Source organism: Solanum verrucosum, unplaced genomic scaffold, assembly GCF_900185275.1.
Source record: "Solanum verrucosum unplaced genomic scaffold, falcon-dt-bn FXZP01000064.1, whole genome shotgun sequence".
Taxonomy (NCBI): domain Eukaryota; kingdom Viridiplantae; phylum Streptophyta; class Magnoliopsida; order Solanales; family Solanaceae; genus Solanum; species Solanum verrucosum.
In genome coordinates, this window is record NW_026020144.1 from 2295205 (window position 1) to 2367293 (window position 72089).

The following is a 72089-nucleotide window of genomic DNA, read 5'->3' on the forward strand; positions in this document are numbered from 1 at the left end:
TGAATGCAATATATATATATATATATATATATAGTCAAAATTTACTTATATCAAATGTAAATCTTCCTTCCTTTTTCCCCTTTTCATGAAAATTCAACATAAGTTTTACTCTCCGATATAATTAATAAAAATACTAAGTAGTACTACTTTTGTTTGCACTGAATCATAAGTTAAAAGTCAAAACTGAGTACCAAATTAAATATGCACGTACGTACGGTTGCTATTTTAAAACATGCATGCATCATGAATGATTGTAAAAAATAAGATTCAACACCAATTAATAATTTGAGAACTTGTTAGTGTGGCCATAAAATATATAATTAAGGCAAGGGATTGAATTTTGTGCCACGTTTGTATCAGAATCTTAAATGCATATGTAAGTAAAAAGTTGATTAATATTATTTGCAAAGAAAGAATATATATATATGTGTGTGTGTGTGTTTGGAAATTAAGCTTTTAAGAAATATACTTTAAAAGGTTAATTAAATGGTAAACTTGGATGCATGGGTTTATGAATTTGGCAGCAACAATACAAACTTGTTAATTATTCCGATCCCACTCTTTCTTTGATTTTGTTTGTTCATGCGTTTAATGTCTATTTTAATTATTATTAATTAGTTCTCACATATTATATTAGCTAGTCATTAAAATTGGAGATGCCATGCATAGTAAACCTCTGTGTGTTGATCGACGGTTTACAGTGAACTCCCGAATACCCACATAGGGTGGGAGGCCACTGTATGACAAAAGCCAGGTGATTAAAATCACTTTGACAACTTGTTAATCTAATGAACATTATCAAAAACAAGTAAATTCCAGACATTTTTAATTTTCTGTTGTACGTTGTGTGTAACTTATCTTATATAATGTCTATTTATGTTAAATTATTAATACAGTATTTAATATTTATGAAGGGAAGGTTATATATAGTAGTAACTTACTATCGTCTTATTGGGTTATTGGATACTAAAAATCGATAACTCAATAATTTTCTTTATAAAACCCGTTAATCCAATAACATTTTTTTCTGTTCGGTTTTTGCACACCCCTACTATATTATATAATGTAAAAGCATTCCATCTTCCACATCCAGCTTTTCCCAACAGGGTTTATGTCATGTCTCCAACAAAAAACTAGGAGTGGCCTCCATGCACCTATGTAGTGGGTAATGCAAATCCAGCTTTAAAATAAGCATACAAGGCTAGGAGTGGCTTCCATGCACATAGTGGCGTACGCAGGATTTTTTTTTAAACGGTGTCACTTTTAAAATGAGAAAAATAAATATTAAATTTTTGTATATAAATTATAAAACACAATTCATGTATATTATTAATCTTTTCTAAAAAATAAAATAAAAATATATTATAATTCTTTTCAATGAGTTTTTTTTTTGTGAAATGTATTCAAAATAATTTCATTCAAAGTAGATGACTTTCATTCAAGATTCTTTCTTGAACACGACCTGATCTATGAAATTTCAGCCAAAACCAACTAAGCTACACGCATCTCTTGTTATTAAAGGAGTGTCGTCTATAACATATATAGATAATATATGACTTACTGTGGTCCCATGACTTTGATTTCTGAAGAAAATTCCCAAACGTTCCTAGGTATGAAATACCTCATAGGTTATGTGGATGGCTTGTTCTTAATGTACGGAAATATGAATAGTGTCCTTTCATGTGCATTGTTGAATCCTGCTACTAGGGTGGTGAGACGCTTCCCTGACCCTCTACCCATGATCGATCAATACCCTTACTTCGGTTTGGGAATAGACCCCTTGACTAATGACTTTAAAGTGGTAAATTTTTTTCACTTTCCGTGTGACCTTGCAGCAGTCTATTCCTGTCGTAGGGACTCATGGAGAATTTTCAAAATTGAAGATATCCACAAACCACTATCCGTAGTTGACGTGAAACGCACATATGGTAACGCTTATTTGAATGGAAATTATTACGGGCTGCTAACTAGGAACCATATCAGCACATTCTTTTATTCAACTTCAGGAGAGAAATGTTTGAAGAGATTGAAGGGCCAAGATGGTCGTGAATATGCAGATGGTATGATGTTGCTTGATGAGTCCATTGCCATCTTGAACTCGAAAATGAATCCAAGATTTCATTATGATTTATGGGTAATGATCCAACCAGCGGTCTGGAACAAACTTATTACCTTTCAATGTTTCCCACATTTTATCTCTTTCTAAGATAGCTCTCTCATTTTTATATCTAGAGCTTCTCGACTGTTCTCCTATAATGTTCGCACTAACAAGACAAGACATCTTGGATTTCAACATTCGCGCTTGAAAAATGATGGAGCATTTGGTGATGGTTGTTGTGGGGTTTATTATTATAAGGAGAGCTTAATAACAATTGAATATGGTCATTCTTCTATCTGAAAAATTGAATATTGCTCTAAAAAGGTGACTCATAGTCCCTTTTCGAGTATTATCTATCCAGTCGGTGTGTGTATGAACTAACAACTTCCACTTCTTTTTGGGCTATATTCCCTTCTTGTCCGCCATACCCCTTCATCCATTAGAGAAGCTTGCACTGGAAGATACGAATGACTAAGGAAGGCATCCTTTGTGCTCAAAAGACAATGTGGAGACCTTGATATTGTATACAATCCTCTACTTGTTTTGAAAATACAGTATGTTGTGAATCAAGCTAACTTCGTTATAAATATTGGATTGAGAGTAAAATTTTTGAGAGTTTTATTTGGGATCGAGATTCAATTACCATTTGTTGAAAAGGACACGGAGTTAGAAGAACAATTATGAAAATTATTATGTTGACTATCTGGTATCTATCATCCCCTTCTATGGTCTTGTATCTCATTCTCTTCTAATTACTTAATCTCTCCTTAGTTAATATGGTATCACTTTGTTGTGTGTATTCTAGGTTGTAACTTGTATTGAGTAATTATAATATATATATATATATATATATACACACACCAATGTTTATGTTGGAAATCGGATTAATTTCTCTTGTTTCTCTCATATCCAGATAACACATTTTTTTATTAAGAGAAAGGACTAGCTAGCTATAAATATGAAAAAAAATTGTGTTAGGAAAATCAGCTTACAGATTTTTTGGTGAAAAATGAAGTTCAATAATAAGCCGGAAGTCATGATGATTTCTGTTCCGTAACTTTGATTTCTGAAGAAAAATCACAAACGTTCATAGGTATGAAACATCTCTTAGGTTTTGTGGACGGCTTGTTTTTTATGGTAGGAGCAATTGATTATGATGTTTCATGTGCATTATCGAATCCTTACAACTACGGAGGTGAAACCCCTCCATCTCCCTATCCATGTAGCCACAATCCATGATGCCCCTGTGTTTGGGTTTGGATTGGACCTCTCGACTTATGATTATAAAGTGGTTTACTTTCATATTAATTATTTGTGTGAATATTATGCATCGGTTTATTCATGTTCTAGGGAGTCATGGAGAATTTTCAAACTTGAAATCCCCTTCTTTACAGACGTGAACCATACATTTGGTACTGCTTATTTAAATGGAGCTTATTATTGGTTGCTAACTTAGCGGCCAGTAATAAACTACATTCAAATAAGCAGTACCATATGTGTGTCTCACCTCTTTGTCAAATGGGGGTGGTTTGTCGAAACCTTCAATTTTTTGAAATTCTCCATGAGTCCCTATGACAGGAATAGACTGTTGTTGCATAGTCAAGAAACTAAACCACTTTATAGTCATTAGTCAAGGGGTCTATTCCCAAACCGAAGTTAGGGGAATAATTGATTATGGGTGCAAGGAGATGGAGGGGTCTCACCTCCCTAGTAGCAGGATTCCACAATGCACACAAAAAGGCACTATTAATTTCTATGTACATTAAGAACAAGCCGTCCACATAACCTATGAGGTATTTCATACCTAGGAACGTTTGGGATTTTTCTTTAGAAATCAAAGTCATGGGACAGGAATCATCATCAATGTCACCATTATCATAAATTAAGAGGCTACGATTCTTCTTCTAAGTGTTGTTGAATGAATTTAGGGGTTTTTGATAAGAGCATATCAGTTCCTGCAGGCACATTTAAATCGTAACAACGACTTGACAAGACACCTCAACAAAATATCCTTCACTATATCCTCAGGAAAATAAGCTACACAATCATCCATCAAACTATGATTGGGGAAAGCCAAGAAATTGGATCCAACAGAAGCAATTTTGCTTCCTTAAATAGACAAGGAAGAAAGTTCCCCACTCCTATTCTTCAAATCTGTTACCATAATTCTTTTTTTTTGTTTCCATCCGGTGTCCGAAATCTGCATTGAATCTTCGATTAAATCCAAATCGCACACTACAGGGCATTCGAAGATGGCGCTTCCAACAGAATAAACTTAAATTTATCTTAAAAGAAAAAGGGAAATACATAAATAGTAGGATAACAAGTAATTATTGCATCCTACATTTCATTTTTATGGACCTTTATATTTTTAAAAAAAATAAATCATTTTATTAACCTCTATATACTAAAAATAAATATCCACTTAAAAAAAAGGAAAGAGTTATTATTTTTTCCAAATAACATAGTAGTCATTTACTTGCATTATTTTCCATCTCTCCACATATTTTGATACTCATTAATTCCCCTACCCCTTTCCTTCCCTAAATCCGTACAAGTAAGAAAACCATATATTTGGTAAGGAATTTCAGAGATTATGACATCTTAAGTTGTATATTTATGTAATTTTTTCATCTTTTTAACCGGTCAAGTGTATTATGTCATAAATTATTTTGTTGTGTTGTTAATCACAAATCCGATGGTAAAATCACAAAAGAATTGAGCTCTAGGCACCATGTAAAACTTCATAACTATTGCCGTGATTTGGCTTAGTTTCATTCAAAAGAATTTACAGACAAAACACAATCCATCTATAGGCTAGCAAGCAATATGATTTGCCTCTCTTCTATCCTGAAAAAGATCGTAAAATTTTAATCAGATCTGGGAAAACTTTTGTCCGCTGCAAACATATATGTATTTACTGAGAATAAGATGATGAGCAAAATGAAAGGGCAGACAATGCCCACGGTGTTCACAAATGAAATTCAACTTGACAAGCTGTAATATGAGGCTTTATCAAAAAAATCAAGTTGATTCATTTCTTAAATCCCCTAGTCTTAGCTGATTGTAATTTGTAACTCGCGCAAACTTTATATACCCTTAGGATAACCTCCCTCCACCACATCATATGAGCTTTTTTCTGAAGGCATTATTAAAGCCAACGGATCCTTTGAATCCTTTCCTTCATCAGTTGCTTCATCGAATAGATCATCATACGTGACAGGCATCCTTATTCTATCATGAACAGATGCATGTTTGGCTCCACTATTTGACTGTTCAACAGGTTCTTGCTGCAGCAAAACATCTGAAGAACTAGCTGTAATCTCGTCTCCCATTGTCTGACTAGATCTCTCCAAAGAAGCTTCTTTGTTTTGGAGCAGTTCTTGCTTGAGATTAGCCTGCTTAAACTGCTTCTGCAAAATTAAGTTCTTAATGAGCACTGGAATATAGGGACGCACAATAGGACAATAAGCAACTAGCAGATCAACAGTTCAAATTATGAATGCAATTGTTTAGAAAACACAGCATACTAATCTGGAAAAATCATTAGTCTTAAGAAAAATAGCAATCAGCAAACAGAGATTCACATTTTTTATGGGCGAGGTAAGTATTGTCCTCGGCAACAGGAAATGACCATGGCTGACCCAAGGGCAGGAGGATTTTTCCCAATAATATGCATTTTATTCAAGGAAGTGATCCACAATATAGATAATCACTTTGAATTCAAAATTTTAACATATCCAAATAGGCAGCGTGAAATTGAGGGCATTTCAATGGAGCAATGAGAAGAGATGCATCGGTAATTGCATTCTATTTGTCTTGCAATGAATACTGCAGAGTGCAGTCATAATAAACTATATATAAAAGCACCTCCATAAGGCCTTTACTAAAGGTTCTTTCCTTTCTTTAAGGTCACCCAATTTATTTTTTTCCGTTTGTTTGAGATAGAACAAAAACCTTCAGCATTGTCAAAAATATTCATGTTTACTGATCCTGATAATGGAAAATCCGTAATCAATGATGGTGACTACCTAGTTTCCAGGTTGGGCAATAAAACTGCCACATGCACAGGGGATAAATAAGTACTAAATAAAGCGTAAAGAATTATGACCCACCTCAAACTCCTTCCCTTTCTTCATTATCTCTTTGTATGCATTTGGATCTCGTACTTTAAGGATGCTCCACAATATTCCACCACCTGTTCGGAAACGCCTGCCATCAGCAGTCTTCTGGCCGCCACAAGTCTGAATTGCATCCACCTGTAAAGTTTACAACATCATCATCAACTGACTCATAATTGGAGAACTCAAAAATCATATAAATTGGGTTCCAGCAAGCAAGATCTCCCTCGAGAAGGGGAAAAAAGAGGGAAGAGGAGAGGCAGCAAGCAAGAGGTTCTAGCTAATTTGGGGAAAACACAAAATGCCCATTATTTGTCAAATTAATACACAAACAATTTTCACTACTTAAACTAGGAGCTCTTATTGATAGAGTTGTTTGGCATAACGGGACAAATAGGAATTAGAAGATCCCACATATGAAAAAACTTACACCTAATGCTTCAGCAGTTATTCCCACTTACTTTCTAAAATACTTTCTCCACTTCTCCATCAACCCTCTGACTCCCATAAGAAAAAAAACATAAGGGAAAAAAGAAAGAGGAAAAAGATGCAAATTTTCAGCATATATTGCTATGTGCATACCATGAGGTAAAACAACAAGGACAGGCAAAAACATTGAAATCAATCCAAATAGACACCACAAAGTAGTTCCACCAGAAGCTATCTTGGAAGAAAGGTCCATGAGACTGAAAGGAGAGAAAATGGCTTCACCAAGAGGCATCTGTGAGTGTATTACAACATTGAGCATCAGAAACTACAAAAAACATTAGACCTTAAATAAATCGTGTTAAGAGTTAGGCCCATCCTTTACCTTTTAGCAATCACTGATAATTCTCAATCTAGCCAAGACCAAGGGGTAAAATAATTCTAGAATGCCCAATCTCTGGTAGCAAGAAACATAATGAAAAGACCATTATTATTGGCACCAACATGGAGAAGGGAGGCCCATAAGCTTTAGCGTATATGAACTAGGTGATGGTAAGTGTTTCTGAGGCTAATAAGGGCATTTGGTTTAAATTTCACGCTTCCCATCGAGAATGCAATGCCTTCTAAAACAGTAAAAATCATTTGCATTGAAAAAAAATAGTAATGTTGCTCTTCATAGGATAGTTCTCCAAATAAACCCAAGTATTACTCCAAACAAAAAAGTGAACTTGATTTGTTTTTTTGAGACAAGGGTAGCTTTAAAAAGTGAACTTGATTTGTCATCCGTTAGACCTCACCAACTCAAAAATCCGAATTTGTGGGTCTATGTGACAAAAAGATGAACTTATTTATTAACTTTATTTGGGGAGGGGTGGGGTAGTTTGTTGAAGATATGCTAGCACTATTTTATTTTATTTTGATAACCGAGAAATCTGCCTGTGACTCGCCCTTTGGACTAATCACAGCCTTCAAAATAAAAAAAAATCTGGATCACCCCGAAAAGTCCCACATTGGATTATGCTAGGCACTATTGTCTAAATGCAAAATTAAGTTTATCAGTAAAACCATCAACGAAATTGACAAGCAAAAATCATCATTCAAGAAAACAAGCGTGCACAACAAAAGGCATACCTCTTTGACAAGATCACTCAAAGCAGATAGGCCGAGACAACCAACTGCATTCCATATAAGATAAGATTTCCTCTCTTTCAAACGTCTTCCGACATCCAAAACAAATCTAAAGTAAAAGATTCAAAGACAGAAAATTCAGAGCCTTAATACAACAAAGAAAAAGATGCAAATTTGTGTAACAGACAAGGGTATACAAACTGAAGCAACTTAGACCAAAGTGTTAACCTTTGACACAACAGCAACAGAGTGGTAGATGGCAATATAAAATCCATGAGTTCACTTCCCAAACCAAAGGAACGAATATTAACTGGGTAACAAAGTAAATAAACCTATGCATCAGTCATATGGTATCCAAGACAACTATCTTCCCTTGATTACTCTAAGGCAATCATCTTGTTAATTATATCCAACTGTATGCCCCTAGTCCATGCACAATAACGCTTTCACTATGGAAATAAAAGTAGTACGCATTGGGTTATCATAATATAACAACTATGATTAGCATAACAAACCTGTTAATGTCTGTGATTGGACCTGAAGAGACTCTCTTTCGTTTGTTCTTCCCCTTGTTCTTCCTGCGTCTCCGATTTTTTTTGCCTGGAAGAGGAGTTTCAGAGTTGGCACATGCACCACCAGTTTCCTCTAATCCAGTCTTGGAAATCTTCTCAACCAGTTCTCCTTCCTCAATATCATTCATTTTAACATCTTCATCATCCTCAAAGCTCTCGTCTTCATCAGAGAAATTTAAAACGCTATCCTCTAGCTCCATTGAATTAGAGAAAAAACTGCACGAGATTAAAGAAATATTATTCCTCTACAACACCAAAAGAATCACAGCAAAGACATTACTTTCCACAGCAAAGTTATGGGTCAGAAACATCTCTATTACATGATTACTGATTTTTTTCCCACCCCACCGACGGAGGATCAATAGTATTCTCACTTACTCACCCAAGTAACTCAAACCCTCAATTACCGATGGTGGAGGTGCTCAACCACTTGAACAAGCCTCAATTATTCCTCCAATCAGTAACAAAGCATCCCAATTCTCAACCTACCCATTCGATTTATACAATAGACATTTAAAATAGATATATATATATATATCCAACATGGATGAAAAAAATGAATTTTTATAAAATGTAAAATCAATTTGGTTTGAAAAATGACACAGACAGCAGGATACAGATTCTGGGCTTAATATAGAGATTTGATGAAAGAAAAAAAAGACAAAAAACTAGTCGAACCCTTACCGACTTATCCTTGTTGAGAGATTGCAATTGCCTTCTGGGTTTGATGGGTTTTACAGATAGGGTTTTTGGAGGGATATTTTGGGGAAGAAAGCTGATGGGTTTAGTGTCAAAGCTTCAACTTATACAAAAATGGTGAAGGAAAGATTAAATCGAAAGTACCCTCAACAATGTAAAACTCACTCAGATCATTTTCAAAAGGAAGGCAGCACCAATGATTGGAGAAAAGAGGGAATTCGCTCACTAATAAGATAAGTACCAAGTAACAATCTTCCTAAATTAATAATGAGAATCAATTAGCATACTAAAATTACCATAAGTAATTAAATACCAACTGTTAAGAATCTGAAATCATAGAAGCAATATATTGATTATTCCCAGAATCAGACTCGAGCCAAAATAGTTCATAATCACGAACATAATCAAGTTCACATCATGAATAAACATAATCAATTCAAAGGTATTTAAGCATGATGATAAAAAAAAATCGATAGCAAAGCCATGAACTAACCTGAATCTAATTTAAACACGCCACATATATTATGATAACACGCACATGAATCTAAAAAAAAAATCTCAATTGTTCATGCTTCACACAAGATTCTTGCTTAAACAAGGTTCACAACTATTATCGATTTTGAGTATACATTCATAAAATATAGCAGAAAATCATAGTCGAATTTAAGCTATTTTTAGAAGACAAATAATAATTAAACAAAGACAAACCTGGACGGATCTGTCGAAACCCGTTTTGTGCAAAATTCCAGAATCTCGAGCCTCGCCGGAGCTTCTCGCTTAGTCGGAGCTGCTCGCTGCTGGTTCGTTTCGTTGCTGCTACTAGTTTGCTCGCTGGAGAATGGAGGAGCTGAGACGAGGGAGAGAGAAAGATCTCGCCAGTTGTTCGCCTTCGCCCGAGCTGCTGCTGTCCGGAGCTCGCCGGTGATTGTCGGAGCAGCTGGGTGCCGCTGCCGTTCACTGGAGAGACGAGAGGGAGCAAGGAGGAGAGAGAGAGAGAGAATGGGAGCGACGGGGAAAGAGAGCCGGAAAAGGGAGGAGAACGGAAGAGAGGGGTGGAGGCTGGGCGGTGGTCTGGCAGCTGCTCTTGCCGGAGCAAAATGGAGAGGAGTAAGAGTGGGGCGGCGCTGGTGTGAAGAGGGGATTTTAGTATTGAAATAAGGAAGGATTTGATGATTCGATTTGAACCGTAGGATTAATTTAGATGAACGGCTAGGATTTAATTTAAAGGAATGGACGGATGAGATGAGAGTTGGAATGGATTTGATTGGCCAAAATTGAAATGGAATTGGCTAGAATTGAAATGAAAGGGTGGCAATAAATGAAATACAAATAGAATTGGATAGGCTAGAATTGAAAGAAATTAGAGTAAAATAGGTTAAAATTTAAATGATTTAGAGAACTTAAAGAAATGCTATTCAATTAAGATACTACAAATATTATAATATTTTTATATAATTAAAATCACTTAAATTTTAAACATTTGAATAAAATTATTATTTCGAGTTTAAATGTCGATAAAAATAATTTAAGTGAATAATTTAATAATATTTACAATAATTTTTATAAAGCATGCGTACTAAAACAAAATGGACTAAAATTTTAAATTTGAAATATATTTTGAAAATACGTATCTAATCAAATAGCATTTCCAAAAGATTTAAAGGTCGGTCAAAATTGGGTGTCAACAGGGAATATTAATATACGACTTTTATTCGGCAACAACTTCTTGATATGCATGTGTCTATAAAAAGGAGGTTACAGTTTCTTACACAAGATACAAACTTTAAGATGTGTGAAACACTTGCAAACATAATCAACATTACTTATGTCACATATAAACTATTTGTTGTTGAAATATTAAAAAAAACAATAAGGGACATGTTGTACTAAGTATAAGATATATTAGAACTATATAAGAAAAATATCACATATACCAATTCAATTGATTGTGTATAACTACAAACAATTATACTTCTCTTTCACAATTTAGTTGCTCAATATTACTTGCAAGTTTTAGTAGCATCTATATCATTTAATTTTTTTTGTACTAATTAGCACAAGACACTCATGCAACTCACGTGTCTAGAGACTAGTATTACTATAAGTGGGAACAAAAAAAGTTAAAAGTTGAATTGCGATTTTACCCCTACTATAAATTAAAATGTTATAAAAACATTTAACTATTTAATTCAAATATTAAATTGTATCATTTTAATAAAAATGTTAACGACTTTTGCACTTCCTTTGATTAATTCCTAATTAAATATCTAATTTAAGAGTAATATTTATCATCTATAATCTATATGTATACTATAATTTAATCATCATATCATCATCATATCATATATCATATTATATATTATTATTATATTATCATATTTCATATTTATACTAAAAGTGGGAAGAATGTTAGGCAAAAGTTAAATTACCATTTTGTCCCTATATCAAATACAAATACTATTAATCATCTAATAAATTTTTAATTAAATATTAAATAGTAAATTTTAATTAATACAAGAGAGAGTTACACATTAAGCCAATATCAAATTTATCAAATTCTTTCGGTTACAATTTATTCATGTTGTATGGTGAATTAATATTAAATTGTTATAAGTAATTATTATCAAGAAGACAAAAAGACTCCTAATTAAATTGTTCAATGAATTAAGGTGAAGACCAAACGTTACATAATTACGTAGGAAACTGATGGACCTCTTTTATTTTTTTCCTTTCACCTCCCCTCACCTAAGTTTTTCCTATCTAAAGTCACGTAGAAAGGGAAATGAATTTACAAATCTCATGTCTGATCTTCTTATTAAAGTATGTTAATGGCAATACTCTCTTATAAATTAAGATCTATTTTCTCATCTTTGGTATATCATTTCTTTCTTCTTTTTTGGTATCCTTTCTGGTCATAGTCATAAACCGCAAAAGAAAAGTTGGCATCAATCTTTGTAGAAATGTTAAGGGCAATAACATTAGTGTTGTATTTGGATCAGAGGCGTTATGGTTGATTGATAATTAATTGTAAAGAATGTTTGGAAGAAAATTATATTTTTTTAATCATGTTGTATGAATTACAGCAAAATAATGAATTATTTGTACTATTTTATGTAAAGTGCTTATAGTGATGACCATTTGTAAGTGATTTTTGTATTAGTTTTATAAATGTTCTTTTATAATGTATTATTTTCTTATTCCTTTTTAGTTAAATATGTTCTTTGCTTTTATAAAAAAATTGTGTCTAGATTACAACTAAATAGATATTACTTATTAGACTTTATATAATTATTGGCGTGGAACACGTACAATATTACATTTCTTATTTCCAAATGAAATTAAAAATTATCTCAATGAAAGATTAGATATTTTATTATATGCCAGATTGTTTTACATGGATAATATGAAATATTTGGCAAATATGTTGAATGACTATACATACATTTATAATTAGTTCATTATCTCATGAATTAATATATTGCCTCTTTAATTAATAATAAAGAGATCTAAAAGTATAAAGTTCATTATCAATGATCCATATAGAATTAGATAACTATTTTAATTCCAAACAAACACTCTTACTCTAACAATTATATGTGTAACACTAACTGGTAAAAATTCTTCCTATATCCACCATCATTTATACTTTTACTGCAACATAAATTCTATAAATATTTAACATTTACAAGTCAAACATTATAATAAGATATCTAAGGACTTATGTGGAGCACAATTATTGTCATATACTATAAGTTTATAGTAATTGGTAAACTTGGCTACACGCGCGGCGCGCGTACCCAGAAACTAGTATTAAATAAAAGGGAAAAAGGACTAATATACCTGAACTATCGTAAATGGTATGCAGTCGCCCTCCGTCATACTTTTGGGATATCGATGCTCCTGCTGTCCAAAAACTAGAGCATATATATATACCCTTTATACTAACGGACATACACATATCATAATCGTATCGACCGATCCGACATTTATTAAATATCGGACCGGCGAATAAGATTGTGCCACGTGTCCCTATTTAGTCTTCTTGTTATCGCTCTCGTGGTTTTTCAGGAAATTAGCCATCGTCGTAGTGTCAAACATCAAAATCGAATAAATTTTTCAGAAGCAAATGGTGATATTAACAAATTACCTGCTCTTAATTCATTTATTTTGGACCGAAATGAGTAGTAACCACAAATCTCTACTTGTACGACACCATTTGATGTCGAGTTAAACTATTACTAGTAAAAACATGCATACTGAAGCAAGCACAGTTGATAAACTTTGTCTAACACTTAGACTAAACATACTTGACATAAACATTCTATTACTTACAGAGCCACATATTTCCCTAATTTGTCCAGTTCGTCCCGTGAGGACCCCAACATTCCCTAATTTTACCATCGATGCAGCAAAATCTTTGTAGAAAAGATGAGGGTACAAGCTGTAAGATTGGACCATCTCAGCTGTCTGAGAATTTGACATTAGAGCTTGATCTGATTCAAGTAGTCCTGAGTTGTTCATAAGGTTTCTGTAATACGCATTGTCAAATCTCGTAACAGATTGTATGTCTAAAGGAGTAAGTGTGGTGTTGGATTCATCCGTGTCAGGACAAGTGCATTGTAAATTCGACAACATTGAAGAATCGAGATTTGGATCTGGCTTTCCTGAGTCTTGATAGTTAAAAAGTCTCCCCTTGAATGTGAAACATTGAGCAAAACCAATTGTGTGCGCTCCTGTATAAGTTGCAGAGTCAGAACTTTCATTAAGAAGAATGCAGGACGGCCATGCCTAAACTAATGAAAACTTTTGAATTTTACTAAAGATACCTGAAAGAACTACTAAATCCCTTAGATCAAGACCTTTATCAGAAAACTTGGCCACGATTTTATCCAGAGGCTCAAATGGCGAAGGTAATTGTTCATTTGCTGCTTTCTCATTAGCAGATAGTCCATCTCGTCGACCAAGTGAAACAGGCCAAAATGGTCCTCCTGCCTGAAAAGCAAGAAAGGAAAATTTATCGTATTTGGTTTAATCATTTCCAAGCATTACAACAACTCGTCTGTTACTTACTTACCATGACAACAACTTCTCTAGCTGCAAGAGTTAATATATCCACACAAGATACAGTTAACGGGCAAGCTCTTTCAACGTGTGCTTTTATGATATCAATTGTCTCATATCCTCTGACTGAATTGCGGTTTGGTGCAGCATTCTTCTCACCCTTGAAATAGTACGTGTCATCAAGCAGCACGGATCCATCACAACCCTATCAAAATCATAACCATAATAAATTGATCATGAAAATGATTATCAGACAAATGAAATAAGATGTTGTACTTACTACTTACATTAACAAAACAATCGTGGAAGTGCAAACGAAGGAGGGATGCAGCTATTCTGGAGTCACTACGGAGTGCTTCCCAAACATTCCAACGAACGATCCTATGCAAGCTCGGACATGCTCCCTCATAGTAACTATAATCAAGCTGACCATCACTAAAGGGAGCCAAAACACTCATCACACAGAACAAAACAGTAAGGCAGGGGAACAAACTACGACTCGCCATAACTTTCGAGTATTAAAGGCTAAGAAAAATGCTTCAAATTATTCTTGTGACTTAAGTTGTGCTGCATTATAACAATTTATATATGTACTGAGAATAAACTAAGTTACATTATTGGACTCAATAATGTGAATGCCATTATGCACATAAAAGCTTTACAATATTATATGACAACCAGAATATTTTAGTAACTAAAGTTCAGTACAGGGGCGGACCCACAGTGGTTCAAGTGGGTTCAATTGAACCCACAGGGGCGGCTCTGCCTTATAAAAATTAAGGCATATGCCTTAGCCCCCAATTTTGGAAGGCCTCAAATTTTTACCAAGAATAAATTATGTGTTATTTTTTTATTAAAAAAATAATTATTTATAATAAAAAGTATATAGTATATATTTTTATTACATTTCTTTGCTAACATTCACATTATTTATTTTTTAAAACTCATTTTTGCTTAAAGTTTATCAACTTATTACTTATAGAATTATGTTAACAATTCATATAATGATTGCTTCAATAAAATAATATTTTTCAACATTAAATTGATAAAATATTACCTAAAACTAATAATTATAAATAAAAATAAGTACTCAAAAAAATCATCTATAAAAAAAATTAAGTAATAATTTGCATCTAAATAATTAAAAAAATAAATTTTAAAATAAATATGTATGAAATTTGTTAGGCGTCAATTGAAATTTCGCTTTAGGCCCCCAATTACGTTGAGCCGCCCCTGATGACAACCAGAATATTTTAGTAACTAAAGTTCAGTAGTAATGAAGTTATCCACTTTTGACTATATATTAAACTCTAGTACGTTAGTTAAATAACAAGAACAGATGAAATTAAAGTATGTTAGTTAAATAACAAGAACAGATGAAATTAAAGTGATTCTCTATCTGATAATCTAACACTCTTACAAAATCAGATGACTTCATACAACAAATTAGAGCAAGTAATGGTCAGGGTTATAAGAAAAAAATAGTAGTAGTACTTTTGTGGCTGCTAAGGATCGAGTCCTGGATCAGTCATCGGGTGTCAATATTGGGGTCAGGATTAAGTCCTGTTCAAATGTCGGGTTCCGAGTCAGGAGTCATATTTCGGGTCCAGAGTCGAGGTCAGGTCCCAAATTAGGTGTTGAGTTTGGGTCCCGGATCAGTCGTCGAGGTTAGATGTCGCCGATTTGGAAGTTCGTTCCGGGTCGGTTGTTGGGGTCGGATCTCGATTCGGGTGTCGAGGTCGAATCCCAATTCAAATGTCGGTTCCCAAGTTGTAGTGAATCCCGAGATGGAAGTCGGGTCCCTAATCGGGAGTCGGGTTTAGTTTTATGACACAATAAAACTAATCATAAAACTAAATGAAGTATTTTCAACATTTTTCATCTTTAAAAAAAAAACACTATTTACACATTAAAATATGGGTAAATCTGTGTCAAACATGTATTTTACCAAATCCATTTTTAATTATTACTCATTTTATATTAACCTGTTTTCAATCCGCTCAATTTTAACTCAACCCGCCTATTTACCACCACTCGCGAGGGTTCTAAGAAAAAAAGTTTTGTATTTTGTGGCTGCTAGGGATATAAGAAAAATATTAGCAGTACTTTTGTGGCTGCTAAGGGTATAAGAAAAAAGTTAGCACTTCTGTTTATCACCTAAGAAAAATAGTGATGGATACTGCCATTGCCACTCTGTATATTGTATCTTTAAATATATATATTTAATTAAAAATTAAATAATAATTATAGCATATTATTTATATCATCACCATATTACATCATATCATATATCATCATATTATACTTTAAATATAAAATGGCTTTTGATTCCTTCAAACAAATAATACCATAATGCTAATAATTTGGTACAATGATGGAATGTACACACATCGTAATAATAATAAAAAAAAGTGAAGGAGAAAAAAACATTCGAATGGTTAGCATGTTGTTATGGTGGTACATTTAAAAACTCAACATTTTCATGGTAGATCCAGTTGAAGAAAATTTTAAATTACACAATTTAATTGTTAATGAAATTATTTCAAAAAATAATTAAATTATGATAAAACCTTTATTTTTATAAGTAGAATTTGAAATCAATCGAGATGTTCTACCTTTTCATTACAACTCTGTAAATTGAGCATTAGCCATTAGTTTGAGTATTATTACAAAAAGAACTTTTTTTTTTTTTTTATAAATCCTTAAACATGTAATGACAACAAACTAATCAAAACATTCATCCAAGCAATGTTCACGTTCCGAAATAGACGTTACAGCAAGGTAAAACAGAGAGTTATAATACCACCACATAAATGTTTCATTCTCGCTTTTTGATTTGATTCTTCTAAGCCAAAGATCAAGATCAGCTTAAATCTTTGTAGACAATTTCTGCATGCTTTAGGTGATGCACGCGGAAAAATTGAGATCTCAGTGAATATTTCTTCTCTTATGTCAAGAGGCTCCTCATCTAGAAACTGTCGATTGATTACCACTCTCTCTAACACCGGAGAGTTGGCTGACAAATGCTTGATAAACTGCATCTCGGATGTCCTTTCTATAAAGCTTCCCCAAGGTGATTAAATGTCAGGTCTAACAAAGTTTTGGGTTCAAGGGATTCTTCATCAGTATCACTATCATCTTCATCACAAACCTGCATTTCGAGATTCTTATCAAGCAAAGAACATAAGAAAGCTTATATGATTCCACCAGCAAAATGTCGGGTAGGTAAAATTGTTTGACATTGTTAAGATTAAAGGGAAGTTTTGTTGGTACTTCATATCCTTCTTCAGCAACGAACTCCGAATTTGAGAAGTTCAAGCTGAGATAAGAACAAGACTCGAAAACCTTTGCAAAATCAAGACGAGGGACATTCTTTAGGCAGATAGAACTTATATCACCTGTGAAACTGAACAAAAAGAACTTTTATAATGTCCAACAACATTTGAAAAAAAAACTTTACATGTCTTGTTTGGTTGACATGTTTGGGATAACTTATCCCACCATTTATAGCATAGTGATTGGCTAAGTTATCCCAGGATAACTAATCCCAGGATAGTTTATCGTGGGATTACTAGTTCCCAACCAAACGGCTTGTGTTTAGGGATCTAAACACTTGACTTAATTAACGGCTTGTGTTTTATGCCGGTCATCCTGATTCCAAATATGATAGGTACGTAATATAATAATATTGCAAAAGTAATATAGTCTTACATGCAGTGATCGATCGATATTTATCAATTATTATTATTTGTATGTACGTAGGTCATCTATGTTAAGAAAGTCAGAGGACAAGTTAATTAATCCGATCAAGTTCAAGATGACAATGGAATCATCAACCGACATCAAAGCCAACATATGAGTATGAGCAGATTGACGATCTAATCCTTCAATCTCATTATACATTTCACTCCCAAAATCGAATAAAAGAATGGTGTAGTTACTCCTAGTTAGCAGCCAGTAGTAAGCTCCATTCGAATAAGCAGTACCAAATACATGGTTTACATCTATAAAGAAGGAGATTTTAGGTTTGAAAATTCTCTATGATGAATCCCTAGAACATGAATAAACCAATGCATAATATTCACACAAATGATTAACATAAAAGTAAGCCACTTTATAGTCATTAGTCAAGAGGTCCAATCAGAACCCGAACACAGGGGCACCATGGATTGTGGCTATAGGGATAGGGAGATGGAGGGGTTCACCTCCCTAGTCGCAGGATTCCACAATGCACATGAAACCTCACGATCAATTGCTCCAACCAAAAAAACAAGCCGTCCACAAAATCTAAGAGGTGTTTCATACCTATGAATGTTTCGAATTTTCTTCGGAAATCAAAGTTATGGAATGAGAATCATCATGATCATCATCATCAATAATGTCATCATTATCATAAGTCAAGAGTTGTGATGGATTACAATTCTTCAAGGGTTTTTGAACAAATTTAGGGGTTTTGATAAGAGTGGACCGATTCTTGCAAGCGCATTTGAATTTCAACAACGACTTAACGGGACACCTCAACAAAATCCTCTTCACTATATCTTCAACAATTTGCTTCTTTACATAGACAAGCAAGAAAATCATCATTTATGTTATCATTAAATTTTGTTCAACTTTTAGTCATTCAAATCAAAACACTTTGACTATATTTCTCTGCATTTAGTCCTGCAAACCTAAATACTACTTCCTCCTCATATTACTTTGACTATATTTCCCTTTACCAGCTATTTAAGGAATAAGGCTAAATCTTTTACTAATTTTATCCTTTAATTCTTTTTGAAATATTCTATTTATGTCTTATTCAAACAATTATTTTAAGGTGAAATATGATTTTTTTTAATTAATTCTATTTTGATTTTGTAAATTGACAGATAATTTGGGATTAATATTTTTAGTAATGCGAAAAGATAATATGGGAGGGAGTCAGTATGAAAAAGAATATATTTTATACCTCAAAAGAAAAAGAGAAATATAGAAACATTACTCATTCCGTCTATTTTTACTTATTTAATATAGAACTATTAAACTCGCAAACACATTAACCAACTTTTAGAAAACTCCTACAAAACTAAAGGAGATGAGAAAATGACTTCCTGCTTATTATTTAACTTCATTTCGCCAAAGAATCTGCAAGCTGATTATCCTAACACAATTTTTTCATATTTAGCTAATCCTTTCTCTTATAGGAAAAAAATTGTTTTGCTAGTTTTTGCGTAACATTTGATTATTTCGATCTTAACAAAAATGTCCTTAGAAACTCAAAACGATTGTTGAGATATATGTAGCCCATGAGAACAATGGGGTTAAAAATTGGTTGAAGAAAGACTAACATTCAAGATTCGAGCTGAAAGAAAATTATTTTGATAATGATGAATTATTCTTGGAGTTTTTGGTTACGATATTTGTAGCATATATGAAATTTTCACATAACCTAGCTAGGGGTGTTCACGGTTTGGATAAAAACCGATTCAAACCGAAAAATCGAACCAAACTGATAAAATAAAACTGAGTTTATTTGGGTTTGGTTTGGTTTGGTTTTAGATTTTTGAAAACCGGTAGTATTTGGTTTGGTTATGATTTTATTCGAAAAAACCAAAAAAATAACCGAACCGAACCGATGAATTATATACATATATTTTATTAATATACATACTTAATATATTATTTTTATAAACAACTATAAAGATCTTATATATATTTTCATTAAAATTTCTTTATAATTTACTTATTGAAAGCAAAAATGTCCAAGATGAAAATATTTATCTTATTGATTTCATGTATATGAGTGTCTATGACAATTCTTTGTGGGACTGAAAATGTTATTGTCTCTTCCTTCTAGACCAATATAGTGAATTTTAAAGCTTATGGATTGTAAATTTAGTGATCGAAAGTTCAATAATTTAAGTCAGTCTAACTATTTTTCGTTTTGAATGGATTAATGTTGTCACTTTTTCACATTTTGAATGAATTGTTTCTTTTATTTTTGTGTATGGTTAATAACCGAATAACCGAACCAAACCAAACCGAAACCGATAACCATCAAACTGATAAATGTATATTATATTTGGTTTGGTTTTGTTAATTTTAAAACCGATTAAGTTGGTTTGGTTTTGTTAATTTTAAAACCGATTAAGTTGGTTTGGTTTTGATTTTGACCAATAACCGATCCAAACCGACTCGTGAACACCCCTAAACCTAGCAAACATAACTACTATATTTAGCTATAGTTTTAAAATATTATCAAATATAACTATAATTAAAGTTTTACCGTAAATCTCTCTCCTTTGTCCCCCTCTCTCACCTCTCTATCTCGCTCTCTTGTTATATCAATTGTATCCTACCAAATATAGGAACGAATACATAGGAAAAACAAGAAGATTACCAATTGTATCAATTTATACAAGTTAATGAATACAACTGCATCACTCTAATGGTTATGTCAAACATGTATCTATTAGCCTATATTAGTTTGTGTATTAAATATAACTTGTATCAATGAATATTTGAGTTCTTCACACTTGCAATAATAATGCTCCCTATGGATATTACTTTTACACCACTTTCATTTTGCTGGATACTCAGTGTAACAATAAGAAAATCAAACTACATTTGAAATCAAAACTTTATAAAGGATCACAAAAGGAAGAGTCTTTTTATAGAACAAGTTGAGGCCATATATAATCAGCTTTTGAAAGACCAAAACCAAGTACTATGAAATTGTGTGAACATATAAGTTCAATTACATACTTAAAACATAAATGATTAGGTCACATATTATTTGTTGTACTCGTTTAAAAGCTCAATTAACGGTCCAGCTCTCCATCCTCTTATTGTTTGATTGTTACTAAGCTCTCCTTATAATAAGAAACCCCACAACCACCAAATGTTGGATGTTTACTCAAGCCCAAATGTTGAAATTCAAGATACATCATCTTATTAGTCCAAACATTATAAGAGACCAGTTGAGAAGCTTTAACTATCGAAATGAGAGAGTTATCATAGCAAGACTTAATCAGTGTGAAGAGTTGAAAGGTCACAATTTTGTTCCAGACCCCTGGTTGGATCAAAGCCCAAATATCATAAGCAAGCATACTACATGGGCTATAGTTCAAGATGGCAATGGAATCATCAATCAACATCAAACCCAACGCAAAAGTATATACAACGTTTCCATCTGGCCCTTCAATCTCTTCAAACATCTCACTTCCAAATTCGAATGAAAGAATGGTGTAATTACAATGGTTGCCCCCTCTTAGCGGCCAGTAATATGCTTCATTCAAATAAGCAGTACCAAATGTGTTTTTCACGTCTGTGTAGAAGGATAGTGATTCTTTAGGTTTAAAAATTATCCATGAGCCCCTAGAACAGGAATAGATTGATGCTGTATATTTATGCCAACAATCGCAATGAAGGTAAACAACTTTATAGTCATTAGTCAAGGGGTCCAACCCGAACCCCAACACATGGACATCATATATTATGGGTGCAAGGAGTGGGAGACGGAGGGATCTCACCTCTCTAGTAGCAGGATTCCACAATGCACACGAAATCACAGTATCAATTGTTTTGTACATTAAAAACAAGCCGTCCACAAAACCTATGAGGTGTGTCATACCTTTGAACGTTTGTGGATGTTTTTCAGAAATCAAAGTGATGGAACGAGAATCTTGATCAGTATCATCAGAGGTACCAACCGTATAGGTGAGGAGTTGTGGGGGGCTTCCATTCTTCAAGTGTTGTTGAGCGAATTTTTATAAAAGCATATCAGCTCTTGCTGACACATTTGAAGCGCAACAACGACCTCACTGGACATCTCAACAGAATATCACTTTGTATACCTTCAGGGAAATAAACCACACAATCATCCATTTTGAGGTTTCAACAAAAGCAATATTGCTTCTTCTTTAAATAGACAAGAAAGAAATTCCCCCATTCTTATCCTACATTTCTATTACCATAATTCATTTTACCACCATTAAATGGTATACTACCTTTAGTCATGCAAATCCAAAATACTTTGACTACATTTCTCATATTAACTTTTATTCTCTATTTAGTCATGGAAATCTAATTAATACTACATTCCTTCTTACTCAATTCAAATTTTGTTCCAAATTTAATCATGGAAATCTAAATACTACTTTCCTTCTTACTCAATTTAAACTTTGTTCCATATTTAATCATGGAAATCTAATTACTTTGACTACTTTCTAATGATACTTTGACTACATTTCTCATATTAAATTTTATATTCTGTATTTACGTATGGAAATCTATTTACTACTTTCCTTCTTACTCAATTTAAATTTTATGTTCCAAAATCCAAATACTTTGACTACTTTCTAATATCACTTTGACTACTTCCCTTTAGCAGTCGTTTAAGAAATCATCAATAAGAATTAATATTTGTACTAGTTTTATCTATATGTGTATTTTTTACTAAGAGTTTGTTTGGATTGACTTAAAAGTTGGTCAAACGTATGTTTAAATCATTTTTAGCTTTTAGGAGTGTTGACTAAGTTAAAAATAATTTAAATAAGTTTAAAATGACTTTAAAAAGTTTTTAAGAAAAACAAAAGCAGGACTATCCCTACTTTTTATTTTTAGACTTAAATGTTATTTAAGTTTGACTTTTTTATTTTTTAACTTAAAAACTACTTTTTTTTTAAGTCAATCCAAATCGGTTTTAAATGCATACGTGGAAAATAATAATAATGGAGGAATTCTTTTGAAACTTCACAATGTGATGCACTTGATCAATACGGTGTACACATTTAAAAATAACTAATTTTAAGGGTAAAATAGAAAAAATAATATTTAATTATTTATGTCTTGATTTTACAAATTGATAAATAAATATTTTTAGTAATCTGGAAAAATAATATTGGACGGAGGGAGTAAGAAAAAGATAATATAAATTGTGACAAATATTTTTAGTAACCAGATCGTGCAAGCTAAATAAAAAAAAAGTTATTAGAAGTGTATACGCTTTATTGTAATATGAATTTGTTGAAGCTCATGTATAAATTAAGACAACATTAAAGAATAAAAATCATTATCTTGATAGTACTATAAACAAACATCGATAGATGTCTTAATTAATATAGTAAAAAGCAACATTATAGTGAAGGAACAAAATTGTAATAGAAATTTTGAGTTTGATTATTAGGTATGAAAAATATATTGATAGGGGTGCATTCTCTTCTTTAATGAGCTTCACTCGACATAAATTGAGATCCAATGTGATCATTGGACACTATACAGATAATAGTATACATACGGTATATAAAACAAATCTTGCCTATTCAAGGAAAATTAGGGATTGAATTTCGTGTGAGAGAATTTTATTTTCAATCAAGCTTATTCATAAGAAGATTCAAGAAAACATAATTTCTACTTGCTATATGAAGACAAGAGAGAAATTAGGTGATATATTCACGAAGCTTTAAATGAAACTAGAGTAAAATACCCTTAATTATATCAAGTTGGACATTATTAATAATATCTATACTTCAACTTGAAAGGAAAAAAACTTTAATGAAATGTGCTATATATCATTTGCTCAAGTAATTTTACATACTTATAAGCTCAAATACAAACACTATATGCATACAATAGAGTTATAACATTAAGTAAACATGCTTATACTTCACAAATAAATGATTAGGTCGCATATCATTTGATCTTTTGTACTCGTTTAGAAGCTCGATTAATGGTCCAATTCTCCATCATGTCGTTGTTTAATTGTGACTAAACTCTCATTATAATAAAATACTCCACATCCACTAGCTTTTGCATGCTTTCCTATGCCTGGACGTTGAAATGCAAGATCCTTCAACTTGTTAGTTCGAACATTATAGGAGATCAGTCGAGAAGTTCTAGTTGCCAAAATGAGAGAGCTATCATAACAAGACTTAATAAATGGGAAGCATTGAAAGGTAACAAGTTTGTTCCAAACCCCTGGTTGGATCATTACCCATATAGCATAATCAGACATATTAAGGTCGTTCAAACTCAAGATGGCAATGGAATCATCAACCAACATCAAACCAAATACATAAGTATGAATATGTGGCCCTTCAATCCCCTCAAACATCTCACTCCCAAAGTCGAATAAAAGAACGGTGTAGTAACTAGGGCGGCACCCTCTTAGCAGCCAGTAATAAACTCCATTAGAATAAGCAGTACCAAATGTTTGTTTTACGCCTGTAAAGAAGGGGATTCTATGTTTGAAAATTCTCCATGAGTCCCTGGAACATGAATAGACTGCTGCTAAATTTTCACACAAATAGCAAACCACTTTATAGTCATTAGTCAAAAGGTCTAATCCTAACCCGAACACAGGGCGATCATTGATCATTGGTGGAGGGAGATGGAGGAGTCTCACCTCCCTAGTAGCAGGATTCCACAATGCACACGAATGCACATGATCAATTACTCCAAACATTAAAAACAAGCCGTTCACAGAACCTAAAAGGTATGCCATACCTTTAAACGTTTGGGGATTTTCTTCAGAAATCAAAGTTAGGGAACGAGAGTCATAACGATCACCATAGTTACCAGTATTATAAAGCAGGAGTTGTGGCGGATTATTCTTGCTACAGTTCAAGTGTTGTTGAACGAAGTTAGGGGTTTTGATAAGAGCATACCAGTTCTTGTGGACACATTTGAATCGCAACAACGACTTTACAGGACACCTCAACAGAATCTCTTTCACTATATCTTCAGGAAAATTAGCCACACAATCATCCATCTTAATTTAGGTTTCAATAGAAGCTCTTTAAATAGACAAAGGAGAAAATTCTCTCATTCTTATCCTTCATTTTTGTTACCATAATTCAGTTTACCAGCATTAAATTTTGTTCTAAATGTAGTCATGGAAATCTAAATGCTATTTTCCTTCTTTTCTCATATTAAATAAATTGTGTTCTACATTTAGTTATGGAAATCTAAATACTTTGATTACTTTCTCAAATTACTTTGACTATTTTATCTTTACCAACCATTTAAGAAATCAAAAATAAGAATTAACATTTTTTATTAATTTTATCCATATGCTCTTCTGACTAAATGTATTCATGGAAAAACTAAACAATGGAGGAATTCCTTTGAAACTTTACGATATTCATGCACGTGATTGATACGATTTACACTTTTAAAAGAATTAGTTTTAAGGACAAAATAAAAATAAAAATAATAATAATAATAATAACTAATTAAATATATCTTGATTCTATAAATTGATAAATGAATAACTTTAGTAATGTGAAAAAATAATATAAATTGTGACGAATATTTTTAGTATTCTTGACAAATAATTTAGGACTTGCAAGCTAAATAATAAAACATTATTAGAAAAGCACGTACGCTTTGTTGTAGTATGAATTTATTGAAGCTCATTTATAAAGTAAGAAGGCAGAATAATCTGGGAGACCTCTGTACTTGGCTCCGTTTGTCAGTTGAACCCTCCTACTCATCACTTTGCCAACCAAACCCTTAATCGCATCAGAACACAATATTTTAAACCCCTTTGACCATTGACCGAGCTTATGTGACATTAATATTGGTGAGTTGGAAATATGTGTGATTACACGCGCTTGAAAGCGAGTTAAAACAAAATTTTACTTTTAAAAAAATCAATTTAACAAAATTAAAAAATAAGATCTATCTTCTTCAACCCTCCTTCACCCACTCACCCACCTACCCCACAACTTTCTTCTTCTCCACCAGCCCTCTCTCTTTTACCCCTCACCACAGCCGTCAACTTTCTACTTTCTCCGGTCCATTCTTCTTTCTCCGGTCCCACATTCACTCTTTTCCGCCTCTTCTTCTTCTTCTTTTTTATACAAATCAGTAGCCTCAACTTCTTCTAAAATTTTCATTTGTTAGGTTTGAAAAATATTAGTATCATTATTTTGTTAGATGATTTCAACGAGGAGATGTGGATAATGTGAAGGATGATTGTGACTATTGAAAATTTTAAAACTCCATTGATAAGCTTGAAAAGGCTTAAAAATAATAAATGGGTATTGTGAATTTGTAAATGGTCTATTTGATTATTATTTTTTTTTAGCACTTAATTTTGTGCGTGGCACTAAAAAATGATGTGGAATTTCACGTGTAATCACGTCCATTACACGCACACTAACCGGAGGAGAAAAAAGCTTAAAATATTGTGTTCTGATCGGTTTAAGGGTCTAGTTGGCAAAATGATGAGTATGAGAGTTCAACTGATAAACAGAGTCAAGTACAGGGGTCTCTCAGGTCATTCCGCCAATTAAGAAGACATTGAAGAATAAAGATCATCAACTTGATAGGACTATAAACAAACATTGGTAGATATTTTTAACAAATATAGTAAATCTTAGTCAGCAGAACAAAATTATAGTAGAACTTTTGGATTGGAGTATTAAATATGAAAAACATATTGATAGGGGCATTTTCTTCTTCAATGAGTTTTACTCTATATAAATTGAGATTTAACGTGACCACTAGACACTATATAAAGATTTTACAAGTAAAAAGATTAAAATAACATTATTTTAAATAGCTACTCCCTTTATTTCATATTAACTGAATTTTTTATTTTTTTATTATTGAGTAATTAAATTATTCAAAGTTCAAGATGGATGTTTAAATTCTTTTTCATATTTGTCCTTTTTTTATTTTTTCTAGGAGATAAATTACACTATTTACGAAATTATATTTTTATGATTTCACAAAGAACAATAGTGAAAAGTATAATTCAAATTATGTACTTAAATGTATTTTTTTAGTAATATATTGCCTTACAAATTCAATTAATACCAGAATAGATGGAGCATGTCAATGCACATTTGGAGATATTACTTGAAGATCACATACATAAAGAGAGAAATCAGCACCCATTCAAAAATATATAAAGCTGTGTTACCAAATTTAGCTAAATATATTTGTTTTTGTTTAATGTGCAAAAGTAATACTAATATTCTAATCAGTCTTTGCTGGAAATTGAAACGCTTTCTCATTAGAAAAAAACAAATATTTTCGACAATAATTGAGAACGTAAGAAACAGCATATGTTATGCATTATAATCATATTTTTTTAATTATAGACAGATTAAGAATTTGAAGTTTATTAATTTTTGCGTTAACCTCGAGTTATAGATGACAATAATTATGAGTTCATAATCAAATATTTATTGATATTTCACAAATTTCTTAATATATTTTTAAAGAAGCGAATGTCATTTAAATATTAGGAGAGGAGCTCTAGCCATTTTATCTTATATTATCCGTTGAGCGAAGATCGCTAGTCAATTAAGGATTATTTTAGGTGAGAAACTATTTGTTTTTTATATGCAAATGTTTTTTAGTTTACGACAATAGAGACCTTTTTTCTTGTTAATTTCAATAGTATAGAAAATTAGAGATTAAATTTCGTGTAAGTGAATTTTTATTTTCAATCGAGCTTACACCTATAAGACTAAAGAAAAAGCCAAATTCATCAAACTGATAAAAAGAATAAGGAAATGTATCTTATTCCGATCTACTCAATATAATATTGATGGAATTAATATATAGTATAGATTAAATTAATCTTGAACCTAATTATCATTTGAACAAATAAATTTTTTATACTGGTAATATAATTTCTCGTTTGCATCTTCATGGAGTTTTGAATATACAAAATCAGAATAAAATCTATTGAATTCATCTAAATTCTGTAACATATAAGCTAGCTCCACCTCTATCTATAATTTAACTACGTACCCTCCGATTTTTTTTTTTTTACTTACATAGTACTCCATAACAAAATTATAAGTTTCTTCTAAGTGTGAAAATTACAAATTAAAGTGAGAATACACATCATTCATCATCGATCGTTAAATAATATATACATGCAGTATATAAAACAAATCCTTCCTATTTATTGTGTGAATATAAATATTTTGAAGTCAAAAACAAAAGTTGGTTGGCCCATTCAGAAGACCCAATAAATGATGAAATAATACTATCACTGCAAAAGATTACAGAGAAGAAAAATACCTCACGTCTACCAAAATCATGAAAAGGACAAACTTTTTGACAATATATCAATTATCACCTCAAATTTCCTCTTTAGCAAAAGCAAATAAAAAGAAACTTCTTATTTAAACACCCTCTTTAGAATAAGAATCACCTAAATAAGTAAACTAGAGTGCAAGATACTTGTCATAACAATATATTCAGTGTAATTATATAATGAATTTATAATTACACTTTGAAGAGTTTGAAAAGGTAAATATACACAAATCTTATTCATACCTTTATGAAATAAAAAGATTATTTCTATTATACTCTCGATTCAAGAGAAAAGTTATCAAAATACAAATGCAAGAAAATACAATAATAAAATAGTAAGACATTGAGAATTTGAGATAATAGTACACATCAAAGAATAAGAAACTACACAACTACTACATTTAGGATGAGAGGAGATGAGAGACTAGCATCCTATCTCTTCCGCAAAAAATGTGACAATACTTGCAATATTCCAAAATAATTTAATTTAACCTATGTTGATGGTAAAAAAAAAAAGTTATATAAATAATATGTTATATAGGAGTAATAAATTATATATTTTATTATCAACTTACTAATCCCACTTATTATAAACAACTTTACTCTAACACAAAAAAAAAAACTACTTATTTTTTCAAGTTAATATACATAAATTATACGCTAATTATACACATATTAATCAAGTGCATGTTGCATGAATTGGTCTCTACAGAGCTTATCCGAGCACTAGTTGTTAGCATATAGAAATTAAACTCTAATGAATAAAACTCTGTATTTTTAAGTTTAATATACATAAATTATATACTGATTATACACGACTATACACATATTAGTCAAATGCATGTTGCATGAATTGGTCTCTATACAGAACTTGTCCAATTTTTCTTGAAAGGAGATCACACTTAACACAAAAAGTCATTAACATGTCATATCACAATTCAATCCAGAGTGTAAAGCTAATAACCAATTCCTCCCTAACTAAAATGTTTCTCACAATTAAAATAGACATACTAAACACCAAAATAAAAATATTAAAAACTAATAGCACTAAGAATTAAACTAGGAAAGTAACAAAAACCAGTAGATGAAATTAAATTTACTTTGTTTCAAAAATTACCTAAAAGAAAAAGGGGGATTCTTGAAACTTGATTTTTAGTAGCTCAACTGGTTTAGCACATCGACCACCATCGATCGATACAAGTCATGTTGGAGGATAAGTGGGAATATTGTTGATCGAAAAAATTAAATTAGCAACTCTTTCTTGGTTTGCTTTTTCTTCTAGCTCTGCTCCTTGTAGGTTGTTGTTGTTGTTGCTTTTGTGGTTGTAATTTTTTTTCCTCTTCAAATTCATCTTCTTTTTTGTTTTCTCCTTGTGATTCTTCAACTTCATTTGTTTTGAGTTTCTTTAATTCAGCAGAAACTTCTTCTTCACCATCTTTAACAATACTAATAATCTTTCTTGGTCTTCCTCTTTTTCTTGGAGTAATTTGTTGTTGTGAATCTCCACTCATTGCTGATGATTCTGTTATTGCTACTGATAACTCCTTTGTTTTCTTCACAACTTTCTTCTTTCCCATCAATCTTTGTGACAATCCACTAAACTAATTTAGTCATTTTAAAAGCTTAGAAATTAGAATATGATAAAAATAGAATCTTGAAAAATTCCAAGAAATAAAAATTCTGCTCTCTTTTAGTATATATATGATAACAAAATCCAATCTTGAAAACTACCCCAAAAAATAAAAATCCAAAGTTTAAGGTTTCTAGAGCTTTCTTTTTGTACATATGATAATTAAAATCCAATCTTGAAAACTACCCACAACATAAAAATCCAATCTTTAAGATTTCTAGTGTTTTCTTTTGCATATATAAACTACCCACAAAATAAAAATTCAATCTCTAAGGTTTTTAATGTTCTCTTTTGTATATTATTACCTTAAAAATCCAATCTTGAAATTACCCACAAAATAAAAATTCAATCTTTAATGTTTCTAACTCTCATTTGCATATATAGCCTTAAAAATCCAATCTTGAAACTACCCACAAAATAATAATTCAATCTTTAAGGTTTCTAGCATTCTCTTTTGCATATATTACCTTTAAAATCCAATCTTGAAAACTACCCACAAAATAAAAATTCAATCTTTTAAGGTTTCTATTGTTCTCTTTTGCATATATAACCTTAAAAATTCAATCTTGAAACTACCCACAAAATAAAAATTCAATCTGTAAGGTTTCTAGTCCTCTCCTTTGCATATATAACCTTGAAATCCAATCTTGAAACTACCCACTAAATAAAAATTCAATTTCTAAGGTTTCTAGTGTTCTCTTTTGCATATATAACCTTAAAAATTCAATCTTCAAAGTTTTTGGTGCTCTCTTTTGCATATATTATACACTCTTAATAAAATCCAATCTTGAAAATTACTCAAAAACAAAAAAAATCAAAATCTTTAATATTTTTGGTGCTCTCTTTTGCATATATCTATACACCCTTAATAGTATATATGATAAAGAAAATCCAATCTTGAAAATTACTCAAAAAAAATAAAAAAAATCTTTAAGGTGTATGCTGCTCTGTTTTGCATATATCTTGTACCCCCACCCCCTAGTAATTAACCAAAAAGATTAAAGACACAACATACCCAAAGCAAAGATGATAAGAAAAAGTAAAAGAAATGAATAACTTACTTTTGTGAGATGGTAGAGCCAATAATCATAAGAAATAACTCATATGTTTAGCTCTTTTGGTGCTAAGCAAAACCTTTCATCTTTTCATACAAAACCATAGAGAGAGACTTGAGTTGAAAAAAAAAAACAAGAGTCAATTATATATGAAAAATATTAGAAGCTACAAAGCAAATATTTCCTTTTTTCTTGACTTATCTATTCATTCAACCTTCTATTTTCCCCTCTTTGCTGCCAACATGGAAAACAATAGTTCCATTAGAATTAAAAAAAATAAAAATAAAATATTATATATATATATATATAATATGTACAAATTGTAATTGGCTGGACCAGCTGTTTAGCAAAGAAGGGAAGAGATAATAAGGTGGAAGGAAACAAAGCGGAAGGAAGAAAAAAGAAGAAGTGAGACAAATGGGGGTACTATGGTCAAGGAAATAATATTAGGAATCGTTGGTACGTGAAATAAGAATAAATTATTGAATTATGTTATTTTGAATTTGATTATAATATTAGTTAATTTTATTATTATAGTATTATAATGATGTGACTGATTATCTCGTATAAAAAGTGAAATAATTAATTCAATTAAAACTCATGAGATGTAACATATATACAAAGATAATACATTTTTAGTTATGAATATTATTTAGTTTCAAGATTATTTTACTTCCATCATTTAACTATTCCATATAAAAAAATGAATAAATAGTAATAATATATCCTTATTTATCCTATATCACGTACAAACACATGTTAATTTCAACGTCAGTCAAAACTAAAATGGAGGTAGTGTGGGAAACCGTGGGCTATCGTTTAATTTTTTTAACTTATTTGTGAACGTATATACACGTTTGACAGAAGTCTTGTTTCTATACTTTTGACTAGAGCTTTTAATTTCAAATTATAAAAATGAAGTATTTTCAATATGAAACACTAAATCTCATAGTTTAATAAGGGTCTGATATATTTCTTAATTTTATCATTTAGAATTGATATATCTCTTATTATGAAAATGGCTCATATATATTTCTAATGTTATACAAATGGCTCACATTTACTCTTTTTCCTCTAATAGAAGTAAAAAAAATTAATTCAAATTTAATTTTTTAAATTATTTAAAAAATATATAATCCCATATGGATATATTTAATCCTCTTCAAACATATATTATTATTTTTAACTTTTTTTTTGTTTCAATGACTAATTTAGATTTATTATTTTGATGGTCAAATTTATTTAAGTTTCGCTAATATTCTTGTAAAATTTATTATAGATGACCCAATTTTTTTCTTCAAATACAAAAACAATATTACAATATTATCCGTAAAAAATAGTTTTAAATTATAATATAGCAACAAAAAAATAGTTTTAAAATGAAAGAAAAAAATAAAATAAGAATAAGAAATTCAAATAATGATAATCAAGAAGTCAAAAAATAATTTATGTCCGGAAAAAATTATAACATACCTTGAAATTTGCTAGAAAAATCATATATGCCCCTAAATAATTTTTTTAAAAAATCAAAAGTCAAAAAATATAAATTTAAAACTAATTTTTTCACTTCCGTTAAATGAGGGGTATATGTGAGCTCATTTTGTAACGGTAGGGGTATATGTGAGCTGTTTGTATAACGGTAAGGGTATATATGAGTCTTTCATAACGAGGAGAATATCAGCTCCAAATGACAAAATTGGGGTATATCATACCTTTTTCCCTAGTTTAATAAATAAAATTATTATGTAAATTTGAATTAATTAAATTAATAATTTCAGACACATAATAATTTTTTTATAACAAAAAAGTGATGAAGGTGTGGGGTATTTTTAGTGATCAGTGTCACAGTCTGACCATTTCTGTCGCCTTTGACGCATGTGGGGTTTTGATATTTTATTTTTTTGAAAAATAAGAAATTGGTTTAAAATGGGTCTTATGTTAAATATTTATTTGTATTAGATAGTATTTTTTTATTAATTATAAATTTATAATAATTAAATAATTTAGTGAGATAAAAATGTGTATTAATCATATTTAAGTACTATAGTTTTGTATTTTAATGTGTTATATGTCTATTGACTTGATATAAACATGATATGGTATAAAATATTATTTTTTTAAAAACAAATTGCAAGGTTGCCCCCAAGTATATATCACAATTAAGTTTTTTGAATTGTTTTAGTCCAACTAATATCAAAGTTATTAGTTTGACGAGATAAATATGAAAATGACAAAATAATGACAGAACCAGATTTTAATCTCCTTGCTCATATTTAGGTTGGTATATAACCGGTTTTACTCATAACTTGAAAACACATGCGCAAAAAAATTGTGGGCTTTAGAGATCATAAATACTATAAATTAGCAAAAGTCTTTGAGGATGGACACGTGAAATTTAGTGAGAGAGAGATGACTAATTAGGTGTGTGTGAACAAAATTTCATATCAATAACAAAAGGAAAACACATATAAGATGTTGGAATGACATGGGGTGGGTGAAAACTATGTTTGACTTAACGCAAAATGAACAATATTACAACATATTAAAAGTATAGGCAGATGATAAATGGTAACATCAAGATGTCGCATCATACTTTTTCGAACTCAAATTTATAATTTTAAAAATATGATAAATTTAATAAAAAAAATTATAAAATTTAAATTTTAAATTTGTCGATCCGAGTCTATTACCAAACCAATAAACTCTTTAGTTGAAAAACTTAGAGCAATAATTCAATTATGTACTCGTGTGTGCATGCATATTGCTAGCTTTGTTTCATTAGGCATTTAGTGGCAAGTTGAGTCTCGATAGAGGAGCCTATTTTTAGTTTATATATACATGTGAAATATCAATGGGACAAAAAAAAAGATTTTTTCTTAATTAAAAAACAGTACCATTAAGCAAGTGGGAGAACAAAGCAAAACCAATAGCAACTACATAATTATTAGATGAAAAGACATGTATCATCATTACAAATTCAGTCGGTTAGAATTACGTAAGTATTAATAACTTATATTTTAATCAACTATTAAATAATTTCTAATTTATATTTGTTTTCGAATTTGTGAATTCATATTTGAGTTTTTTATCCTAAAGTATATGTGTAAAATGTTTTTATGACATTAGTTTGCTATAACGTTATTAATATTCAGACAGATAACATCATTATAAGGAAATTGTACTTTTCATTTCTAAGTTGGTACAGCTATAACAAGTCAGAAATAATTTATCTATTTTATAAAGATAAAAATAAATTTGCACATATTTTATTTTTTCTTTTTAAAAATTCACTCGCTTATAAAATTACACTAAATGTATTTTTATTGTTATACAAAATCCTACCATTAAAAATATTACAAAGAAAACAATTATTTGACATTTTGGATACATTGATAGCATATTGCCCCCCCACAAGAATTAGTGATGAGATAGACACTAGGCAATGTATGACCAATGAATTTTTCAGCCTTAGAATTTGGATTTATAAACAATAAAATAATATTTAAAAAATAATAATTTTACCCCAATAAACTATCAATCTTACAAAATCGTTAAATCAATAGTTCCATACCAATGAATTAATAACATTTTTTCGAATCAAGTTATTGATTTTACCCGATATATGCACATCCCTAGTTGGAGATAGAAGATTGGTTTGGGTTAAGAGTGACAAAAATAACTATCTAACCCGTTTAAGTTTGAGTTGGTCATTAATACACAAATCAATCTATCGAGACGCTGAATGATGTATTTGAAAGCGAAACATGATATATCAGGACGTTGAAGAATGTATCCGATAGCGGGACGCAATGTGTCGGGAGCTCAATTAATTATGACCCACCGGAATTTAGCTATTAAACCCCTACTTTAGCCCATTATGGAAAAACAGATTCGGAATATTAACCATTTATGACCATCAGCTAGTAGCCCACTAAAGTAAATAAAGTAGTTGGGCTTTGTCATCTAACTTTCGAGCTAATGTCCAATAAATTGATCCAACACTTGCCCCTTCATGTCTTTATGACATACGGAAATTTCGTTAGTTTGGAAGTTAATTATTTAGATATACGTTAGTTTATAATATTACAAATCTTATCGGATTTTGGTGCGTCTAAATACTTCAAGATACATGTATCTATGGAATACATTGGGTCAAAATCAAGTGTAATTCGTTGTAGATACTGCATCCAAGTGGATTCACATGTATTTGAGATACATAGACAAATCTCGCTCGCCGGTCTCATATCCCACTTGCGTGTATGGTATCCTAGATACATGTTTCTGGTGTGTTTTGCATGCATTTGAGATACTTAAACAAATCTTACTCGCCTCTCTCCTTATTTCAGTATATCTTGTAGCAAAAAAAAAACATGTACATATCTAACTTGAAAACTAGTATGAAATTATTAATTAGTGAGATGAAATGCAATTATTTCAAGCTATAGGGGGAATCAGTAAATATGATAAGAATATTTATGTAATTAAGTAGTTTCTAATAAATATAAGGGATCAACACTTGTCAACCACAAAAAATAGCTTTGTTTTTTTTTTTCTTTTTTTTATTTTCCACCCGGTGTTCAATGACTATATTAAAATCTCAACTAAATATGACCGACATATTGAAAGGCCTATTACTTCTAGTTAAGTGAAACATTTTCACCATTACATCGCAAACCCATATTAATAGCTTTGTATCTTTATTGCTTGCCACTATGATAAGTGGGGTTTCACGAAATAAATTAATTTTTAAAATTTAAATAAGGTAAACATTACATATTTAAATAGCTAGTACTTTTTTCAAAAAAATTGACCAAGGGTAAGTTAGTAAGTTAGTAAGTTTGTCCTTTTCTTCAATTCAATTAAATAATACACTCAAAATTCAACAGTAGACGTGGTCTGCTTAGTGGTGTAGCGGATATGATTGCTTAGCTTTTAATTAGATGTTTCGAATTCGAATTTTAAGTATAATTTTTTTTTAATAGGGAACACCTCTTTTGAATGAGATCCTACATAATGTGAATCTGAAATAATCAAACTCTAATATAGAGATCGAACACTAAATAAAAATAGAGATGTGGTCTAGGTTCAAAGTTGGTCAAAATCTACATTCTTCAACCTAAATATCACTTTCAATTAAATTAAAGATGCCGACCTAGTAAAAATAATTTTTAAAAATAATCCCCTTATCAGATAAGGTTCAATTCTAATTCAAGATCTATGAGTCACACCCCTTCAAAATCACTATCAATATTTTTTTTTTTGGCTTCCGAATCATGTTTGATATTTATATTAAAGTTAAATTAATTCAGATTAACTTCGAGAAAAATATTTTCTATCAAAAACAATTTCATATCTAAGGCGGAATCCAAAACTTGAAATTAAAGGAGGCCACATCCTTTTGGTGGTCAATATTGTTTTTTATTTTGTATGAACTTACTGATTGGATATTTTTTGTCAAATAAACTTTTTCTGATTTATTTAAAGTCTATATACACACACATACATATTATATACATACACACATCGAGAAAAAAAGCTGATTTGTTGGGAGGAAGACTCCAAAAAGCAGCATCACTGTACTTTATTTTGGGCCACAAGATTTGGAGAAAGGCAATCAAAGGGAGCAAGCTCCTTCATTGGAATTTTGTAAGTGATTTGATAGATAATTTTGCACAATTTGGGAAGGTGAGCTTGTGGTTGTGGATTTAAGATTTGACCTTTGTAAGTTTATTAGGTTGAAAAAGATTTCACCTTTTGTCTGTATTAAGAATTTGAGTTAGGGGTATTTATTCTTGATGGCTTGCAATTTTATAGCATAATTTTGGGAGTGAAGGAGGTGAAAAAGATTCAATCTTTATCACCTTTTAGACTTCTAATCTGTGGTTCTGCAGGTGGGGTTGTGTTTGATTTTGATTATTTTGTGTTTTCACCTTTCTTTTTTTTTAATAACAAGATTAGTGATGAATTTGTGGATAATATTGTTCTGATGCAATTTTATAGCATAATTTTGGGAGTGAAAGAGGTGAAAAGGTAGAAAAAGATTCAATCTTTATTACTTTTTAAACTTCTAATCCATGGTTCTGCAGGTGGGGTTGTGTTTGATTTTGATTATTATGTGTTTTCACCTTTCTTTTGTTTAAAACAAGATTAATGATAAATTTGTGGATAATGTTGTTTTGATGCAATTTTTGGTTAAAAACAAAACAATTTGTGAGTAATTCATATGAAGCTTTTTTCTTTTTTTGTGAATCTTTATGTTTCTTGTTCGTGTGATCCCCTCTATGTTTGGAATAAATTACCTTTTAATCCTTTTTGTAAGGTAGTGTAGTATTCTTTTTATAGCCTTGATTCTGTCTTTTCTGTTCCTTGTATCAAGGTATTCTGTTCCTGGAATTCTGGTTTTTTGTGGTACCTGACAAAATCTTCATGTCCATTTATGCCTTCGGTTTCGGTTACGGTTCTTGTTTTGTTTTCTTTACAAACTATTAGTGCTATATGATTGTCTGATTGGAAAATGAATGGATGTATGTTGTCAGCCAGATCAAGATACTCGTGAAGGCACCGTGTTGAGTAGGGATTTGAATTGAAACACGGTTCCTAGGCCTACGGGGGTGCCAGATTTACGGTTCTATGATCATGTTCTTGTTATATGAGTACATGGTGAAGGATTTTAGTGAGGGATAAGCAGCTACGATACATGGAGAATTCACGTGAGTTTCTAAGCAATGGAAAACCAGCTGATCCTGGTCTTCAAGTTATAAGGCACCCCTCTTACCAATCTTGTGGGAAATTATCGTTATCTTGGTTTGATATTAGAGTTTTTTACATCAGAATCAGCAATTTTATGGTCGATGATTCAACCCCAGAAAGTCTTACGCTTAACCATATCCCTCTAAGCCCCGATACGCTGCTTGAAGTAAATGGTAAAAGATGTTCTGTGTACTCAGAAGGAGCCTCTTGCTTTCTTCGAAGGGGCCGTGTTGATAAGAAAGCTGAAGAAGCTACATTTGTGAGCACAGATAGTATAAGAGTGACTGGGAGTGTGAACTTTGAGGTTTCGTATAAAGATGATCTTTTTCTCTCTGGGACTTTGGAGATGGCCAACATCAATGATTCTCAAAACTGTCTTAGGAGATGGAGCATGAACTGTGAATCAGTTATGAGTGCTGGCACGGGATTTCTGAAGGGAAAACACATTGTGGGTTCTGAATCATTGTCACCGACAATTGAAGTCTATGTTACCGGTTGCTTCGCTGGTACACCTATCATCTTAACTAAGACTTTGCAGCTAAATCACAGGAAGAAGCACCAAAGAAAGGGTATGTTAGACTCCATTCCGGAGCATGACACATCTGAACAGCATAAAGAAGTCTCATCTGGACATGATCTGCAGGTATTATTTGTTCCTCAGACCTTTTTTTCTTATGTAATCGAAATCTTAAACATGCAAAATGGTTGATATGGCATATGCTTACAGCCAAACTCCTTACATAGTTAACCAATAGGTGGAATGAGACAATCAACATCATTGCCTTCAGTTTATTTAGTGTCTTTCTGATATTTTTCGAGAGACCTAAAAATGTTGTGGGATCTGTCTTCCTCTTTGATTCAAACTGAATGTGAAGTTATTTTAGTTGTGAAAACAAGCTGAAAAAGTTGAAAGTGGGAAAAGAGACTTTTAAAAATACATTGGGGCTTGTCATCTTTGAAAGTTTCCTAATGGTTAGAGCCTATGTTGCTCCGACTCTTCAAAACTGTCACTAGGTGCGTGTCAGGTCCTTCAAAAGTAGTGTAATTTTGGAGGATCTGACATAGGTGCGGCAACATTTTTGGAGAGTCCGAACAACTTAGGTTAGGACTGCACAAATGATCAGCTAAAGTGACTTGAACATTTCTACAATTTTTCTTTTTCAAATGACAACAGGGGTACACTATACACAATTTCATTTGTGCGAATTGTATTTAAAAAATTCTTATACGTTAAGCCCCAAAATGTTTACGTCTCTTTTCCTTGTTGGTGATCTATCAAGAAGTAATGCATGATATCTTATACACAGCTCTTTCCTCAGAATTGTTATTATTGATTGCACAGACACCTTCAAAATATATGTCTTCTAACCAAAGGTAACTACATTAATGGTATTCCATTGACAGAGTGGGGACTAATCAGTAAAAACATGACCCTGACAACTCGTCAGTCGTCATGGTTTACTCTACCATTGCATCTAGCTTCATAATGTTTCATACCATGAAACATGTTTATTTAATTTTGTTGCGAGCTACAAAAAGTTCGCATCTTTAAGGAGAACTACCTGACACTGGAAATAGAATCTTATCCTAAACATGTCAGAGGGTATGGGCAGCTCATACTTTTAAGTAATTGTTTAATATATAATTTCTCATTCTTTCTTATTGCATTGTCCCTACCTTCTAGAAACTGGCATGCATGGGAGTTTTTCATCAGGATGGCAACTAGATGGGCTGCCATCTTATTCTCATTTTCATTCCATTTCAGCTCATCAAGAGTACTTGACCATTCCGGTGTCTACTTTGAGCTAATTAGAATAGGTTCTTCCGTCATAATCTCCATAAATTAGATGGACTTTTTTGTAGGTGGTCTGAATGTGTATTTATCTCGAAACTAAATGTCAGATGGAATACAACAATAATAACTATGACTCAGTCCCAAACAAGTCAACGTCAGCTATATGAATCCTCAATTTTTCATTTGAGCTCATTTCATATCATCATCATATTAAATAAAATAAAAGTGAGAAATATGTCCAATATATATTGAAATTATAATAATAATATTAAAAGTTCTCTAACGAGTCTAAAACAAAATCCTCTACTAGTAGTTATCACATGTATGGATTTTTTTCTTCCATTGTAACCTATCTTTTGTTAATTTTCCATTGTTACCGAGCATTTGTAGCTCTTTTGAGAAAACTTCCTCCCAATTGTCTCTCAGTTGGACAATATTGAAGTGTCAGCTGCAAAAATCTAAGGCCATCCATCTTTCATCCATGTGTGAATATTCTCATGTAGATAATTGAGTGTGAATTCGTCACGTGCTATCCATCTTTCATGATTAACTTTAGAAATGCTATGATATATGAATTTTGCTTCTGATGATATCACTTGGCTCCTTGCTCCGATGTTGTGTGATTGATAGTGCCATCCAGTTTTGTTCTTACATTTTTTTTGCACTCCATATGACAACCTTAATGACATTTGTTTCTTTTGGGATATCCAATCCATTACATGACGCATATTAGCTTGTTATACGTCAACGTTGTTCCAAACTCAAGTTGACCTTTCTTAAAAGTAAATCCAAAGTTTGAAATTTTCAGCTCATGCGTAAGTATTGCCTATGTGCTGCTTTAATTTTGAAGTTGACAAAAATTAGTTGCAGTTCATCTACACTCTACAGTTTCTGATTATTAAGTTTTCTGTGTCGTTTCGATTGAAACATATTATCATGGCAGTGGTTGGTTTTAGTAATTCTTTAGTACTTATTTATTTTGAACCACAAAGTAAGTTCAACAGCTGCAATTAATTAGATGAATCCCACAGCTTCTCAGACGCGTAACTACGTGATGGTAACTGCACAGCTTCTGAAGTTCATTTTGTGTTTCACAGGTAACAGAATACAACAGAAACTACAAACCAGAAAGCGAAGAAGACTACAACAGCATGTACTGGGGACGAACAGAACTTATGGATGGTGAAGACGGAGAAATGTCCTGGTTCAATGCTGGGGTCCGAGTTGGTGTTGGGATTGGCCTTGGCATTTGTGTAGGAGTTGGAGTAGGAGTTGGTTTATTAGTCCGTACTACACGAAACTTAAGAAGGCGCCTTATGTAGTTACATAGTATACATATAAAGGCTAACAAAAGACAGATACTTGTTTTAAGAATATATTGTACTTTTTAGACATTTTCGACGTTGCTAACCATTTTCTTTTTTCATGTGTAATCTGTTTACTGCATTTTGGTGCTGAGGAGTGCAACAGTTGCTAAAGCTGTATGGACATATGTGGTTTTAGGTAACATTATATCATGTTGAGATTGTTATTTAATGTGTAAATATTTATTTTGACAAAAAATAGGACGGATTTTCATATGAGAGAACCTTATAGCCTGGTATTTGTGCCTTTTAAGCAATGATAATATATGGTGTCTCATTTAATCAGTACAGCTTGTCCTTATGACTCAATATATGGGGTGTGCAATATTATAATAAATTATGTAAATAGTAGATGTTGAAGTGTATTGGAAATGTTTGCCCAACTATAGACGGAAGATTGATACAAGACATGACACAACTTCAACTAACGAAGGCCAAAGATTTTAACAGACAAATCTAACAACCTCTACCACAGATTTTAACAACCACAAATCTAACAACCTCTACCACGAAGCGTCAAGAGTAAAATCTGCATACATCTAACAAACTTTTTGAAATAAAGAAGTTAAAGAGGTAGAGGGGGGAATAGGAAATGCTTAAAAATTTAGTACTTTTTGATTTCTGCATAAATCAAAATACAACCTACAATCAAAGTTCATCTGAAACAAGCTAATGTCTGAGAACATGATCTTACATCCCTCATTATTTATTTAAACTTAGTTAGGCATATAAGAGACTGAACTTTGTCAGTGGAGCAATCATTTAAGCTCAGGCAGTGGCTGGTAGAGCAAGAGATTAAGGTTCTGGAGCAACTTCTACTGCAGAGTAACTATCATTGCCACCGGGACCAGGGGGGTGTTTGTCCTTACCCCAAAACTTGGCGACCTTCACATCATCTTGAGCCATTTGCCTTGAGAACTCCTCGTGATCATAATTCAGTGTCGTCGCTGTTCCTCCAAACTCAGTAGGAAGATTATCCACGTCGAAGTATGACTTCATCAGTTCCGCGCTATCCTTGTTCTTTGGATACACAAACTTGACCTTTTGAAATGTTTTGGGATCCATAAAGTATTTGACAATCTGGAAAAGTAAAAAAAAGATGAGCTAGGTTTGTTCAACTAGCAGGAGGAGGTAAGAAAAACAAAGAGGACTAAAAACAAACCCTCCAAAATGTTTCAAAAAGTCGCGGTGGATTGTACAAAAGTGCTGCAGCGAGTCTCTCAGGGTAGTGGTTTTGCAAAATATTGATGGTCTCGCGAGCAGATTTTACAGGAACATTATTGGTTATAGACCATCCAGTGTAGTCAATTAACCAGGCCATCTGTTCTTGACCTTCTGGCAGATTAAAAATGGCATTCTCGATTAGATACACCAAATGCTTCATCTGGTTGTCTAGTGCTGCTGTGTTCTGCAAATATGAGCAACAATTTTAAGAATTTCACAAAATGGAATAGGAATTAAAAATATCAAAAGAAAAGTTTTTGAAGATATCAACTTGCTTGTACATTACCTGCATTCCTGGCCGCAATATTAGGACTGTCCTGCCATGGCGGTCACGAAAATTTGCTTTAAACACCTTCCCAGTCTCACCTTCTTTCGCTACTTCATTCTAACAATGCAACACCATTTCATGGTCAGCATAAGCAATTGTAAACTAGTATAATATTTTACAGGAAATTGGATCTGCAGAGGCCTAAATATGAAATTGGCAGAGCATAGAATGGTAAGGCAAATTGATTGTCGAGTGGTCAGTACAGTTCCAGTATCTCCTTTAGAATATCCACACAACATTGCAAAAGACTCATACTGCTTATATTTCAATATTAAAACTGGTCATGGTTATTAGTGTGACCTCTTATGTCCTCAAGGAAGTGGCCCAGTGTTGAGGCATGGAAGTCAAAACATGGAGATCCCAAGTTTGAATCCCAGTTACAACAGTAGGTGCGCGCCCACCAGCTGTAACCTTGGTGGCAGGACCTTGGTACTATGCTTATGGACTGGATAGTTCACCCCATAGACTAGTTGAGGTGCGAGCAAGCTGGTTCGAACACCACTAATATAAAATATAATAATTTTCCAACTAGATTTTTCATTCTAGCTCTCACTAACAAGCTTTTTTTTGTTCGATATGTAGCTCTGATAAACAAACAAGTTATCAACAAAAGATAACCACATTAGTGCAAACAACAAGAGATAACCACATTAGTGCAAATCTATTGTTCCCTTACCCAGCGAATTTCTTCAGGTTTAAACGATAATCTCCATTTAAGCGTCTCCTCCAACATCTTCTTTGCTTTATCTACATTCCAGTTCCGTGCTTCCAAATACCTTTTTAAACATGCATCAGTGCAGAACTGTGCGCTGCGCCCTGAGAGTTGCCCCAGGGAAGCCCTAAGCTCCTTAACCTAAAAAAAAAAAAGACACGCAACCTCTAAGAGCTTATACAGGATAAGAACAAGCTAACATAAGCCAATGCTTGAAAAATTCACTCTATATTTATCATCCTCGCCATGCAGCATCAAGAGGATTCAATCATCTTTCGTGAAACATTCGTAGGATAAGTATTAATTTTTCTGATAAAGTAAAATATTTTGATTCATAAACATGGCCAAAACAGTTGTATACAAAGGGTATACCAAAAAGTAAGGATAAGTATTAATATGCAAGGACAATGCATGCACAGAACATGGCCAAAACAATTGTATACAAAGGGTATACCAAATAGTAAGGATAAGCATTAATATGCAAGGACTACACGTGCACAGAACACCAACACCTCTTCCACAGAGACAATGATAAGAAAACAATTCCCTAAAAATGTAGAATCATAAATACATGAGAAATCCAATCTATAATCTAATTGAAAGCAAGAGGATATTAACATACAAAGATAAACAACAGGACTATTGGTTACCTTGTGCTGCTGGTCCTCAACCCCCTGTTCACTATTAGAGTGGTTCTTGCGACGAAACATGGTGAATGCTACTATAATTCGTCTCTTACTTGAGCTTTACCTGAAAAAATGATTAATTAAACAAGTAACAGATTGTTAATAGTTAATTTACCCATGTAGCAATGCAGATGTTTTTCTCACAGACAAACTGCCGACATAAACAGACAAGGGGAATTGGCTTTGGTAAGCAAGAATGTTGTAACCAGCCTTTTATTTGAATAAAACACTTAAGATTTGTAACAAAAATCTCTACACGCAGTTTATTGCTTCTATAAGAATCACTACAAGACAAAAAGTCAAACATATTGCCTAATCCCAGATAGGCTTTTCCCAATTACAAAACAATTTACCATCGATATCAAAGAAAGATAATGTCGCAGTCTAATATGCTTCCCCGATCAACATTTATATGTTTTGTCAAAGAGGATAACGAAATTGAGAGGCAGAAAACTTGCCTAAAGTAAATTGCTAAAGGCGACTGAGTTATTACAGGTCCAGAAACCCCCATCAGGTATTGTCAATAAACACATATCATTTTATCAAGTTGTCCACTTTCAAGAATCAGATGCATCAGCAAGTATAAAAGTAAAGTGCAGATTCTCACGACATGATAGGTAATTAGGTATTACTCTGTATTTAGAAGACAACTTGGCAATAGATTTGGGACGAGATCCTAATAAGTAATATGAAGAATGCTCAATGCATCTTTCACTAGGGATCTTTTTTATCAGGAGTTACCAGCTAATTCATGAAAGTACAAGAATCAGAGCAGCAAGAACACAAAATATTCACATTACCTATAAAAAAAATTGACATATCATATAGCATTCAACCACCAAGACTCCCCACCAAATAGGGATCAATTTTCACTGCAAGCACATACGCTTGCACTATAAAACTTGTAGTTTGCAGTTTGCCATGTTTTCATAGAATGCAACAAGACCTCAAATAAAAAAATGCTCAAGACTTCTACTAATTTAAGGTAAAGTAGACTTGAAGTGCTAAGGTATATCGCACAAAAAAAAAAAAATATCACATTCATTAATTAACGTAGGGTAAATTAGTGTCATGCATTCCACACTTCTAGCCTATGTTTTTATAGAACCACATTGCGTTCACTTGCTTTCAAGCACAAAGGAACTATTTTTATCAAGTAATAATTCAAATACAAAGGTACTCGCAACTCTTTTTGATAAACAAACACTATTGCAAACTTCTTTGATTTCAACTTATCAAAACATGGCTTCTATATAAACTGCAAATCGCAGCAAAATTAGTTACTATGCTTTCTTCTTTTTTTAAGTGCAAAATTCATCCTTTTGAGTATAAACTTTCTCAAAACAAATTTTCATTATTCATCATTTAAAGAGAAAAAGAACTATCATAAGGTCAAAGTCTGGAAGAAGTACAAGTTAGGTGGTAGACCAACAAAAATCACCAAACATAACCTTAGCCGGGGTAGCCTCCTGCTGCTTGACTCATGATCTACCAACAATAGAGAGGTGATTCAAGAATAAGAACAATCTTTTCGTAATTTTCTACTTCAATTAGGGACTACAAGATTAGAAATATTGGAAAGAAAAAAAAAACTAAACTTCCCCTAAGCCATCACAAATTTAACACACCCTGTACAGAATAATCTGCTGCCACTCAATCAACTACAGAATCATTTGTATCTATTCAGCCCTATCCAAGTTCATTTCAGCTATTCAGCCTAATTCGAGAGTAATTCAACATAAAAACAACAACAACATAGCCATTGACATCTCCCAAATGGTGTACCTAGACCTTAGCCCTTCCTCGCGTAGAGAGGTTGTTTCTATAGATACTCAGTCAAATTACAGCAAGTCAAAGTAGTTATGACGGAAATCCCAAATCAAGTACTACTAATATTTAGCCTTAGATTAACACAAACAAAATAAAAATCACCAACGCATATAACAAACAATCAACAGATCCAACAACTCCACTATAACAGCTAACACAGTAATTAAAAAACTACAAAAAAAAATCAAAAAAAATAATCAGAAACATGTCAAACCTACACCATACACAGCACATAAACTAAACTCACAGAAAAACACATAAAACACAGCAAATAAACAAACAAAACCCCAAATTCACAAGCAAAAGTAAAAAAAAAAACACAGGTAAACCCTCCGCCACCCACGGCGGCGGAAGCCGACTCTGATTATACCTGACGAGAAATGGAAGAAGAAGAAGAAGCACAAAAAGGTGAGCTTGAGGTCCTTTTTCAACCGAATGTCATGCAAATTCTGCCAAAAAATAAAATAAATGGAAGAAAAATTAATTCATACACTCACGCACTTCTTTCTCTCTCTATATCTGAAGAGCAGAGTGAGAACTACACACACCTATTTCTCTCTCATATATATATACAAAAAAATAAATCAATAGCCAAATAAAAAAATAAAAATAAAACACCATAAGATATTTTTATGTTAAGAAGCTTTTCGGCAAATTCCATATTGGTACTCTTTCTGTAACTAATTACTTGTCCATTTTGATAGATAAAAAAGGGACAAATTTTTTTTCTCTATTATATCCTTAATTTATTACTTTGAAAAATATAGAATTTCTTGAAAATCTCAAGTTTTTAATTCATTCACTTCATAATTAATAGAGGTAAAATAGTAAACTTACTCTATCAATTATTGTTTTCTTAATAAGTGTATCAATTCAAAAGTGGACAAGTAATTAGGGACAGAGGGAGTATTAAGATCAACTAAATTTAAATTGACATAATACATAAATATGATTCTTAACTTAACTTTAGCTTGCAATTATGTTTTTCAATTTTGGGTGTGCATAAGTAGTCAATTAAATTTGTACACAATTAAACATAGATACATTTGTCCTACATGATGTCTTATATGACAATTTTGTGTCCTACATGATGTTTTATATGACAACTTTGTGTCCTACTTGATGTCTTATGTGTATTATACCACGTCGGAGATGTGTGTGTCTACATATTAAATTTTATACAAATTTAAGTGTCTACTTATGTATATCTAAAATTAGAGGACATAGATGTTAGATAAAATGAAATTGAAAGATGTATTTGTGCATTATGCTATTTAAATTTAGCACAATGTAATAATATGTTTTTTAACTTGGCTCCAGCAGATATTTATGTCTTTCAATTTTGAGTTTGTCCAAGTACACACTTAAACTTATATAAAGTTGAATTAATAGGCACATTCGTCATACATAGGATAATACATGTAGGACGCTACTTATGACACAAAATTTTCATAGGACGCTATATAAGACGAATGTATCTATTTGATCAATTTTATACAGATTTAAGTGTCTACTTCTAAATACTCAAAGTTGAAAAATAAAAATATCAATTGAAACTAAATTAAAAGATGCGTTTATATATTATGTCATTTAATATTTAAATTTATATTTAAACGAAGTTAAGTAATATGAAACGGAGAAATTAACAAACTCAATAAATATGAAATGGAAAAAGTATATTGTTTTGTGAGAAAATTATGAGTCATTTATACGACTGCTCGTGGTCGTTTCCGAATGACTAGTGCTATATTTGTCTAGAACGTGATATTTTTTTCAGTCACCGTCACCACGTGTCATTCAGATCTACGTTGTTGAGTCTTTGTGGTGAACATCCACCGTTGATTTTTCCGTGAGTGTGTTAAGATCTGTCACGTTAGTCAAATTTGCCGTGCGTTACAGGAGCAAATTTTGTTGACCCGATGACTCCGGGATCCATCTGATTTGTTTTTATTTTTTTAATTAAGCTTAGTCTTAATAAGATTGGATTTCTGTAATAAATTATTTCCACCGTCTTATTTTATGTGGCATCATTAATTTAACAACGATGTTTGAGAAAATAAAATAAAATTTGTTGTTTAAAAACAATTCTTAGATACTTTTGTTATTGTAAATCATTTTATTTAAAGGTAAAAATAAAATTCTAAAGTTACTCCTTCCGTTCAATTATAGTTATCTACTATTGACTTACTACGAGATTAAGAAACAATAATTGATAGGGGTATTTTTAACAAATCGCCCTTATTAAATATAAGTCATTTAAATATTACAAAAATATATATTTAATAATAATGACAAAATAGACACAATATGATAAATTATTTCATTAATTTTATAGACTGGACAAATATTGTTGGACTTCCAAAAATAGCATAGTAAACAAGAACAAATAGACGGAGGGAGCAAATTATTTCTAATAAAAATAAAGTAATATTTTTTTGTAATTAAGTAGAAAAAAAGTGTAACATAAAATGAAATGTAGTTTATGATGGATTTGAAGCGTACTTTTTGTGTAGTGATAAATAAAGTAAAATGATATTTAATGGAGTGATTGTTTACCAAATAAAGACGGAACATTACTAACTATTTGAAATAATTTTATGACACACAAATCTTATAGAAATATGGCAATTTTTATTTGTCTTGGGGGGCGGAGGAATTGAAATGATATAAACATGTTTATTTATTTCCTTGTCCAAAAGAATAGCTTGTATTACTCAAATATCTCTTGTTCGATTGTAAATTTTAAAATTTCTATTAATTTCTTAGGAAAAATTGAGGTTTAGCGAGTTAAAGTCTCGAAATTTGATCTGATTCAATTTTTGAGAACTTGAGTATATTTGAAGATCTAAATTTTAAAATTTGATTAAACAGATATTTACAGATAAATTTCGAAATCTACTCTAAAATTATTGGTCAAACACTACATTAGTTAATATTATTTAATAAATTTACAACCTAATAATACACGTTGGATCTAGTTGTTTGATTTATTTATTTTTTAATTGAAAGGAAGAAAAGGGGAAGATGCTAATACAAGATATTTAGAATCTTGCACTTAAAGATTTGATCCCTTTTATTATAATCTTTGATTTGATGCTCATCTTTTAGTTTCATACCTTTTAAATTTTGCATGTGTGATCTTCTTAAAGCATAATTAATATCAAATTAGATAAATAAAATGGTTTGTGATAAATCGATGATTGGTGTTAAAAATATCTTTAAGTATAATGTATACTCTTAATTTATATATCAAACTTAATTAATTTCAAATTGAAATGCAGTAGATGTTAATCATCAAAACAAATTATCACGGAGTTTATAAGGGAAAAACTTAGTCAAAGTAAAAAAATTGTTTATCTTTAATTTATGAGTTTAATTTGTATATAACTTATAATTTGACCAATTTCTTTTTTAATTATTTCATCTCTAATGTCTTTTGTTATTTGAAATACTCTTTAAAAGATATAATTGTTAATATATTTTTTCTTAATTTTTAAATATAAAAATATTTTAATCAAAAGATCCTAAGGATTTATTATTAGTTTCGACACTATTTATTTTAGCCTAAACTTCAATTTATTTTCTCTTTGAATTAGAATTTAGACCACATTATGTTAAGTTGAAAAAAATAATTAGATGTCAGACTAGAATTAGAATTATTTTCTTGAGTCAAATTCATCGCCTAAAACCCTATATCATAATGGCTTTTAAATTAAATTAAATAATCTCCACAAAATGTGGAAATTGTCAAAAAGACATTAAATAAAAGTGGGGGTCCATTGACTTGAATGATTTTTTTTACATTTTTTTTTCCATATACACATTGGAGCCGGACTAAATTTGAATTGCGTCGGAAAGTCCCACTTTTAGCTTAAAACACTCCCTAATTAAGACAAGGGTAAATCACATAAATATGCTATATTAAAAAAATATTTACCATCTATAGCAATATAATTTTTCTGACTAAATATAATAATTTTTTGAAATTAAAAAATTGTACAGTCTATATTCGCTTTGCCTCTTTTTCTGCCCTTTTTTTTCTCTTCTTCCTCTGCTTCTTTTTATTTTTCTTCTTCGTCTCTTTTTGTGTCATTCTATATCTTCCTCCTCTTCTTCTTATTTTTATTCTTCTTCTTCTTTCAAATTTTCATTTAAAGAACTCCTCTAATCAGTTTTTACCCATAATTTGCAATTTTCACCCAAAAATATGAGATAAAAGGAACAGAAAAATCAAAAATTTGTACAGAATTAAGTTTTCAAGCAGAAATTTCAAATATCTAAAATTAAAACAGCAAAAGTTCACCATTGATGGTTATTATAAAGCTTCAAATTTTGAATTCATTATTTGAATTTTATGAATTTGTGATTAGTTTCCATTCATATTTAATTCAACTTTAATACGTGTGTAATACTTTTTAATTCAAGTTTAATTCATTTGGCAGTTTATTATGTTTCTTCATTTCTTACGATTAAATTACTTGTCTAATTAATTATTGATACAAGTTTTATTTAGTCTACGAATCATTGACTGCTCTTTCGTTTGTATTAGATATGTTTCATAATTGTATTAAAATTGTATTAAAATCATGAACAATACATTTAAAATACATATTGCGAATTTCACTCCCCTTTTAATGATATCAACTAAAATAATTTAGGTGACACACTTATAATACATTTATAATACATATTGCAAACATCACTCATGTTCTTAGTGACACAAACCAAAAATAATTTACAAGACACATAAAATACTTGTTTTATTCATGAATAATACAAGTTTAATTCAATCTATAGATTATTGTCTTGTCTTTCGTTACTTACACTTTTCATTCATTCTTAATTCTCTCTTCTAATTCAATTTTAATTTTGTATAATACATTTTTAATGCAAATTTAATTGTATAATACTTTGATTAGTTACGTTTTTTTATTCATGCTTAATTCTCTCTTCTAATTCAACTTTAATATTTGTGTAATACACTTTTAATACAAGTTTAATTCATTTTCAGTTTATTGGTTTATTTGTTACGATTGGATTACTTATTTAATTCATTATTGATACAAAATTTATTCAATTTACAGATAATAAAATGCTCTTTCATTTGCTACATCATTGATCAGCCAAGGATTGGAGAGATCGAAAAAGAGCTCATAAAAAAGTTTGTAGAGAGAAAGAAAGGAAGAAAGAGTGCGAGAGAGAGAAAAAAAGAGCGAGAGAAACACAATTTAATAAAATACATTGTATTGTTATATATTGCTATAAATGGTAATAATTAAAGAGTACATTTAAAATAAGTAATTATTTTTTAAAAGGGATCCACTCAAGTAATTAACCCTTAAGACAACTTCATACACCAAAGAGACTCAAACCCAATACCTCTTGGTTAAGAGACGAGAAAGTACTTACGACTTCACCACAACACTTGTGGGTACCGTACACGTGGCATATTACTAGAGATTTTGTTTATATGAGTGGTTGAGAGGTGCTCTAGAAAAATATCTAACGTTCATTGAAAACGAACCATAATTGATAATTTAAATCTAAAAAAAATACTAAAAATTTATCAATAATGATTTATTAGTTAATTACGTCAATATTAATTTAGATATTATTTTTATCGAATGAATTATTGGCTCGTGATTCAAATTGTTTAATTTTCATAATAAATGAGTCGATAATTTGATAACAAAAATGACTTAATTTCAATTATCATCAGTGTCACTAACAATCTTCTAGCCCTTTGTTTATCTATCGAAGAGATCACTAAAACTTCAATTCAATGTTTTTCTTTAAATTAAGTGTGTGTGTTTTTTCTCTAAATTTACGTTTTAATTCAAATCAACAAGTTCAATTAGCACAAAACAAATAAAAGTAATTGAGCAATGACCATGAGTACGAATAATTAACATGATATCCACGTTTTGTTGGAACATAGATCGTTTGGTACCTAACAATTAAGATATCTTGATAAATGGATTTGAACTTTGTTTCATGTAATATCTAATCGTAATAATTAAATTGATAATTGAACCGTACCAATATATGATATATTAATCGGTTTTGTAATGGTTTAACATATCTACGAACCAATAATTGATAAGCAGAACTAATAACATTTAAAATCGAATTGAACTATCCGATAAATATACTGGTGATATGGTGACTCTTCATAAATAATAGGGGTGTTACTATATTATCCTTTGACTTTATTAAATTTAATATTTTGATAAAGGTGTTAGATGATAAATAATATTTAATAACAAAGGTAAAATAGAGATAAAAAAATAAATTATCTTTTGATTTTTTAAATTGAACAACTATTTTTAGTATAATAGATAGTTATTGTTAAACGGAAGGAGTATCAGAATGTATAATAGAGTAATTAAATGGCGGAATTCTCTAGAAAAATAAATTAAGAAATAATAAGTAATGGAAAAGAGAAATAATCCTATGATCCCACCATATAAAAAAGGATTTTAATAATGTAATATAATAAAATTTAAATAGCAAACAAAATAAATATTATAATTAAAATAATGTAACAAAATACGATTGGTGACAACCATCCAAACAAGCTGACAGATCATCAGTGTCGGCCAATATTTAGGGGCGGAGCCATGTGAGTTCGGTAGAATTCAATAGAGTTTATTTAAATAATGTATTTGTATTGATAAATTTATTAAATAATATAAATATTAAATTTAGATCCCAATTATTATTACTTAAAATCTCATTGTAAAGTTGATGGTGACAAATGGCAGGTTGCAAGTATCCAATGAAATTAGTTGAGGTGCGCAAAAATTGGCTCGAACACCACAATCATAAAAAATAAAAAAATAAAAAAGAACTTCATTATAAAATTCAAAATTCATAAAGTTGGAATTCTAGTTTTTCCTATGTCTATGTTACTGAGTGTCGGTCTATGTCGTTGGACGTCTGACTTTGTGGCTAGGTGTCGCTCGATAAAGATTTGAAATTTATGGGTTCTTGAAGCTCAATTTGATTTGAAGTTATTGTTTTGCTTGGACATGCATTTAGATTTCTTAAATCGTATTTTTTCTCATAAACATGAATACCCCACAAGTTGTGATATTTTAAGAAATAAAATTCAATTCTAATATAATCTTATCAAATGAGCAAATCATGATCCCTAAATAAGATATCAATATATCCTATGACGCTTCATTGATACATCATATATATTTCATAATTCCTTTTTATAAATGAATGTTTGCTATTATATCTATATAAAATTTGAACTAGAATTGAAGGCAAGGCCAACTCTATCAACAAACGAAAAATTGAATAATAATAAAAATATATAAATAAAAAGAAAAAAACTTTAAATTATTTCGCAAAATGACAGCAAAAGTAAGCAAAGTGGTTGTCAATTGTGACATTTCACTAATGTTATATCTGCCACATCTATCTAATGGGCAAAAGTCGTAGGTAAAAATAAATATTCATATTCAATAAAATAAAATAATTTAAATAGTCTTTTGAAAAAGAAAAGCCAAGTGAAGAATTATTTGCATTGCAAAAATCAAAATGAACTCATCGAATAAACGAATAAATAAAAGAAGTTATTCAAAAAATATTTTGAAAAAATTGTATAAATACACAACTTAAAATATCATAATCTCTAAAATTTTCTATTGTTTCAAAAAAATACAAAAAAAATTCTCTCGAAAACATCTCTCTCATTAAATAATATTTTATTTGTAATATCGAATAACCAAACAATGTATTCGGAAGCAATGAAAAATTTGAGATTTTTGTAAAACTTTTGGGATAAAATGTAATTAGCCCCAAACGTATAGGAGTGCCGGGGTGCTAAATAAGACTTTTTGTTTTTCTCACATTCGATTGAAATTCTGATTATGACAATTTAACTTTATTTTTTTATTTTTAAATTAACTCAAACAACTAACACTAATTAGTTTGATGTCAAACATTTAGGAGTAATTCAATAAGTTAAATTTAAAATAATAACATACTCTTTCACCAATTATATTTCATACATCCAACATTTTTTATCAAATTTAAAAATTGCTAGAATTAATTAATCCATATATCAACCATGGACTACAGAGTACCTTTTATCTTCTTCTTTTTTCAAAAACAATCTAAATCTAGATGTTATTTCCCTCTTCTTCTTTTTCCTTTTTTCTTAACCTACACAATTTTTTTTTATGGTTCTATCTGGTGTATCGTATCCACATTAAAACCCGATCAATTTAGTTTCACGTTGGGTAGGGCCACATTTTGGGGTAACACTTTCTCGACCTCTAATTAAGGAAAGAAAAATATCATCCACTATATCATATTCTTTAATCGTAACATACACAGCTTGCTCATGCACTACTACGATTAATTTTTTTTATTTTTTTTTGACACCTCACGTACACATGTAGTTTGTGAAAGGGTAAGAAATAAAGACAGGTTGGGGACCCAATAAACTGCCAAATGAAAATAAATATCATACTAACAAACAAGTTGGAATTTGTGGAAGAGAATAAAAAAACTTGCGTGTTTCTACCTTTATCGTTTTATTACAATGTCTCCAAAATTAAATGCACGTTTCATATTCATTTATTTCTTAATTTATTATTTTTTCCTTTTCTAGAAATAATAAATAATTTATTCTAAATTACTAAATAAATAAAAAATGAAAAAACATTTGTTCTTGGAGGAAGCATCACAAGTTCCACTATCTCAAAGATTGCACATTGAATAAGTTTTTTTTTTTTGGTTTATGTCAAATTCTTTAAGAGATTTTGGTTTTTATACGTAAAATCCAGAAAGAATCCTTACATAGTTATTATTTTTATTTAAATTGTAAAATTTTATTGAACTGTTTAAACATCAATAAGATTAACTCGGTCTTATTATTTATATATATAATAAACATTTAATTAAAATTTGAATAGATTACACGTTGATTGAAAAGATATAAGAATATAATATGATAATTAAAATGAAAGGGATGGAGTAATAAAGCACTAGGATTTTGTGGAAGAGAATTCTTTTTTCTATTCCATTATTCGAAAAGAAGAAGAATAAAAGCTCACAATATATCCCTCAACATTACTCTGTGAAATTGGCTCAAGATTGTAGGTTAACTATCCTAATGAGGAAAATAAAATAGAGGGATTTAATTTTTAAGTCAATATCATTTTAAAACATATGAGCAAAAATTATTGGGTTCTGTCAAATCAAAGCTAGCATAGAGGCTTCGACATAATAAAGAAGCTAGAAAAGAAAAGTGACACCTTAGTTATAAGAGTCTTTTAAAAAGAGATATTGATAACAAATAAATAAATAAATAAATAAATAAATATATATTAAGTTTATGCTAGTTTCACACTCCAATTATCACTTATTTTCTTTTATAAAACATCTTGAAGTCTGACTTTAGGCCACCAATAGTATTGAGTCAGCCCCTGATAATCTGATATAATTAATGATAGAATAACTACGAACTCATTATCAAGAATGTCTAAGATTTCCATTGTATAAAAGAACATGCTAGAAATATTTTTTCTTATTTGTTTTAAGTCATGTATTTGCTATACTCCTGGGGGAGCACTCTCCAGGGACATAACAACATTCTGTCACCGCGATCTTAGGGCATTGGATTAGGATTCCCCCACCTCATAAAACTTAATAATTTTAAACCATTTAATCTAATGTAGGAATTATTATTTTTTTGGTGGAAACTGAAATTGAATCATAAATTGGTACACATACCTGGTAGCACTGTTCACAGCAAGTCTCTTCAATAAAATTAAAGCAAAAACTGAACATAAATTCTTTTTTTGAGTGATATTCAAACGATTAAAGATGTTAACGGAATAATAATCTCAGTAAAATTGCAACATTTTTTAACAATTTCATAATTCGTATGTCCCTCGTTGATTAGGAAGATTTTATCTTTTCACCTTCTAGTGGGCTAACAATGAGGATTGGACTGACACACACAAGAAAGTTGGGCCACAAGACATTGTCTATAAACGCAAACCATGATCCAAGTGTCATTTATTCGCCTCAAGCTAAAATATTTACACAAGTGAGAATGAACAATCCATAAAAAAACTATAGGAAAAACTAAACATAAATTCTACATTCAAACTAGCAAAGATGATAACGGAATAATGTTCTCAACAAAACTGCTAACATATTTAAACACTACACTAGGAATCTTGCATTGTCCAACAAAACTACTAACAAATCTGAAGCAAAAAGGCTTTGAGGAAGAGGAAAACAGAGAAACAGGGGACTAGAACCTCGAACTCATAAGCTTCAACTTCTGGCTTTGCTGACACTACCATAAGTCAATTTCAGATTTGATATCAAAATTCTACCCCAATTGTTACATCAAGCTAAAATATTATTCATAGTATATTTCTAACACCAATTGGTAAGCCATGAGATATATCAATCTAGAACAAAAACTGAATAAAAATGCACAAAATCCATAAAAACAACTATAGCAGAAACCAAACATAAATTCTAATGACAAAACTGCTAACATATTCAAACACGACAAGAGGACTCTTGTTATGCCAACGTCTACATTCAAACTAGTAAATACTTTAATGGGGTAATATTCTCAACAAATTTGCTAACAAATGTTATATTGGCATAAGGTCTCTTGGTTATGTTGCTATGCTCAGTAAATCTTATGCAATTAACTGGCATTGAAGCAGGAGCACCCACTACACTCGTTGTTGCAAAAATATACGCGTTCTTTGTCTTGTCATACATCTTTTCTGTTCCAAGCAATGCAGCAACGACATCAATATGCACAGGCAAGTTTTCTCTACTAATATAAAATTTCTCAAGAGTAATATATACCTCCTTTTTAATGTCCACATACCCAAAATATTGTTGATCAGAGTTCCTCTTGATGCAATAGATAGCCAATTTTCCCCAAATTGCAGTATCCATGATACTTAAATGACTGAAATAAGTTTGTGGTGGCGGTAAAACATAACCAAACTCCTCATCTGCAAAGTTGAAATAAACCATATAATGCTCCGGCCAACCCAAATAAACAACTCCATTAAGGTAAATGCATTCATCACCAAAATCATCACATGAGATACTTCTATATGTAAACAAATCAATTTTTCTCCAAGTCGAGTTGGTTACTCCTAGCGTTAGAATTTTGGCCTGAAACGTGTAATCACGAGTAAACAAAAGTAGCAATTTGAAGTTTTCCGTCACCTGATCAAACCCTAGAACCAATTTATCAAATGGACAATTGAAGTTTGGTGTAATTCTTAATTCTTCATTCACGTAGGTTGGGAAAACTTTTATCTCCCTTGTGGTGACATTGAATAAATAAAGTTGACTATCTTTATAGCTATACAAACAAACAAATCCATTGCAATGATTCGAACAAATAGCCATATCTTCATCGTTAAAAAAATAATCAAGTTGTAACCATAAATCTATCGATTCATGACCTCTACCCCAATGCCTTTTGGGACGTGTATTGAATTGAAACAAAAGTCGGGAGGCTGAAGGGCGGACTTGAGAACGAGCATAGTGTAACCGGATAATATTGGGATCTTGCATAGTAGTATTCCAAGCTTTAGAAATACACTTGAATCGCATGAAAGACTTAGCTGGAAGATATGTTAGAATCTCCGATACTATGTCATGAGACAAATGTTGATCATGAGTCTCCATAACTCTAAGGCGAATGAGAGAAAACAAGGGAATGATATTAATGTAAATAGTAGTCTATATAGGCCATAAAATATTGATTAAATTTTACCTCTCCTTAATAGTTTAGAATTTGAATTAAAAAGAGATCCTCTTTGACGCAAACACTATCCCCAAAAAAAAAAAAGTTCAGAATTTGAATTAAAAAGAGATTCTCTCTGAAGTTGAAATAGGCCACACTATCGTTCCAAGAGTACCAATAAACAACCTCATTGAAAAAAATACATTCCACAAAATAATTAAATGCTCTACTACCATTAATCTCATCAATCACATCGATTTTCCTCCAAGATGAATTAGTTTCTTCTAGAGTTAGAATTTTGCCCTTAAATCTACATAGAAGATTTGAGAAAATATGAAGCAATTTGTCGTTTCCGTCAAATCCCAAAAACAACCTTGGTTGCTTAGTAAATATCTGACGTGATAGTATATCCTCATTCATAGAGGATGAGAAAGGTTTTATCTCCTTTGTGGTGACATTGTATAAATAAAGTAGATTATGTTTATAACTATACCAACAAACAAGGCCCATTGCAATTATTCGAGCAAATACTATTCTCAGAAAAGCAATCAAGCTCTAAGGGAAATACTTCAGATTTACTTGGATCCGGATGACAGGACAGACACTACCTAAAGGAGGATATGTTCTGAGTTGAAATAAAAGTCGGGTGGCTGAGGGGCGGGTTTGAGAATGAGCATAGTGGGATTGAATGAAGTTGGGATGTTGGGTCGAAGTATTACACGCTTTAGAAATACACTTGAATGCATAAGAGATTTAGCAGGAAGGAATGTTAAGATCTCAATTAGTATGTCATCAGAACAAAATTGATGCGTCTCCATAACTTTGAAAGAATGGGAGGAATAAACCTAATTAATTACAAAGCCTTATTAGCACATAAGAGACATATATAGCTCGGATTGAAAGACTTAGTTAGGGTTGACTACAATTATTAATCACTAAAAACACAACACATTTTGGGTTATTTTTTCTATGATATTTAGCATTGCTTTTTACCATGTTTAATTGGCATTTTTATTTGTAGTATAAATAAATAAATTCAGAAGCAAAGCTAGATTATTTAGTTTATGAATTCATAATTTTATTTTATTTAATGGGTGTTGAATAAATTAGTTATACAATTGTTGTGTATGATTTTGGCAAACTCAATAGCTTTGACTCATATCTATATATATTAATAAAAATTTCAGTAGCATTGAAGACTGGTAACTCAAATTCTATCACAAGTTATGGACCAATTTAAATGGTATATTGTCGTATATTACACGATTCACTCTCGCTAATTTTAGTATCGATATTCGATTTAACTAGACAAAATTTAACGTCGACGATATAAAGAATGGATTCAAAACATGTCATCCCAATCCGGCGTGTACTCAATTCTAGTAAAAGAGGGATAATTCAAACTTAAAATTTGAATCTCCCAAATTCAATTCTAATACAAGGAAAAACTAAGAAATCATCACAATTTTATAAGTACAACTTGTATAATCTAAGGATAAAAGCATGCGTTCACGTGAACTCATACCTTCTTTATAGATGTGTGCTTGAGAGGAGGCACTAACCACACATGTCGCTAAAACATGCCCTTCCTTCGTCTTGTCATCAATACTTTCTGCTCCGAGCAATGAAACTGCAAAGTAATTTCCTGTATCGGACAATTTCACTTCTGAAATGTAGATTTGACACAAAATACAGTGAAGGGGGGATATGAAATACAGTGTACTAATTAAGGATCCAGGTGGATTCGAACCACCGACCTCTCGAATGAAAAAACATTGAGCGCTCCCCCAAAGACGAGCTCTTGGATCCATCAGACACAAACTACATATAACATCCCAAGGTATATGTCGGATCCTCCAAAAGCAGCACAGTTTTTAAGAACCCAAATGTGGCAGAGCATTTTCAAGAGGTTGAACTACATAGGAACTAGGATACCAATATTATTTCATTATGCCAGTGATTAACAAGGTAAAATTGCATCGATGCACGCCGATGCATATCATGACGCTGAAAATTAATAGAAGTGTCCAATTTGCAAGAATAACAAGGCGCCAATTTCTATCGAAAAAGTAAATAAAACGTACAATACAAGTAGCACATGGGATGGCCTCTTTAGCCTTAATTTGTAATTCCAAAAGCAATCCAAAAAGATGGCATTGACTGAAACCTATTACAGCTACCATGACAGATTATTATATTTATAATCAGTAATATATCGACACTTGCAATAATAAGGAATCTATATCCCAGAGCTCAGAAAACTATACTACCATAATACCATTACACAATATTGGTAAATAAAAGTTCCCAACATGCCAGTTCTAATTTACACAGACAACTTGAACTCAAATTATCCCCAAGACTGGCAAAATTATTAACAATGATCCCGAATTTGACATCATACATTAAAGGAAAATTTAACAAGCTCACCAATAACAATCACCGCCAAGCCAGTACTAATACTGTATCGAAAAATACACTGCCATGACTCAATAGACATCAGGCACCCAGATAAATTAACACAACCTACTGGCAAAGAGTCTATGCCATCAATAATAGTGTCTTACGAAGAAACACCTAAACATTTGGAATTGCACCGAGAATAAGAGACGAACTTGTTAACATTCACAAAAACAGTAGGAATGCGGAGTTTGCACACTGCACAAAACTTCATCCTCTGAAGAGCAGCACCAACATAAAACACTGTCAGATCTGCTCAAAACACCATCTGTCACAAAATCTAATCAAACAAAAATTGGCGAAAATATCCTAATGTAGATTGTAACACTCACATGTATATAAACAACAAAGTGCAAACCCGAGGGTTGTAAAATGGAAATAAATTGCATATCTAACAACAGTGCATAAAGGAGAACAAAAATTTACTGTATCAAAGAAGAGGGACAAAAATTTGCAGAACAACACACATATCTAAGACAACTGGATTACCTCAGTATGATAAAGCAGGTGATCCATCATTCAGGAGAGCTAAAAGTCAACCGTGGCGCACGGCTCAGACCACTCAGCCAGGAGGGACTCCCACCCCTGCTTGTTTGTTTCATTCAGAGATTAGCAGAAAGGCTTGTAATAGACTGATGCTCCAGATGGCTATAGATCAATCAACCACGGCAACTGTAGACTGACATGGCTTTTTCAGGATGCAGCAGAATGAAAAACCAATCAGTGGTAAGATTTCTGGTAATAGACGGCACCAGATACAACAGAACCAACTGCTTCAGACAAACAAGAGCAGCAGCATCTAAGATTCTTGCATGTGCTATATACAGCAGACATGGTGGATCCAATCTTCAACAGCAAATACAGCAGCAGGAATAGCTTGAACATTTCTTGATACATCCAGAGTAGGCATTTCTTGATACTTCCAGACAAAAGCAGTGGTTTACCTTCCATAAGTAGGAGGAACAGCAGTACACCAAGAGCAGCATGAATCAAGAATTCTCTGGACCTCAGGCCACATGACCAGGCCATTGATAACAATCATGGCCATCAACTATAATCTGATAAGCTTCAATTTGACCTAGAGACACTGAGCTGTTCTAGGCAGAACTTCCTAACTTACCAACCAAAGGGTACCCTCCCAAGGACTACAACAAGAGCACCATAACAACAACATCGATTGAAGTTTGATACAATTACAAAACAGGCAAACAAGCTCCCACAGAACTTGTACACAAGTACATTTAGTTGAACAAGAGCAACTGTCGAAACAGCAATGAACTAGTACTTGCCTAGTCAGAGTTCAATACAACAACCCAGTGAAATCCCACTAGGTGGGGTCTGGGGAGGGTAAATAGTACGCAGACCTTGCCACTACCTCGTGGAGGTAGAGAGGCTGTTTCCAAGAGACCCTCAACTCAAGAACATCAAATCTAAGTGACAGGAGAGATATATGCAAACATAACAGCCAATACAAAAGATAGCGTATAATCAACAAATGAGACAATAACAAGAAAGATATAGAGGGAGTGAAACGCAGTAAACAGCATAAGGCTAGGACTGCTCCAAACGCTAACAACCCAAACCCTCGCAAGGGAAGACAACCCGCTAACCCTACTAACCTTCAACCTTAATACGCGACCTCCACTCCTTCCTATCTAGAGTCATGTCCTCGGTGATGTGAAGCATAGCCAAGTCTTGTCTAATCACCTCTTCCCAATACTTCTTGGGCCTACCTCTACCCCTCCGCGTACCCTCTACCCCCATTACCTCGCACCTCCTCACTGGGGCGTCTGCGCTCCGTCTCTTCACATGTCCAAACCATCTCAGTCTCGCTTCCCTCAGCTTGTCCACCACAGAGGCCACTCCCACCTTCTCCCGGATAACCTCATTCCTAATCTTGTCGCTCCTAGTGTGCCCACACATCCATCTCAACATCCTCATCTCCGCAACATGCATTTTATGAACATGTGCGTTCTTAACTGGCCAACACTCCGCTCCATACAACAAGGCCGGTCTAACTACCACTCTGTAGAACTTACCTTTAAGTTTCGGTGGAATTTTCTTATCACACAATACTCCAGAGGCGAGCCTCCATTTCATCCAAGCAGCCCCAACGCGATGTGTGACATCATCGTCGATGTCGCCACTCCCTTGGATTACAGCCCCAAGATACTTAAAACTTTCCTTCTTAGGAATGACTTGTGCGGCAAGTCTCACTTCCACATCTGTCTCATCCAACACATCGCTAAATTTGCACCCCAAATATTCTATTTTGGTCCTACTCAACCTGAACCCTTTGGACTCCAGCGTTTGTCTCCACACCTCCAACCCTAGTCAGAGTTCAATAAATGCGATAATCAAAATTTCCTATAAACGATTATAATGAAAATATAACTACCATATCCTATCTTGGCTCTTCATCAAAAACCAGCTTTACTAGATTTCTATCATGCTTATCTCATCTGTCGTAGCTAAATCAACCAATTAAAACTAGATGTCTTGAGCTTAGGAGCTTAGAAAATTGAGATTGATTATTAGGCCGAAGTGATTTGCAGCGAAATGAAATACATGCAATTAGTAGTTGGTCTAATTGACCCTCTACGTGAGCCCAATGCATGATCCATTACTAGTTTTTGCAATACATATTCGTTAGTAGTTCAGGAAGCTTGAGGTCCTTATACCAATTTTATGGAACACCTTGCATAAAATCTTGCAACGCTCAACTGACAGTTCTTAGGAACATAATTTTAGTTTCCAACTGGTTTGAAGCATAGCCACGAGTACAGTATAACCTATTAAACTAGCCTCAAAGCCCATACTTTAATCTAGTATGTACAAGTAATCCAATCGAAACCCAGCAAGGCAAAAAAAATTATAACCCATAACCCATACACTCAAAATCCTGGCTCGGCCTGATTGAGGCAACTTGCATCCAGTGGTCGAAGCAGATAAATTTCAGATTGATAAATAACTGAGTGAAATTAAGTATTTTAAGATTGTAAGCCCAGTAGTTCAAATACTAGATGGTATGAAAATAATGATGCTTAGTTAACCATACTAGAAGAGAATTGATGATTGTACCTCTAAGGGAGTGCTGAAATAGAATGTTGATTGTCCATCCCCATAATTAGCAAATTAACATGAGTTACGTCGTCTTTCAAGATGACACAGTTCAGAAATAAACAAGATCAATTCGAGGACACGTAACCACGGAATTGATGAGAGTTATTGGAACCAGGAAAATATAGAAAGTGCAGGAAAAATATAAAGAGACACGACACAGAGAGAGGAGAGCCGGGCAAAACCCCGTACCATCTCCCCTCAGACGCCAAAAATAAATACGTTTATTAGGTACTCGTGACCTGCCATGCGAGCGCACCCAACATGGCAAAGGCCTGGTAACATGAACAATAAAATACCTCACTTTTTCCTCTCATACCCCGATACATCGTTACAGACTCAATCTTTCATCCTCTCATACATAAGCAAGCATAAATAGAAAACTACTAGTGTATATAAATTATTCACATAAACATAAACATTAAATAAAACAATTAGAACCTTAGATGCCCTTCATAGATGAAATTGCAGCATTGAAAGATCAGCAATCCAATCCGTTTGGTTAGGTACCAATTCATTAGCGTCGCAGCTCAATGCGGATCTGCAGCATGTTGAAAGGATTAGCCAGTTTTCAGTTATCAACAACACATAACTTGCTCAAAACAGCTATTAGAGCAAACAATAAGAAGAAATTTAGCTCACAGATAACTCTCTCATAGCTAACGGTACAATCCTCGAAACGGTTGATCAAGCAATTAGTCCATATCCATGAATCTCTGTCAAAAGCTTCAGAACGACAACATCTACGTGAACCGTCGACGGTGCAAAAACAGCTACCACCGATTACCAGCCATTCGACGAACGGTAGGACGAGGTTTTAGTGATTAAAATGAAAAGCAGAATCAAATTGCAATTTATTGAGGGTTAGGGATGAATGGACGATTGAGATTAATTTAGGAATAGGTATTTAACGGTAGATGAGTTAAACCATAAAAGGCGGCAAAGAAGTTTCTCGAGGCAGCAAAGGGTACGCAAATACTTGGGCGGCAAAGCATGACAAAAATGCGGTGAGAGGCTATGGAGCGTGTAGCGTTTTTGGCCACATGACTTTAGATACAAAACGTATCACTTTAAAAATGCATCTGGACAACTAAAATAAATTACACTCTGTGATTCTTCAATCATTCTATTGACTACATTTTTTTTGTTTCATTAAAAAAAATCGGGAAATGATAGTTTTAGTTCCTATCTTATTAGCTTATTGTGATTTTGGTCCTTATATTATTAGACTAAGTATATTTAACCTTTAATTAAATATAGTGAGTAATTTTAGTCCTTGCCTAGCTTAAAGGTGTTAACTTTTGATATTTTCAAAAAATTAGTATTTCGGTAGGTAAAATAAATTATAATTAAATAAGGTTTAAAAATTATTATAAATACATTACAATGTATAGTCAGCTCTCATCTCCGCCATTCGATAATCCTGCATCCCCTAACAACCTACAATATTTATCAAAAAATATTTTATATATTTTTATAATGTGTACGGACAAAAAATATTTATCAAAAAACATTTTATATATTTTTATAGTGTGTTCCTTCAGCGAGTACAAAAAAATAAGTGAGAAATTTACCATATTTTCCTTTCATACCAGAACACACCCTTAGATTAACTCTATTGAGAAAAAATAAAAGGTCAATTAATATCACGGTAAGAAGATTACAATAATTGAAGTTGGCTTTTTTTAAATTACATCTCAATAATACTTTTTAAGAGTCCCAGAGGCAATTCTATGGATTGCAGAAGTCAGGAACCCTTCCAACAGTCTTCTCTCAACAGTAGTTTAAAAAAATTCGTGTACCCAACGAGAGAACAGCAAACTGTACGAAAAACTTTTTAAGATAAAATGGTTAGTACTATATTGTGGGTATATGACATTTGATAATGACCTCATAATTACATAGCCATCAGGTAAGAACCCTAGAACTACTTACTGTAACTATTTATAAACACGACCAGACTTGCGACAAATTTTGAATTTCTGAACATGTTAATTCTACACAAAAAATCAAAAGGACACGACGAATTATTATACATAATACCCCACTTAAATTAGGAATCCAGGTGGATTCGAACCACCGACCTCTCGACAACAAGCATCGAGCGCTCCACCATGAACCGAGCTCTTGGATCCATCCAACAATGAAATTTAGACGCTAGATAATGAATGAAAATAGGACCATTAAAGAAATGACAGCAGCTTTTATCTTAAAAATTCATGGTAATAATAAATAATGAAGTTAAGCTACCATTGGTTTAAAACAAATATTAGGGACATAAATAATAACAACGGTTATTCAAAATCTTAATAGAAATATGATCAACTCGTGAGAGTACAACCATTGGTTTAAAACAAATTTTAGGGCCATAAATAATAACCATGGTTATTCAAAGTCAACAATCTCAATAGAAGTATTGATCAACTCGTGAGTACAACTTTCATGTTACAGGCCCCAAAAAAGGTATAAGAATGTAAAATAATAATAAACACAATTGACTCAAATATCATATTAAAAAGACAAATCTTTCACGACCAAGAAGACACCCCAAGCTACTCTCGACACAACATTGCGGCAAGCACGGACATTTTCTAGAAATGAAAAATACAGAGCCAAAAACCAAATTATCGGTATTCACACAGTTTACCCAAAAAGTAATCACTGTAATATTAAAAATGAAACTTCAAACCATTACGCACAGCAGAACAGCACCTTCAAAAGAAGAGAATTAAACGCACCATCTGGCATTCATGAGAATTGTAACTGTTAATTGTCGCCTTCATGAGAACTGTTAATTGTCCATACATCATGAAAACATGTTTTACATTCCAGTCTAATAGAACTGAAGTCCTGACCTGCAGACAGGAAAAACTTCAATTAGGAAGTAATTAAAATTAAAATACAAACATCATGAAAAGTATCTACACAAATTCAACCAAATATATTTACAGAAATGGAGAAAAAGAAACAAATTACTAGATAAGACAGCTGATTTACCTCGAGTAGCAGCAGAATGCTTAAAGCCTCAGAGAAGAAGTTGGTTATCTGCTACAAGTTTTTTGAGAGCAAGTACTACAGGGGAAAAACTACAGCTTCTGCTCTTACAATAATCTGGTATGAGAACAAGTATCCTGTTCTGAGGAACTATCCTGTTCTGAGAGTTCCTCGCGGAACAGAGAATGGCATACAGAATGACCAGGCCACTATTGCGTCTTACTGATTACACAATACAGCTTCTAACAAGCAACAGCGACAAGTTCAAGTGTCACGGAATCATCAAAATCAAGTAAATATACTCCACTGAAAAAACCAAGAGTACAACTCAAATCTACAACTTCAACAGCAGCAGCAAACAGTCTTCAGATCTTCGACTTCAACAGCAGCAGCAGCTCAAACTTTACTTCAGAACATCACTCAAAACATCCATGCATCAAGAGAGCAGCACTTTCCCATCACAAGTTGAGACTTCAGCCAGCACGAACAAGAAACAAAGATACTCCCAAGTATAATGTTCCAAAAATATCCATCATCAACTGAGATGCGAAAGATCTAACCAGTACATCGGAATTGATTGAACAGTCAAAATCCCAAACCTGCCTAAAAAGGTACCCTTCCAGAGGGCTACAAAAGGGGAGCCATGACAGGAATCTCCCAATGATTGGAACACTTACAACACCAATTAAAAGAAACATAGTTGTTCCCCACTAGAACTCATACCATAGATATTACTGAAAGATATTAACTCCTCTACAATGAATAAAAGGTACTAATTGCCAAGGAAAAAGAGAGCCATGTGATAAAATGAAAAAAGAGTTGCAACACAGCAATCCACAAAGAAATTGAAGATATAATGGTTTGAAGCCTTTCTTATGCCTTGATAATGGTTCTTACACGCAACTTATTTTGAGAAGATGGCTTTTTGAATAACATATTTTATATGTATATTTTATTCACCTAAAGATACCTAATAATATTCAAATAATACTTCAAAATTGAGCTGTTGGAAGGCTAAATAATTATTAGAACGAAGCCCAAGTCCGAACCCAACTATTAGTTGATGCCTTACAGAAGGATTAATGTCTTGTGTAGTTGTTAATATTTCAATTTTTAAAGAAAAAAAACAAGTGCATGACCTCCAATAACAATTAATTAGCGTAAATTTTCTAAAATAATATCATGGTTATATTGCATATCATGCAAGGATAATTGAGAGAAGAGACTTGCCAAAATAATTTATAAAATAGTTTAAAGCTACTTCAATGAAAAGTTAAAGGTGATAAGAAATAAAAGATTAGCTTTATAACAAAACGATGTGGAATAATTCTAAAACTAGCGATTAGAAATAATATGAGTATCAATTAGTGTCTTAGTGATTATAAAGGAAAGTAATTTAGATATGGAAGCTGATATGGAAAGTGTGAATGTAAAATTTCGCGAAGGGATTTAATATTATACCTCTGGTGGAGTGCTGCAGTAGAATCGTTGCTTTGTCCATCGCCTTATTAAGCAAATCAACATGAGTTACTTGTCCATGAAAAACAAGTAACCACTGGATCGATGCAAAAATTGTTGGACGCAGGAGCAGGGGAAGAGCATGAAAAATAAAAAGGACGCGACACACACAGAGAGGAGATCCGGGCAAAACCCCGTGCCTCTCCTCTCCAACACCAAAAAAAATATTTTTATTAGGTTCTTTTGACCTGCCATGCGAGCGCACCCAACATGGCAAAGGCCTGGTAACATGGAACAATAAATACCTCACTTTTTTCCTCTCATACCTCGCACGTCTTCACTCATTCTTTCATCTCTCGTACATATGCATGTATAAATAAAAACTAACGCAAATAAAACATTTAAATAATTATAAACATCAAAATGAAACCATCATAACCTCAGATCCACCATCACGTTCTCTGAATCAACCTTCGGCCGATGATAACCGGTCAAAACTGTTTGATCTGTGACAACGAGGCACCAATTGGATATTCCTTGCATCTCTTATCAAATCTGCAACATGTAAGAAGACTTAGCATGTTTTCAACAGAGGTAATTTGCTTAATTCATCTTTTCCAAGCAAACAAAAACACAAAAAGAATATTTAGCTCACCAATAAATCTCTTGCGAACAAAGGTTGAACAATCGCGGGGATAACACCTCGGTTGCTGAAACGTTAGCTCCAACCTCCACAAATTTATGAAGAACGAACAGATCTGATGCTCCACGATGCTCATCTACCTCAACCCAGCACAAAAAAGTATCAGATTTACCATCTCTTCGTCAACCGTCGGCAAGAGTCGACAAACATCGAACCGTCAAGCCATTCGTCCGGCTAATCACTGTTCCGATACAGAACAACGGCATATCCATATCCAAAACGTAGATCAAGGAACGATCAACACAGATCTGAAGATGAAAATTGAAGAAGATAAACTCCTTAGAAGAGATCTGGAGAAAAGAGGATGTTGGACGTACAGGAAAGAGATACGCATGAATAAAAAGAGGAGGGCGTAATTTATTGAGAAATTTGAGGGATTGAGCGGCTGAGATTAATTTAAGATAAGATATTTAACGGTAGAGATGAGGCTAACCATATGAGGCGGCAAAGAGGTTGACGAGGAATAGGTACCGTAAATAGATGGACAGCTGTTATGGAATAAATTAATTAGTGGGAAGTTTCTGGATGTGTAATTTGAGTAGGACATCTTAACTTTTGTAACGTGTGATAACATGCTTCTCACGTCTAACACAATAATTTCAGAATTTTAGCAATTTTAAAAAATATATATTCAATGTGAAAAAATATAATTAATTTTTATTTTTAGTGACTATGGTGAAAATTATATTTTTAGAAGGAGGAAAATATTTATAGTCAAACAAACTTGCAGTATAATTTATTTAGATGCTTAAATTAAGGTTTACTGAGACTTGGGAGTATTAGATATTTTTTATTTGAAATTTGAAAAAAAACCTTGTGTGTGTAGTCTTAATTGTTCATGTGGATATTTTGAATAATAAGTGAGAATTTAAATTTTTTTAAAAAAGTGTTTGTTAAGTGGATAAATTGATTACTTAAAATATATTACTTTAAAAAATTTATAAACATCAACGACTTAATTTGAATAAATTTGAGATTTTATGGTTTATTGAGGTTGATGTGTAAAATTTAAAATATAACATATTTTTAGTGGTTAATTTATTTACGTATAGGCATTTGAAAACACGTGTAAAAAAATTTAAAATGGAAAGTGTTTAATTAATTGTTTAGCTATACTAAAAATTAGTTCGCATCTGAATGGACGCATACCAAAAAGGGGAACATTCGCATACTACCACTCAAAAATAATTTAATTATGTTTCATAACTATAGTTTGCTAATTTCGATTCATAGCTACATGTTATAGGGAGGAGAGAGACGAGCGAGAGAGGGCAGAGAATGGAGAGAGACGAATTGTATATGTATATTTGTCAAATTGTATATGTATATCTGTCAAATAATTGTATATATGTAACTAATATACATATGTATTTGTATATCTGGCGAGCGAGATTGGGAGAGTGAGGAGAGAGGCTAGCGAAATTGGGAGAGTGAGGAGAGAGGCGAGCGCGAGAGGGCAAAGAGTGGAGAGAAGCGAACTATATATGTATATTTGTCAGATAATTGTATAAATATAATTGATATATATGTATTTGTATATTTGGCGAGAGAGAGAGAAAGGGAGGAGAGAGGCGAGTGAGAAAGGTCAGAGAGTGGAAAGAGACTGATTGTATTTGTATATATGTCATATAATTGTATATATGTGTATAATTTGTAATTGTATATATATAAAAGAGGACAATTGATGTAATTAAAGCTAAAATTAAGTTGCGAGCCGTAATTAATTAAAACTATAGTTATATTAGTTAATTAACTAGTATATGTTTGCTTTTCCGTGTAATTTTCCCTACCAAAATTAGTTTGCGTCTAAATGGACGCATTGATTCATATAAAGGTGTATGTAGAATATCAATGAGAGATTCATGTTCAAGCAAATTTCAATAATACTATTATCATTATTACATATTTACATCGTTGCGATCACATAGATATTTAATTATTTGGGTGATAATGATAGTATCTCTTGTACATGAATCGATGGCTTACTTTTTTAAAATAATGTAAAAAGGAAAATACTTTTATCACGTTTTTTACATAATAAGCACTTAAGAAAACCCCAAAATTTTATTCATTATCTTAGTTAACTTCGAAGTTTTTTGACACAAGGCTTCATGTAAGCCTATGTTGGGTTTTAGATTACATGAGGGGAAAGAAATTCAAACAAAGTTTATTTGTTACTCATTTGATATAAAAAGGAGAACTTATATGCTTATGTATAGTATTTTTTTTAACGAGTTTGAGGAGAGAGTCTCTCCTCATACCGTTGTTATTGCTTGATTCAAATTCGTATGATAATTCTGCAGAATTTGCTTCCAATATTATAGAATAGAGCTTCATTCTATAGAAATTAATTCATAACCTTGAACGATATAATATTTCATTAGTCTGAAATCAAACAAATCACTTTTTAAAAGCAACAATGTCAAAAGAGATAAGACCAAAAGGGCAATGCGCGTGAAATCCAGCAGCAAATAATTTTCTTAATTGCTGGTGTATGTCAAACGACCGTTTGGCCATTTTTTTTAACAAAATAAAAGTTTGTTTGTTGCTTAAACATACATGACTTTGCCATTTTTTTTCTTTGGGAAAATACATAAAATTCCCCCCCGAACTTGGCAGCAAAATTTACTTTAACACTTTAACTTTACGGGTAATTATTTACACCCCTAATCTCTTTTCAAGTGAATTTAGTATCACCCTAAAATTATAATATCAGTCTCACAATGGCAAGTGCATTCCACACGCGCCATGTCATTGATATGTCCGCGCCACGTCATTGCCACATCAGCGCCACGTAGAATATTATTTAATTTTGTTTTTGTTTCTTTTTATTTATTCTCAATTTTAGAAAGCAAAAAGATTTCAAAAAATGAGGTCCATGTTCCTCAACTTAGTCACGATTGCAATTGAACAAATTCGGTCACAGTTGAAAGATCGATCCAAAATGTCAAAATCATTCTCACAAAAACACATTCAATTTTTAAGACAATAAATAATGATTGAAAGTTTAATTTGAAATGAAGAAATTATAGATTTTTCATTAAAAAGAGTTTTAAGTTCATCACATTCAAACACTACCATAAACAATAATTTTGAAGCAAGAACAATTGTAGACTTTTCTATTTTTTTTCTATTCATCACACTTTTACGGATCAAAAGGAAATGGAGATAGGGCGAGGGCATTCCAAAGAAAGAGAAAGAAGATGGAAAGTTCAACGAAGAAGAAGAACAAAAGGGTGATGTAATGGTGGTTGAGGCGGCAAATCCGAAGAGAAAGAAAGAGGGTGAGGTTTCTAAGAGGAGAAATAGGGTCGAAATGGGGGTTTCGAAGAAGGAGAAATCAAAGAGGTGGGGACGGTGGTTGAGGGCGAGAGGGGTGGTGGGGTGTGAGGAAGATGAAGGAAAAAAAGATTATTGGCTAAAAAGAAAAAAATGGGGCCCGCTTATTATTTCTCTTTAATTTTTGCAATTTACGCGCAGTAAATTTTTTGACTTGCCATGTCAGCTATTTGGGTGCATTTAAATTCACTTGAAAAGAGATAAGGGGGTAAATAATTACTCGTAAAGTTAAAGTACTAAACTAAGTTTCGCTGTCAAGTTCAAGGGGGATTTTATGTATTTTCCCTTTTTCTTTAAACAAACAATTTTAAAAAAATGAAGTGAATGGCAAACGTCCGTTTGACACTCATGTTAAGAAATTGGTTGTCGCTGGATTTTAAAAGAATCATCTCTTTTAATCTTCCTCAAAAAATATTGTCCCTCTTACATATTTACTTCAAAAAGTGGCTTAGACTTCGAACTTGGAGTTTCAATTAAGCATTGGAGGAATTAATCCACAACCTTCAACAATTATAAATGATTAAATTCATTATAGTTTTTCGTTCAATTTAAAACAAAATTATTCTATTAATTTTTTTATTTCTTCTACATTTCCAGTTTACTATTTTGAACACGATTGGATAACACCTTATTTGTGAATACGAGAGTTGGTGATGGTTATGACAATAGAAGTTGGCGATTAAGATGATTGGTGGTGATAGACTCTACTTTTTTATATGTAGTGTAAAAAGCCAA

The 72089-nt window shown here is 32.0% G+C and overlaps 6 protein-coding genes, 1 long non-coding RNA gene and 2 pseudogenes across 11 annotated transcripts; 1 reads left to right on the forward strand and 8 right to left on the reverse strand.

The window, feature by feature from the left end:
• Positions 1-4992: 4992 nt before the first annotated feature.
• LOC125827613 (uncharacterized) lies at positions 4993-8556 on the reverse strand. The gene is made up of 4 exons (XM_049506917.1): positions 8289-8556; positions 7777-7882; positions 6214-6357; positions 4993-5511 (listed from the first exon to the last, which is right to left on the reverse strand). Exons 1-4 carry the CDS (start codon positions 8543-8545, stop codon positions 5188-5190), a joined length of 831 nt encoding a protein of 276 aa, XP_049362874.1. The 5' UTR covers positions 8546-8556; the 3' UTR covers positions 4993-5187.
• A 4715-nt stretch (positions 8557-13271) lies between these two features.
• LOC125827794 (peroxidase 10-like) lies at positions 13272-14611 on the reverse strand. Its single transcript, XM_049507131.1, has 4 exons — positions 14393-14611; positions 14119-14310; positions 13871-14036; positions 13272-13777 (listed from the first exon to the last, which is right to left on the reverse strand). Exons 1-4 carry the CDS (start codon positions 14609-14611, stop codon positions 13272-13274), a joined length of 1083 nt encoding a protein of 360 aa, XP_049363088.1.
• A 2549-nt stretch (positions 14612-17160) lies between these two features.
• On the reverse strand, positions 17161-18692 carry LOC125827908 (F-box/kelch-repeat protein At3g23880-like; annotated as a pseudogene).
• Positions 18693-20932: 2240 nt separating this feature from the next.
• On the reverse strand, positions 20933-21974 carry LOC125827545 (putative F-box protein At3g16210; annotated as a pseudogene).
• A 1840-nt stretch (positions 21975-23814) lies between these two features.
• Positions 23815-24858, reverse strand: LOC125827546 (F-box protein CPR1-like). Its single transcript, XM_049506836.1, has one exon. It carries the CDS (start codon positions 24856-24858, stop codon positions 23815-23817), a length of 1044 nt encoding a protein of 347 aa, XP_049362793.1.
• Positions 24859-29092: 4234 nt separating this feature from the next.
• On the reverse strand, positions 29093-30973 carry LOC125827549 (uncharacterized). The gene is made up of 2 exons (XM_049506843.1): positions 30840-30973; positions 29093-29744 (listed from the first exon to the last, which is right to left on the reverse strand). The coding sequence occupies exons 1-2, from the start codon at positions 30866-30868 to the stop codon at positions 29396-29398; spliced, it is 378 nt and encodes a 125-aa protein (XP_049362800.1). The 5' UTR covers positions 30869-30973; the 3' UTR covers positions 29093-29395.
• Positions 30974-36047: 5074 nt separating this feature from the next.
• LOC125827547 (uncharacterized protein At1g01500-like) lies at positions 36048-40869 on the forward strand. 5 transcript variants are annotated; one of them, XM_049506838.1, is made up of 3 exons: positions 36048-36518; positions 37370-38226; positions 40476-40869. In XM_049506838.1, exons 2-3 carry the CDS (start codon positions 37531-37533, stop codon positions 40698-40700), a joined length of 921 nt encoding a protein of 306 aa, XP_049362795.1. In that variant the 5' UTR covers positions 36048-36518; positions 37370-37530; the 3' UTR covers positions 40701-40869. The 5 variants fall into 5 exon arrangements, with proteins under 5 accessions (XP_049362795.1, XP_049362794.1, XP_049362797.1 ...); XM_049506837.1 differs by having other exon boundaries at positions 36338-36554; XM_049506840.1 differs by having other exon boundaries at positions 36347-36479.
• Positions 40870-41337: 468 nt separating this feature from the next.
• LOC125827548 (uncharacterized) lies at positions 41338-46063 on the reverse strand. Its single transcript, XM_049506842.1, has 6 exons — positions 45893-46063; positions 43657-43756; positions 42971-43147; positions 42253-42351; positions 41905-42150; positions 41338-41822 (listed from the first exon to the last, which is right to left on the reverse strand). Exons 2-6 carry the CDS (start codon positions 43714-43716, stop codon positions 41538-41540), a joined length of 867 nt encoding a protein of 288 aa, XP_049362799.1. The 5' UTR covers positions 43717-43756; positions 45893-46063; the 3' UTR covers positions 41338-41537.
• Positions 46064-65345: 19282 nt separating this feature from the next.
• On the reverse strand, positions 65346-68322 carry LOC125827762 (uncharacterized). Its single transcript, XR_007443011.1, has 2 exons — positions 65858-68322; positions 65346-65715 (listed from the first exon to the last, which is right to left on the reverse strand). It is a non-coding gene; the product is annotated as an uncharacterized LOC125827762 (long non-coding RNA).
• Between the last annotated feature and the right edge of the window lie 3767 nt (positions 68323-72089).

Excerpts from the sequence above, each read along its gene's own strand:
- LOC125827613 (XM_049506917.1), bottom strand. The coding sequence starts at position 8,545 with ATGGAGCTAGAGGATAGCGTTTTAAATTTCTCTGATGAAGACGAGAGC. Across the intron at positions 6,358-7,776 it reads TGAGTGATCTTGTCAAAGAG|GTGGATGCAATTCAGACTTG; the intron begins GTATGCCTTTTG and ends TAAACTTTACAG. Across the intron at positions 5,512-6,213 it reads AGAAAGGGAAGGAGTTTGAG|AAGCAGTTTAAGCAGGCTAA; the intron begins GTGGGTCATAAT and ends TTAATTTTGCAG.
- LOC125827794 (XM_049507131.1), bottom strand. The coding sequence starts at position 14,611 with ATGGCGAGTCGTAGTTTGTTCCCCTGCCTTACTGTTTTGTTCTGTGTG. Across the intron at positions 14,311-14,392 it reads TCCACGATTGTTTTGTTAAT|GGTTGTGATGGATCCGTGCT; the intron begins GTAAGTAGTAAG and ends TGATTTTGATAG. Across the intron at positions 14,037-14,118 it reads CTAGAGAAGTTGTTGTCATG|GCAGGAGGACCATTTTGGCC; the intron begins GTAAGTAAGTAA and ends CTTGCTTTTCAG.
- LOC125827546 (XM_049506836.1), bottom strand. The coding sequence starts at position 24,858 with ATGGATGATTGTGTGGCTAATTTTCCTGAAGATATAGTGAAAGAGATT.
- LOC125827549 (XM_049506843.1), bottom strand. The coding sequence starts at position 30,868 with ATGATTATTGGCTCTACCATCTCACAAAA. Across the intron at positions 29,745-30,839 it reads GGCTCTACCATCTCACAAAA|TGGATTGTCACAAAGATTGA; the intron begins GTAAGTTATTCA and ends AAATTAGTTTAG.
- LOC125827547 (XM_049506838.1), top strand. The coding sequence starts at position 37,531 with ATGGAGAATTCACGTGAGTTTCTAAGCAATGGAAAACCAGCTGATCCT. Across the intron at positions 38,227-40,475 it reads CATCTGGACATGATCTGCAG|GTAACAGAATACAACAGAAA; the intron begins GTATTATTTGTT and ends TGTGTTTCACAG.
- LOC125827548 (XM_049506842.1), bottom strand. The coding sequence starts at position 43,716 with ATGTTTCGTCGCAAGAACCACTCTAATAGTGAACAGGGGGTTGAGGAC. Across the intron at positions 43,148-43,656 it reads TTGAGGACCAGCAGCACAAG|GTTAAGGAGCTTAGGGCTTC; the intron begins GTAACCAATAGT and ends TTTTTTTTTTAG. Across the intron at positions 42,352-42,970 it reads AACCTGAAGAAATTCGCTGG|AATGAAGTAGCGAAAGAAGG; the intron begins GTAAGGGAACAA and ends TTGCATTGTTAG.